We start from the raw sequence: 72089 nt of genomic DNA on the forward strand, positions 1-72089 counted from the left end.
AAAATCGAATTCACTCAATCGTTATGCTCATCTAGTTGAACAGCTTGTTGGATTTTTGTATCCCATTATCCATTTCAGAGCTGTGTGATCCGTTATTACCTTGAAACGTCAATACAGATAACAGTGAAAACAAGTGACTCGATAAATTAGTGCTACCAATTCCTTCTCTCTTGTCAAGTAATTTTTTTGCATATGCTACCCTTAGGCTTAAATCACAATTGAAAGCATGACTGCTGTTGTCACATAATAACTTAAATTGCTTCTGGTAGTCTTGAAAGGCGGAACTGTACCAGTGCTCAATAATTCTTTTAATCTTATAAAATCTGTTTCTGAAGACCACTGAAAATGTACCATCTACTCTAATAACTGTAAGCAATGTCAGGAAATTTTGAAATAATTTTTCTCTAGAAATTAGATAATCCTCAACACACCTGCAATTTCTTTTGTATAGTGGATGTCTGGAAGTTTCTCACGGCATTAACAAGTCCCATGTTGGTACATTCACCACCCTGGTGGATAACACAACCCAAGTAATGGACTTTCTGTAATACGAAGTGGCACTTTTCCAGACTGAGTGTTAGTTTTGCTACACATAAAAAATCAAAGTATTCATGTGAATGTACTAAATGTTATTGGTTTTCCTTGAAGAAAACGACAATTTATCCAGATCTACCACGAACTGACCTGATTTTAATCACTGTAATACCTCACCTAATATGTATAAGATAGACGCTGGCGCTGTTTCCTGTCCAAATCATACACAACAGCACTGATACTGGCCAGACAGTATTGTGAACGAGGTTTACACATGATCATCTGCAACTGCCGCTGAATGATGGCATAGTTGTAAAAATAATTACGTTAGCCTAGATTATGTAAGTCCGTGTTATATTAGGCGTAATGTAGGTAACTTCCCTGTCCACTGGTTCAAAAAGTGGTGGTTGCAACAAAACCTATACACTTTATTGCCATTTGATGATTTCCTTGGCATAACGATGAACAGCGCTGTTAGTCTCTTACATTATCCCATCATGAAGTTGTTGATTTATAAAGGCTTCTGTTACCAGCTGCAACTGTTGTGAAACTCTGTACAGTTTCTTATAGGCACCTCGTTCTTTCCCAGTGGGAGTATGACACTGAGTTAGTGATGTTTCAGGCAAAGCTCCAGAATGATCAAATAACTGTGTATTCTTCCAACAGCCTCTCTGTATCGTCCTTATGCTGTCCCTCTAAATGTAATGCTTTCTTTCTCAGTGCAGCGACTGACTCAGAGTTGTATAGACGGACACGAAATCTCTATTTAATTCATCCTCATTCAGTACTGGCTATCGGAGTACCACTTGATACCTGTACTTCCTCGGAACTGAAGTTAACTATTCTGACAGGCACAACTTGGCTTCTATCAACTTCCTGTACATAGGGAAACTATGTCGTGTAAAACATTGTGCTTTACTCAAGTCTTCATTTCTGGCATAGGCCCAACCACACAAAAGAATTATCTACTACTTACAACCAGAGTAATTTTCCTGTTCCTTGCAGGATGATGTCCCATGAGATTAAGTGACTTTGTATGCTGTTTAGGTGGCCACTCTTGGCTTAAGGATGATCCTTGCCACAGATATGTTTTTCTGTCCCTAAAGCCGAGATGAAACATTGTTCCGTTCAGCTCTACTATATGTTGCTCTAAGTCAACATTGGCATGACGTGCAATCAGGAAATCTATACTTACTACAACTCAGAAGTTACTTCCCCCTACTCAGAATCCAAGCACTGCTGAACCAAGTGGATGAGCGTCACCCCCACTTACGTCGCTTACCTTCCAGTGAGGTGGATTCAATTTTACTTCACCAAATTTACTCTCACTTGCTGCTGATGCTTTCAACCCTCTATCTATTAAAAATTTGTACAGCTTTCCTCTTATGTGATTGGTCGCTGAATCTGCACAGTGATGTCCTGTGCTAACACTTACTGGGAGCATTGTACGGAGCTCACACTGCCCCAAAGCCAGTTTAGCAATGATGGTGCAAGGTCCAACATATGACTACCTTCCGTGCCTCTGCAACCCTTTTTGGGCATAGTTTTGTTTGGAGCTACCGAACTACTTACGTATTTGAGTTTGCTGTTCCCTCGCTGAAGTTGCCTGTAAGCAGAAGGTACTGAGTAGGCATGTCACTGACTGCAGCTGCTGGCAGCGATTAATGTCCAAGAAGTGACATCGGCCTGTGGTTGTGAACCATGTCGTTACAATATATTTAAGTGATCCGAAACGGTAATTAAAATAAAAAATAGTTCACAATGTTTCCTCCATCACAGAATACTGTGAACGGCGTTCAATAAGTAACCCTACACATTTCCTTCTTAGCCAGTTTCGGTTGAAAAAACACGGAATTTCGTGTGGGACATTATGTAATTTTCTCGCTTCAACCCCACATATTTTTGTAGTTCCGACGTATAGCGCTATATATGTATAGTCTCAAAATAGCGACTGCATCAGAGGTGAATTTCAAGCAGAAACCTGTCATTTAGTTTCCTTTGGCGGTAAACCACAGCAGCACAGATATTCATAAGCGCTTGTAGAATGTCTACGAAGACGTGGGCGTGAACAAAAGCACGGAGAGTCGTTGGGTGAGGCCTCTGTCAGCATCGTAAGAAGGTCGCGCAAATCTGTCCAAACTTCCGCGTTCCAGCCGGCCACACACACAGGTGTGACTACTGAAATGTTGTAACGGGTGGAGACTCATTTCAGTTGATCGATGGATCGCAATCGAACATCTCGTTGCACAACTGGATGTCTCTTTTGTAGTGCTGAGACACTCACCCACCAGTTGCGGTACCGAAAGGTATCTGCTCACTGGGCTCCAAGCTGCCTAACAGAAGACTATAAGAAGCAACGAATGAGCATCTATGCGGAATTACTTGCACCTTACGAGGCTGATCGTGACAGTTTTTAGTTGGACATCGTCACAGGTGGTGAAACATGTGCTCATCACTTCGAAGGTGAAGCAAAACGGCAATCCATGGAGTGCCGCCATACCGCCTCTCCTTCGAAGTAAAAGTTCAAAACCGCACCCTCAGCTGGTAAAGTCATGGTATCTGTCTTCTGGGACTGTGAAGTGTTGGCTAGAGGCTCTGAGCACTATGGGACTTAATTGCAGAGGTCATCAGAACCCCTAGACCTTATAACTACTTAAACCTAACTAAGGACATCACACACATCCATGCCCGAGGCAGGATTCGAAACTGCGACCGTAGCGGTCGCACGGATCCAGACTGTAGCGCCCTGAACCGCTCGGCCACTCCAAACTGAAGAAACGACTTCATGGTGTTCGTCGCCACAAAAAGGCAAACGAACTCATCCTCCATGACAACGTAAGGCCTCACAGAAGCCAGCGCACACGAGAAGAGTTCACAGGACCATTCGACTGTTCTTCCTTATCTAACCTACAGCCAGGATCTCGCACCTTCCCACTTATAGCGGTAAGGTCTAAAGAAGGATGCACTCCACGGAAGCAGTACATGGATGATGGGGAGGTTATTGATGGAGCGAGGCGTTGGCTCTGACGTCGACCAGTAAAGTGAGACCATGCAGTTATAGGCCCTCCCATGTAAGGCGACGTAAGGCAGTTACATCGAACGGAGATTATGTTGAAAAATTTGATTTTGTAGTCAAAAGAGTGTCGAATAGTACGGTTTACTGGAATCCTGAATAAAAACAATCTGCTTTCAAAAAAATATGTCGTATTATTTACTGAACGTTCTTCGTAGCATTATAACTGCCATCTCTATATAGGGTGGTCCATTGATCGTGACCGGGCCAAATATCTCACGAAATAAGCGTCAAACAAAAAACTACAAAGCCCGAAACTTGTCTAGCTTGAAGGGAGAAACCAGATGGCGCTATGGTTTGCCCGCTAGATGGCGCTGCCATAGGTCAAACGGATATCCACTGCGTTTTTTTAAACAGGAACCCCCAATTTTTACTACGTATTCAATTTTAGACGAACAGTTGGTAACAGGTAGGTTTTTTAAATTAAAATACAGAACGTAGGTACGTTTGAACATTTTATTTCAGATGTTGCAATGTGATACATGTAACTTTGTGAACTTACCACCTCTGAGAACGCATGCTGCTACAGCGTGATTACCTGTAAATACCAAGTTAATGCAATAAGTGCTCAAAATGATGTCCGTCAACCTCAATGCATTTGACACTACATGTAACGACATTCCTCTCAACAGCGTGTAGTTAGCCTTCGGTAATGTTCGCACATGCGTTGACAATGCACTGACACATGTTGTCAGGCGTTGTCGGTGGATCACAATAGCAAATATCCTTCAACTTGTCCCACAGAAAAAAATCCAGGGACGTCAGATCCGGTGAACGTGTTTGCCATGGTATGGTGCTTCGACGACCAATCCACCTGTCATGAAATATGCTATTCAATACCGCTTAATCCGCATGCGAGCTATGTGCCGGACATCCATCATGTTGGAAGTACATCGCCATTCTGTCATGCAGTGAAACATCTTGTAGTAACATCGGTAGAACATTACGTAGGAAATCAGCATACATTGCACCATTTACATTGCCATCGATAAAATGGGGGCCAATAATCCTTCCTCCCATAATGCCGCACCATACATTAACCCGCCAAGGTCGCTGATGTTCCTCTTGTCGCAGCCATCGTGAATTTTCCGTTGCCCAATAGTGTACATTATGCCGGTTTACGTTACCGCTGTTGGTGAATGACTCTTAATCACTAAATAGAATTTTTAAAAAAAATCTGTCATCCTCCCGTAATTTCTCTTGTGCCCAGTGGCAGAACTATACACGACGTTCAAAGTTGTCGCCATGCAATTCCTGGTGCATAGAAATATGGTACGGGTGCAATCGATGTTGATGCTGCATTCTCAACACCGACGTTTTAGAGATTCCCGACTCTCGCGCAGTTTGTCTGCTACTGGTGTGCGCATTAACCGCGACAGCAGCTAAAACACCTACTGGGACATTAGCTTTTGTTGCAGGTCGTGGTTGACGCTTCACATGTGGCTGAACACTTCCTGTTTCCTTAAATAACGTAACTATCCGGCGAACGGGCCGGACACTTGGATGATGTCGACCAGGATAACGAGCAGCATACATAGCACACGCCCGTTGGGAATTTTGATCACAATAGCCATACATCAACACGATATCGACCTTTTCTGCAATTGGTAAACGGTCCATATTTACACGGGTAATGTATCTCGAAGCAAATACCGTCCGCACTGGGGGAATGTTACGTGATACCACGTACTTATACATTTGTGACTATTACAGCGCCATCTATCGCAAAGCGAAAATGTGGTCCAACTAATACATTCATATTTCTGTACGTACTGCACGAATATGTAAAAAAAATTCGGGTTCCTATTTTAAAACAATCCAGTTGATACCCGGTTGACCTATGGCAGCGTCGTCTAGCGGGCCAACGATTGCGCCATCTGGTTTCCCCCTTGAAGCTAGACGAGTTTCGTTCTTTGTAGTTTTTTCGTTTGATGCTTATTTCGTGAGATATTTGGCCCGCTCACTATCAATGGACCACCCTGTATATCATACATGGCTACTCTGATATAAATTTTCGAGGATGATGAAGAAACGCATCAGTTACAGATTAGGAACTCTGGTCTGGAAACCACCGAGTCAAAAGCTATAAGCGAAAATCGATTGTACTAGAACTCCTAGTTGATAAGCTTGTCGGGCAGCTAACTTTCAGAAGAGGCAGTATGGAGTGAAGCAAGCAGAACAACGTTTAATAAACATGGGCTCTAAAACGCTTCCTTCAAGAGCCATGGGCACTTCCTCAATTGAAGAGAACGTGTTTCTCAGTAGCGAAAATGGATAAATCCGCGTAGCTCTTAGGGTATGTACGTTAGAGCTCACTTTTATTTGGACTTTTTCCCTAGTTTTTGTCCAAACCACCTCCTCCACATGTATATAAACCAAAGGGCTTGCAATAGATGAAAGTTGTTTCACAGTATCAAAGATGAACAAGTACTCATAGCTCTTAAGGCATGCATTTTAGAGCCCATTGACTGAATTTTTTTTTCTTGATTTGGTCTGTACCACCATTACAGAAGGTTACCTATTCCTAGAAACAATAGTTCCGGTACATACATTCCACTGTCAGAGGTATCAGATCGATTTGCACTTAACTTTCCTTTCAGCCGTTTCCATTACCTTACATTGACACTTTTACCTTTGTCTACCAACCTTGAAAATTTGTAATAGCTGCAAATAATCACCCTGGACATAGTTAACTCACTCGCATTGCTTATGTAAGCATGAATAAAATTAATTCTCTCTGGGATAGAAGTTATTGCGACTAGTGATTGACGAGCAAACATCAGAACTGTGCCTGTACTTATGATACTAAAATAAATTTGAGGATATTTTCGATACCGAATTATACCAGTCAAAACGTGCTCATTGTAATAGGTCTGTTGGGGAAAAGTGAGGCTGATGAATGTAGCATATGGCATTTTGCTTTCGGCATAGTGTGTCATTATCAGGCGACAGGAAAATATCGTCATCAGAGATTCCTCATGCTCTTACAATAATATCACAGGAACAGCTGATAATTAACAAAACATCTGTAGGTCCTTTGTTACCTTTACTACAGAAAATATGGTCGAATATTGATAAATCTCTAGTTTATATCAATTAGGTGTACTCAATCTGCTAAATGTAAAAACTCGGCCTCGTAATCATTGCAACAGTAATGCAATGCGCATTCGATATAAAAATTGACCTGTGACTTTTCAGTTATCTACATGTAGGGACAAGGGTAAGTGCATGATATCACCAATGAGCTTTGACCTTGACGGCATGACATAATCAATGACCATGACTGTATGACATCATCAATGACCTTGAATGTGTTACGTAATCATGCCGCCCTGTACTCTTCCTTCTCTCTGTCTCCGTCTCTGTCTCTCCCTCTCCCTCTCCCTCTCCGTCAGCCATTAAAACGGAACAGGCGAGTCAGCACTTAGTCGAAACGTTGAAAAGTATCTGATCAACCTGCGTTATTTATCAAAACACGGAAAAAAATATTTTGTCTCGTTTACTGCACTGCATCGTCAGTAAATTTCAAAACTCTTATGTACACGCAGCATCAAAAATACTTGAAGGGTGTAACTTAAAATATTTCCATTTCAAAAATACGTAAAAGCACATAAAATTCTCTCTCATCAGTCAAATTTCACACATACACACATTTCATAAAGGCTCCATATCTAACCTCTATCTTTTTTACACTCTACTAAGTAACTGTTTGTATCAAATACTGTACTTGTGAACTCTTATAAATTTCAGTAAAGAAGAACTAACGATCAATGCCTATCTTTCTCTCGTCATTCAACCCGCAGGATATAGACTGACTGTCAGAAGAAACTATGGAAAGATGGGGGACTATGTGCACCTATCTATAATCACACAGCATTCCCCTTGACCAAAGCCACATCAACGAAATCCACTTTGCGTAATTCGATATACACATCATCCACACACGAGACAGCAAATGTACCTTGCAGAACTGGAGAGCACATGAGCAGTAAAGATAACGTGAAATGATGACAAAGACATTTAAAAAGCTATACCATTTATAACTAACGTCTTGAGCAGATTAGCTGATAGAAAAACTCTGTTTTCTGTACTTGAGTGCAGCTGTGAGTCGGGAAGAAAGGCTCCTGAGAAGGGGCGTGGCCACTGCAGCGTCAGATGACATGTATCTCTATGGAGGTAGCAGCCTAGCATTGTTTTAATGCCCATCTGCAGATTATACACGATATGAAATACCTCACGAGGCTGCTGCACCCCTGCAGAGAAGCCAGCAAGCCCAGTGCTGAAATTTAATTCTATGATTATCTTTCATTTTCATTACGGAATAGTGTTTGGAAAGTAGAAATACTCCAAAAGCCAAAGTTCTATACTCTCACAAGTTTAATAGTACTTTATATTAATTGGTTCGTTGTCATATTGTGTTTTTGAGTTTCTGTGTCAAGAAGCTTTCATTTCTAATTACATTGGGCAGACATATGAAACATTTTCCTCATATTTAGGATTGTTGGTGTCGGATGTTCTAATAACGTCTGTTAATCTATTAAATACAAATATAGATAGCGAAACTAATACGATAACACCCACTATTTAAATCAGCGTCTTTATAACTAGAAAATTCTATACATTCTCACTCCATGCTCTTTTACAAATCTTGGAGACTGCACTGAAAGTCCTGTAACGGTTAACATCATCACTGAGTACATGCTTCAAATTACGTTTGTCTTTTTTCAAAATAGTAATTATATTACCATTATACAATATGACTGTCATTACCCTGGATACTGTTGGGTAGGGGGGCAATGATAACCTTTTTACAAGCTTACACCACAATCATTGTTGACTACCATTACCCAGAGTGCAAGTTTTCATTTAATAATTACAAAAATTCTTTAAAAATCTTCAATTAATCGCTGTGTGCTAAAACGTAGAGCTTACCTTGATGCTGTGTAGTCGTTAGTATATCAGTAGAAGCAGTAAAGCAGGCAATTAATTAGGATCTGTACTGTGACTTTGTTTTAAAGAAACACTGTCAAGCTGAACATCCAAAATCAAACAACCAGTTAAATTTACAACGCTTGGATCTACATTTTCAGCCGTGAATATTACGGGAATGGGAAGAAACGCGAGGGCCAACAAGATTCTACTGCAGCTGGAAATGTGCATCAGGGTGTAGTGTGTTCGCCTTGAATATGCAGCACGTCCTTTTGCTTAACAGTGTATCACTGACGTTACCAGAAGGGTGACTTAAAACTGACACACAGCGCACGAAATAACGGGCAGTGGCCGATGAGCGGGCGATATGAGCCTGATATCGGAGCGTAAGATTTGCAATCCAGGCAGCAGCATTTAATTTCACCACAATCTAGTTATTGATTAAAGCCAGTGACTGTAGCCATTTTGTTTGTTAGAGGCGATGAGGTGAGGAATACTGGAACCTGTATTTCAGACTTCTGAACCTACTACTTGAATATGCTTGTCCTGAGAGCACACATGTACTTTAAATAGTGCGTTATCTATTTCTTGTACTTGCAAGCACACCTGCATTCGAGTTGCGTCGGTGAAATGCAACGATTCCTTGAAAGCACATGTGCAGACGTCAACAGCTCCAATTCGCTGGTTGAGAGCTTTATGTCTTGGAACAGTTTCTGAGTAATCGGGACAGGTCTTTCGACTTTCTAACTCAGCAGGAAGGTAGATTATAAAACCAACGCATCCACTACGAGTAGTATGTTACCGATAGAATGCCACAGTAGCCGCCGTGGTTCAACGTTTTCTTCTTGGTCGTATGGGAAACTATCCAAAAAATGTAAGTCTGTCATGCACTACATAGCACTAGCAATAATATTTCTGTTTGTTTATCCGTTAATTGTTGTAATTCAAGGAAAAGGTGAATATGCAGCTACCATGCTGGGTGAAGACGAAAATGTGGTACGCACGAAAAGAACTGACATTGGAGAAGGAAGAAAGGCATCCAATTTTCAGTGTAAGATGCATCAACATAAATTTTTTTAACAGCAGTACTGGTTTACTTTAAGCGCTGTGAGACATATCTACCATCAGGTTTCTCAGCTATTAGTGATGAGGAAATTGGTTTTCTCAACAATGGGGCAATAGAATATATAACATAGACACAACTGATTTATAAAATTTGCGTATATTCCCAGAAAAAAACTATGTATATGTTAGAGCATATTACAAGGATATAAAATGTTAATTCCTGTTCTTAAGGTATACATTGCACCACTATAAGAGAAACTGAAGATCGCTCTCTAAAGGAAAAACGTTGTTGTTCTGTGTCTAAATTGCAATAGTGTTTGGTTCTCACATAAAGAGTCACTGGCTTTGGTTATGAGCTAATCGTCTTTTCGGAAGTGAATGTGAAAATAATACAGTACTTTAAAAAAGACCGCTGCACAGTTCCTGAACACTTTCCTGCTTCGGAAGAGTTCCACTCAGTACAGAGAGCAGAGCAGGGATACCTCTGCGTGAAGTCAGGATAGTTGTTAGGAACTTGTGAAGGGTCAGCGACGCTACTAAGATATAATTATAGTTCAGTTACTTATTCACAATGTTTTTAGGTGTTCGTTCTTTCGCACCAGCCTCGGCTTCCGCTCATTCAGCTTCGCACTGCATTCTAGCTGACGTCCGTCCAAGGAGAAGATGTCAGCGAGCCTGCGCTGCGGCGCCTAGCACGAAGAGGTTCTCGCTCTGGCTGCTAGGGTGTCCTCTATCCCACTTCTAACTCCGCGATGACCCTGCGATGTACCTGGATGGTCGGTTGATCTCCTCCCTACCCCTGGTAGGTTTCAGCTCCCGAAGGCGCCTAAATGTTGAAAAGAAATGTGGACCCCAAGAGGTCCTTTGCTAGTCTCCGCTTAAAAGACCAGTACTGGCAACACCCTGCGATGTGGTGCTGTCAGACGGCAGTCAGTTTCTCCATCAGTAAATCGATCAGATGAGGGCCATCATTTTGTGTACGTCTCCGGCTAGTTCATAGACGCTGCTTGAGCATCTAGGAATACACTACTGGCCATTAAAACTGCTACACCAAGAAGAAATGAAGTGATAAACGGGAATTCATTGGACAAATATATTATACTAGAACTAAGATGGGATTACATTTTCACGAAAGTTGGGTGCATTGATCCTCAGAAATCAGTACCCAGAACAACCACAACTGGTCATAATGACGGCCTTGATACGCCTGGGCATTGAGTCAAACAGAGCTTGGATGGCGTGTACAGGTACAGCTGCCCATGCAGCTTCAACACGATACCACAGTTCATCAAGAGTAGTGATTGGCGTAATGTGACGAGCCAGTTGCTCGGCCACCATTGACCAGACGTTTTCAATTGGTGAGAGATCTGGAGAATGTGCTGGCCAAGGCAGCAGTCGAACATTTTCTGTATCCAGAAAGGCCCGTACAGGACCTGCAACAAGCGGTTGTGCATTTTCCTGTTGCAATGTAGGGTTTCGCAGGGATCGAATGAAGGGTAGAGCCACGGGTCGTAACACATCTGAAATGTAACGTCCACTGTTCCAAGTGCCGTCAATGCGAACAAGAGGTGACCGAGACGTGAAACCAATGGCACCCCATACCATCACGCCGGGTGATACGCCAGTGTGGCAATGACGAATACACGCTTCCATTGTGCGTTCACTGCGATGTCGTCAAACACGGATGCGACCATCATGATGCTGCAAACAGAACATGGATTCATCCGAAAAAATGACGTTTTGTGTTTCGTGCATCCAGGTTCGTCGTTGAGTACACCATCGCAGGCGCTCCTTCCGTATTACCCTCCTGAACTCACCGATTCCATATTCTGCTAACAGTCATTGGATCTCGACCAACGCGAGCAGCAATGTCGCGATACAATAAACCACAATCGCGATAGGCTGCAATCCGACCTTTATCAAAGTCGCAAACGTGATCGTAAGCATTTCTCCTCCTTACACGAGGCATCACAACAACTTTTCACCAGGCAACGCCGATCAACTGCTGTTTGTGTATGAGAAATCGGTTGGAAACTTTACTCACGTCAGGACGTTGTAGGTGTCGCCACCGGCGCCAACCTCGTTTGAATGCTCTGAAAAGCTAATCATTTGCATATCACAGCACCTTCTTCCTGTCGGCTAAATTTCGCGTCTGTAGCACGTCGTCTTCGTGGTGCAGCAATTTTAACGGCCAGTAGTGTAGATTCACTGCAAATCGTAATCATTTAATCGAGTGCTACTGCTGTGAATGCCATCGATCGCAGTGAGCAACTGATGATGACAGCTGGAGAGCTGGAATATTTAAGTGGAGCTAGAGTTGACTATGATGCAAAGCTCGGTTCGTAACGTCTCAATGTGTCCTCCTTATTCTTCTATGTTCACTTAACACGCTGTTAACTGCTGTGTCGGTCCTTTGCTATGTGCTCTTATGACAGAGATAGCGTCTTGCAACATGCTCGTTTCGCTTCCTTTGGTTTTCTGTCACAGTCTACTTTCAGCTGGAAGTGTATCCTTACTCGGCAGACACTGTCGTTGACCCGACGCATCTGCGACGTACTGGCTCGCTTCCTGCTTCTGCTTCTGCCTCTGGCCTGACTCGAATTTGGCTGTGGCAGTGTGAATGATTTGAAACAAAATTTTTCTAATTTATAACTCCTACTATTGTGTGCCGTAATGGAAGTATGAATGTATTCTTACACTAAATTGATTATGATTCAGTACATTAAACTGGTTGATGGTTATAGTAACTGAAAATTTTTCATGTTGTATTCTGTTCCCCCCACGAAACGAAATTCCGAGCCATTCCGATATTACTCAGGCAGGCACAGATGTTAAAACATAGTTAACTGTTGGAACTGTTCCACATGTTTGTACGAATTGGAACAACATACTGTTTTCAATAAATGATATTCTAAAGACTGTATTAAACCCGTAATATTGATAAAAATGTCAGTCTAACGTTTCTTTTGGTTGAAGTATAAAACAGAGAGATTAAATTTACTGACGGAATAGTACAATATTTGACATAAACATTTTAATGAACTAGAAATGGGAGAGGTGAAATTTACTGATGAGGCAGTTTTTGAAGTGTAAAACAGAGTGAGGTTTGAAATTTGTTGCTGAGGTAGAATTATTGGTGCTTATGTATTTTTGATGTGGAGACACTGTTCGTTAAATGTGTAAACGTATGAGTGGCACAACAGTATTTAAAATAAACACTTTTTTAGTAGTTTGATAAATAGGTAAGATCGTTCAGATACTTTTTTTGTTGGGTTTGTTTTCGTGGGTGGCAATATTCTAGGTCTGACTGGAGGAGAGAGAGAGGGACAGGGGATAGATGAAGGGGAGGGCATGATTTACAAAATTCATTGAAGGTCCCTGATGATTTTCTGTGGTCAAGGTCATTGTCGATATCATGCAACCAAGATTGAATCTCATTGATGTGCCCGAGGTCTAAGACCCTTGATGTCTCCACGCGTTGGCTCCTGCCTGTGCGTGTAGACAACGTGAAGTTTAAACGTCAGTTCGTATCTCGAATGCCCATAGTCTTCTACTCAGTGCTATCACGAACTTCGTAAACCATTTTCATAGATGGGTGGGTCATCCAGAGACAGGAGCCCTCTTCGTTGCTCACCGTGGTCTTGAAAGTACATGTCTGTGCCGTGTAGATAAATATAGTACATGCATGTAAAACGTATATCTCGATTATACTACGCCACGAATGTACTACAAAGATTATTGTTGTTCCTTTCTGAAGAAAGTTTATTTATTGTTGTAGTAATACGAATGTTTGGCGAATGTTTAGGATGAAACTTAAACGCGTTTGGGGCCAACTTCTAGTCTGCCCCCTTTGCCGTTTGCATTAACGCCACTGCCCGATGGCTAGTGCTCTCTTTCGGTATTCAACAGGCTTGTAACACTAATGCATTCCACGATTTCGAGAGTACCATGGTATAACAAGATAAAAACACTGAGGAATCGAAGTTTAATCACTAGAAGCTCAATAAACACCACTATCGGCTCAACCTAAGCGGAGTGGAAGAGGATCGAAATCACATACTGCTGCAATGTTCTCTGAACAGGTATCACATAAACCTGCTTGCTAGCAATCTTCGAGCTCTTTTTCTTCAGTTCCCGAGCGGTGTCGAAACTTTGTTACCATCCAACGACGTAACAACGTATAAACTACTGTACGAGTTCGTCAACAGTGTAACATACAGATATAACATCCAGGGTTACTAGTCTAATGTTCTTGATAATTAGAATGCCAGCGGAAGACCACAGCACAATTAACTGACTACATTCCCATGTCCTAGTCAACATAACTCTCAAGTCTATAAATGTATGTTATTATGTACCTACTACATATGTGTCTGAATACTGCTGTATCTACACCGAAGAGCCAAAGAAATTGCTGCACCTGCCTAATATCGTGTAGGGCCTCCACGAGCACGCAGAAGTGCCGCAACACGACGTGGCATGGACTCGACTAATGTCTGAAGTAGTGCCGGAGGGAATTGGCACCATGAGCGCTGTACATAAATGCGTAAGAGTACGAGAGGGTGGAGAGCTCTTCTGAACAGCACGTTGCAAGGCATACCAGATGTGCTCAGTAAAGTTCATATATGGGGAGCCTGGTGGCCAGCGGAAGTTTTAAAACTCAGAAGGGTGTTCCTGGAGCCACTTTGTTTCAGTTCCCTTGAACAGTTCCCTGCTGACATGCAGCGTCCATGGATTCATGAGTTGCCTCCATACCCGTACACGTCTATCCGCTGAATACAATTTGAAACGAGACTCGTCCAACTAGGAAATATGTTCCTAGTCATCAACAGTTTAATGTCGGTGTTGACGGGCGCAGGCGAGGCGTAAAACTTCGAGTCATCAAGGGTACACGAGTGCACGAGTGGGTCTTCGGTTTCGGAAGCCCATATCGATGATGTTTCATTGAATGGTTCGCACGCTGACACTTGTTGATGGCCCAGTATTCAAATCTGCAGCAATTTGTGGAAGTGCTGCACTTTTGTCAAGTTGAACGATTCTCTTCAGTCGTCGTTGGTGCTATTCTTTGAGTATCTTTTACCGGCCGCAGCGATGTCGGAGATTTGATGTTTTACTGGATTGCTTATATTCACGGTGAAATGGTCGCACGGGAAAACCACCACTTCATCATGTAGGAGACGCTGTGTCCCACCGCTAGTGCGCCGAGTGTAACACTACGTTCAAACTCACTTAAATCTTGACAACTTATCATTTTAGCAGCAGTAACCGATCTAACAACTACGCCAGGCAGTTGTCGTCTCTTAAATCGTTGCCGACCTCACCGCCGTATTCTGCCTGGTTACATATTTACATATTTATGTATTTGAATACACATGCCATTTATTTGGCGCTTCAGTGTATATGTATCGCTGTAATACCCAAATCTGGCTCTTGTTTTCTTTCACATGTTCTGTCTAGATGGGACTTTTTTATCTGCACAAATAATCAATTCTCTATCCGCAGCTTTTAAGCAGTTCTTATAGGGCATCAAAAAGGTCATTTCGTTGTTACTTTACATGCACAGTTCATTAATATGTATTGAATCGGGAATATCCCAAATGTGTACCAATGCGATCTATTAATTCTTATTGTGTTACCAGTGTAATTCTTACAGCATTCCTCCTCCTATGTATCCTGTGTTACATTTTCTTCTTGTTTGTTGGTTTCAGTTATGCGGATGTTAAATTTGTTTTATATGAGAACTGTCCTTTGTTACCCTATTTAAATTCGTACCAGGGTAAAACGTAACCTAATGTGCACTATGAGTTATCAAATCGAGTCCAGTGCTGAGATGACTCTTCGGGGACGTTCCGAAAGCCAATAACTAAACATAAAAATAAAATTGTGACCTTCAGTTTGTCAAAACCGCTTGATGAGCGAATCGCACTTGGCCATTATGTACTGCAGTATGAGCAAAACATGTGACCCGCTGGGTGTGTGATTCCCTTGGAAGCAGTTTTTTCACGAGCAGTGTAGCGTGGTGTTTGCGTGTCTCAACTAAACCCCAGGCGTTAGCACAGTGAGGCATGCGTGACTGACGCAGTGCAATACTGGCGCCAAGATCGTCCAGGACCCTGCAGTGTATGGCCTGGGTGGACTGTAAATCATTTCGGCTTTACTGTGCGAGGCGGAAAGAGGGCAGGCGGCGCCTTGGACGTCCTCGGCCGCACGCGCAGCCCGGGCCGGCCTTCAGCAGCCAACGCTCCCGTCGCGTGCGCCGTCGCACTTGTACCGAGCCGGGGCTCTGCCCGCCCCCGCACCCCACCGCCTGTTTACAGAGCCAAGCAAAGCCCCGGCCACTGGCGTGGGAGTTGCGTGCACCGCTGCAACCTTCTTCTTCGTCAGAAGCTCCACGTCAATATAACAAGCAGGCTTCTTTCCAGCTAATACGCAGGTTTGGTTCTTTCATTTCAAGCAACTGTATGGCGTTTCTGTTGCTCAAAGCCGCTAAGTATCGGGTACAGAACCAACTGTTTGAATAGCCGCTGCTCTGTAAGTGAGACATTTGAATTCTGTTTTCAATTGTTTATTTACTGTAAAGAAAGGGAGCAAACAGACGATAGTCTTTCAATGAGTACCTTTGTGCGGCAGTCGATATTACAAGACATCAAGCTGGTGATGTTTAAAATAATTTCTTTTGTCACAATAATGGCACTGTTTGTTTCGATTTGTCGTGTACGCACTGTCATAACAGATTCCGACTTGCACGAAGGTTGGGATCTCTTATGAACTGTAACGACTAACATTCAAAGTTTGACTATGTTTTTCCGATATAAAGCCATCGAATAATTCAAGCATTTAGCATCTCCAGTTACTTGCTTACTGTGTTACAGTGAGAATAACTACGCGTAAGTGTAAAAGAATATACACTGAGGTGAACAATGAATGACTCAGCATACGCACATGTACGGATGGCCGTAATTTCGTACAAACAAGGTATAAAAGGGTGATCCATTTGTACTCAGCTGATTCATATGAAATGGTTTCCGACGAGATTATGGCCGCACGACGGATATTATATCGAAATTTCAATGTGGACTAGACACATCGGATATTCCGTTTGGAAAAGCGTTAGGGAATTCAGTATTCCGAGGTCCACAGTGTCAAGAGTGCGTCGAGAATACTAAATTTCAGGCATTACTTCCCTCCATGAACAACGCAGTGGCCGACGGTCTTCGCCTAAGGACTGAGAACAGTGCCGTTTGCGTAGGGTATTCAGTGCTAACAGACAAACAACACTGCTTGAAATAACCGGAAAAATCAATTTGGACGTACGGCAAACGTGTCCATTAGGACAGGGCGGCAAATTTTGGCATTCGTGGGCTATAACAGCGGACGACCGACGCAAGTGCCTTTGCTAACAGCACGACGTCGCCTGCAGCGACTCTCCGTGGCATGTGACCATATTGGTTGGGCTCTTGACGACTGGAAACCAGTGGACTGGTCAGATGAGCTCCGATATCAGTAGGTAAGAGCTGATTGGAGGGTTCGAGTGTGCCGCAGATCCCACGAATCCGTGGACCAAAGTTGTCAACAAAACACTGTGCAGCCGGCCGGAGTGGCTGAGCGCTTCTAGGCGCTACAGTCTGGAACCGCGCGACTGCTACGGTTGCAGGTTCGAATTCTGCCTCGGGCATGGATGTGTGTGATGTTCTTAGGTTAGTTAAGTTTAAGTAGTTCTAAGTTCTAGGGGACTGATGACCTCAGAAGTTAACTCCCATAGTGCTCAGAGCCATTTGAACCAAAACACTGTGCAAGATGGTGGTGGCTGCTCAGTAGTGTGGGTTGCGATTACATGGAATGGACTGGGTCCTCTGGTTCAACTGAATCGGTCACTTAGTGGGAATGGTTATTTTCAGTTACTTGGAGACCGTTTGCCGCCATTCATAAACTTCATACTTTCAAACTACGATGAAATTTTTATGGATGACAATCCACCGTGCCACAGAGCCACAATTGTTTGAGATTGGTTTGAACATTATTCTGGACAATACGAGTTTATGATCTGGCCACCCATCCAAGGTTTATAGGACATAATTGAGAGGTCAGTTCATGCACAAAGCCCTACACCGGCAAGACAATCGCAGTTGAGGACGGCTATAGAGACAGCATGGCTCAATATTTTTGGATGGGACTTCCAACGATTTGTTGAGTCCATGACACGTCGAGCAGCTGCACTTCGCTGGGCGAAAGGAGATTCCACGCGATATTAGGAGGTATCCCATGACGTCTGTCACCTCATTGTAATTCGAGAAGTGTTTCGTGTTTGTATTGTGCATTCTTGCCTACTCGCCACTAGGACTGAACTTTGATAGAGGAACAGAAAAGTTAACAGCTGACGGAAACTAAAGAAAAACAAACAGCGCGAAGTTCACCATGAAGTTTAGTTGTGAGTACAGCATCTTCAATTTTTAGAAACTGTTCCAAGTGTCGACCACAATGGTCCCGAAAGAATAACGATTCGAACAAAGTGCAATGTAGGAAATACATAGGGTGCAAGATTTTTTCATATGACAACACTCAGCATACGAATGTGATAAACATATGGAAGTTTATTTATGGAATTGCGACTCGCCCTGTAGAATGTATGATGTAACACTGCATTTATATACGGTCCGACAAAAAGAGCGATGCACGTAGAAGACATGGCCGCATCTCAAGGTAACTTCGTACACGAATACAAAATCAGTAGGTATGTAAAAGAACAGATGTACAATTTTCTGTAATGGGTAGAATGGCGATCAGAGAGCATTCGTGTTAATCAAGGTTCAAATGGCTCTGAGCACTATGAGACTCAACATCTGTGGTCATCAGTCCCCTAGAACTTAGAACTACTTAAAGCTAACTAACCTAAGGACATCACATACATCCATGCCCGAGGCAGGATTCGAACCTGCGACCGTAGCAGTCGCGCGGTTCCGGACTGAGCGCCTAGAGCCGCTAGACCAACGCGGCCGGCGTGTTAATCATGTTTAGTGCTGTTACCAAGACTGGTAGCGTATATAAGAGGCGTAAAGAACGTCATATTCTGAGTTATAACTATCAAGGACACAGAGATGCCGCGTATTTGTGTGAGAATTTTTTATGAGCAGGTGATAGTCTGAGAGGGGCCTCATCGTGGGTCTCCATTTGGCCGGCTAGTCGAATAACGTACGACTGAGTTTAGGGTGGGGCCGTTACCGACAAAAGTGGACTGCTGATTAGGGGCGATGTGTTGATAAATTGCAATGTGTTGTGTTCAGCGATGAACTACGGCTCCTCGCTATCCCTGATGAGCTTCGTCGTCGCATACGGTGGCCATTCTTCCAGTGTTTTGGAGGGGCACAGCGGCGTTACTCCGGGTGCCGTGGTGTAGGCAACCACCAAAACGTTCAAATGTGTCTGAAATCTTATGGGACTTAACTGCTAAGGTCATCAGGCCCTACGCTTACACACTACTTAACCTAAATTATCCTGAAGACAAACACACACACACATGCCCGAGGGAGGGCTCTAACCTCCGCCGGGACCAGCCGCTCAGTCCATGACTGCAGAGCCCCAGACCGCTCGGCTAATGCCGCGCGGCAGGCAAGCATCGAGACCGACTCTGTCACCACTTGTAGTGATTGAGGGCACCCTGACGGCACAACGATACGTCATATACATCCTGCGTCATGTTTTACCGCTCATGTGACAGTATCGTAGTGCCATTTCTCAACAGGGCACGGCACATGATGTGGAACTACCCAAGTGGCATTAATATATATCTGTCGCCTATAGAATATGTATGGGATTAGCTCGGACGACAACATCGTCCCAGTGTCAGTATCTGGGATGCCAACGACCAGATACAACAGTTGTGGGTTACCTAGCTTCAAAAGAAATTGCAGCGGCTTTGTGACATCCTTACCACCGGAATCAGTGTATATATCCAGGCCAGAGTGGATGCAACATTGTACTAATAACTGGGCGCATACTCCTGGGATCTTTGTAAATTTGAATTGATTATGTTGTAACTGAAATAATGTCGCATATCATACCAACGCGTGAAGTTTCGTTTTCTCCTCGCTTTCGGGTTGCCTCACCGTTCTGTCGGACAGTGTAGCTTACTAAAGTGAACTATGGACAGTAAATGCTAAAACAGTTCATCAAATTTAGGGCTGCTCACTAAGCAATGAAAAGATGCATGTTGAGCACAAGAAGACGGGACACAAGACGAACAGATGAATAGAAGGTAAGAGCTGCGGATGTGATAGTGACTATTACTGATCTGAAACTGGGATCAGCTGTGCGTACATTAGCACGCAGTGACGGGAGGTGGACGAAGAAAATTTATGTTGTTCACAAAAGAGGTTTTGCAAATCGTCGCTTTTTAAGGTTCCGTATCTCGTTCCGTAAAAACAGAATCTTTATAGAATCACTTTGTCAATGAATTAGTTTCTCCTATACAAAAAGTCAAATATAAATGAAACGTATAGAAAGAAGCAAAAAATTTCGTTAAATTTTTAATACACACAATCGAAATTAGTAATTCCGTATGTAGTGTTACATTGCACTCGTAAAGATAAGATCGTGGTGCTTAACTTTGTCACTGACGTAAAATTAGGGAAATACTACTGTCACTGAAGGCAAAAGCTGGACCATCTACTAGTTTTTGGTGCAATACGGCGTCACTAAGATGTGCTCAGAAAACCTTCAAACTTAAAATTACGACGTTTTTACATGATCTGATTTCGATGAACCAAAGACTACGCGTTTCTCGAAGCTACGTTCAAGTTACCTGTGTAAAAAGCATGGAAATTCGTCTAAAACTGTTGCAGAGCAGTGTTTCGAAACAGACACTACGGTTTTAGGTAAAACTTTAAATTATGATTTCTCCTTTCCCTTGCTCCGATTCTGATTAAATAAGACCTATACATCGCTCCAAGTTATACTCAAGTTACCTTTCGCAACGCCACGAAAATTCGTCTCATTGTTTTGGTGATTACCGTGTTCAGATAGACACATTACGGTTTAACGCTTTATTATTGGTGCAGATTTAGATTACTCGTGATAAGGAGAAGCATAGAGGAGCACTTAATAGTAGCTCCATTGACAACATTCAGAAACAACCAGGAGAAATTAAGTTTCTGTAAGTCCATCTTTATACAGGAACCTTGGCTGTTCATATAAAATGTCAAATATAAAACATCTTCAGCTGTCTATATTTCCAATTGTATTTTATTTTACTACCAGCCTCGACGTTACATTAAGCCATCTTCAGGCCCCATTACCGACTTGTGGGAAGAATTCCAGCTCTTCTGCAATCGTAACAGGGGCCAGAATACAGTCACTGGAAACCGCATTCTCCTTATGAACAACGCGATACCTTCGTACATCAACTGCAGCCTAAAACCGCAGTCTCCAATTGATCTACTAAGGGATCTCGTGACTGCATTCCGGCTCCAATTTAGATTCTACAAGAGGCGGGATTTTTCCTACACAATAGTAAGAGGGCCTGAAGATGGCTTAGTGTGACGCCGAAACTGGTAGCAAAAATAAAATAAAATTGGAAATATAGACAGCTGAGGGTGTTTTTGATTTGACATTTCAGGACAAATTAAGTACGGTATACTGAAGATGGCAACACATGCAGAGGCCTGGAAAAGGTTTGTATCCAGAAGTGGTTGAATAATCGTTAATGATATAATGAGGGTGGTAGTAATGGTGCTGCTGATGATGATAAGAATGATACCTTGATCGCTTACTGTCCTGTATTCATTCTGCAAATTGGGAAATTAATATTAACACTGGGTAACCAAGTAAACAACCGTGACTTAAGAGTGAAGTCTACACTGTCGTCTGTAAAGGTAAATTAGTAGATATTAGCATAAAAGACACTAACTGAACCAAGTACGTAGTTCGATATTATCGCTGCCTTCATACAAAACTGAATGCAGATTAAGCACCTTTCTGAATCTAACAGCAAATTCTGTTCAGTCGAATGCCCTGACAAAAAAAAAAAAAAAATCGCATGAGGTTCAGGTATTTTAATCCAAAAAGTTATACAACACATTCATCTGCGCATCTTTCTGCGACAGCTGTATATCCAGGTTCGAATATGCTTACCTGTTAGCTGAAATACATACATATATATATAATACATATATAATCTTAAATCAAAGAAGTTTGACGAAAAAATTGGAGTGGTGGAAATTTGAAAAACTATGGCCTGTGGACAAAAGCTTGTAAAAACCTTGCACTTCCCTTTTATAAATATAGTTTCCACAAAAGCATAGTTTTATAGGGGACCCCGTGTAATATGTATATAGCAAAATAAAAAAGCGTGTGGTGTATAGCTGACGGGTCAAATTAATCGGACACGCACATGTTCAGCGATGTATATTAACTATGTCAACCGAAGACAAAACACGTAAAACAAGAGCTATACATGGAAGAATAGAAATGAAGTGATTACTACGATAGGTAAAGATATCTACGTCACATGGTATTAGGATCGATATCATTACACTACGTGATCAAAAGTATCCGGACACCTGCCAGAAAATCACTTACAAGTTCGTGGCGCTCTCCATCGGTAATGTTGAAATTCATTATGGCGTTGGTCCACCATTAGCCCTGATGAAAGCATCCACTCTCGCAGGCGTACGTTCAATCAGGTGCTGGAAGGTTTCTTGGGGCATGGCAGTCCATTCTTCGCCGAGTGCTGCATTGAGAAGTGGTATCGATGTCGCTCGGTGAGGCCTGGCACCAAGTCGGCGTTCCAAAATATCCCAAAGGTGTTCTATAGGATTCAGGTCAGGACTCCGTGCAGGCCAGTCCATTACAGGAACTTTATTGTCGTGTAACAACTCGTCACAGGCCATGCATTATGAACAGGTGCTCGTTCGTGTTAAAAGATGCATTCGCCATACCTGAATTGCTCTTCATCAGTGGGAAGCAAGAAGGTGCTTAAAACATCAATGTAGGCCTTGCTGTGATAGTGTCACGCAAAACAACAAGGGATGCAAGCCCCCTCAATGAAAAACACGGCCACACCATAACACCACCGCCTCCAAATTTTACTATTGGCACTACACACGATGGCAGATAAGGTTCACCGGGTATTCGCCATACCCACACTCTGCCATCGGATTGCTACATTGTGTGACACGATTCGTCATTCCACACAGTTTTTCCACTGTTCAATCGCCCAATGTTTATGCTCCTTACACCAAGTGAGGCATCGTTTGGCATTTACCGGATGGATGTGTCGCTTATGAGCAGCCGCTCGACCCTGAAATCCAAGTTTTCTCACCTCCCGCTCATTTGTCATAGTACTTGTAGTGGATCCTGTTGCAGTTTGGGATTCCTGTGTGATGGTCTGCATAGATGTCTACCTATTACACTTTACGACCCTGTTCAACTGTCGGCGGTCTCTGTCAGTCAACAGACGTGGTCGGCCTCTACGATTTTGTGCTACACGCGTCCCTTCACGTTGCCACCACTATCACGACGGAAAGAGTGTACCTAGGGATGTTTAGGAGCGTGGAAATCTCTTGTACAGACGTATTACACAAGTGACACGCAGTCACCTGACCAGGTACGAAGTCCGTGAGGTTCGATGAGCGCCCAATTCTGCTCTCCCACGATGTCTAATGACTACTGAGGTCTCTGATATGGAGTACCTGACAGTAGGTGGCAATACAATGCACCTAATATGAAAAACGTTTGTTTTGGGGGGTTGTCCGGATACTTTTCATCACGTAGTGTAGACCTGACACCGCGGAACCCTCATCACACTTACGAAGTCCATAGTATCACGGTCACAAAAGTTGCAATACTGGCAGATGATTTTACATCAAGCTTTAGTACTTTGAAGTAACTTGCGATCTTAAACAGTGGACTACAGATGCGAACAGAAGTACAAACCTATGATGTTGCACGAGTTTGAAAAACCTAACTCATGATCAAATTTTGACAATTGAAATCCGTTAATATAAATTGTATAATTTAACCTAACGGAGGACGATTACCAATCTTGTGCCACTGTGGCGATGACTGTGCATCACTGGTCGCGAATGGCTGTGTCAAAAGCCCAGCCTGCATTTGTCACCACTGACGAAAGCATTCTGCTCAAGCCTGTACTCGGGATGAAAGTTCTTAGATGCCATATCATGCGACCACAGCTTAGCAAGACATGAATGTATGGGAATCAAGTCTTCCATCCAACCGCGTTCACCCGAACTCGGAGTCGGATGTACTGACGTGATCAAATAAACGAATATCGTATACAACCGTCCATGAATAGCTCGTAGTCTGAAATTTCACTATTGTGACGTGTTGAACTGCATGCTGGTAGTAAATATTTGACAGGACTAAAGACTAGTGTAATTTTTGTTTTGTTGAAGGTCAAAATATTTTCTTCATTTTTCCAAAGCAGCTATTTCCGCGGCACGTATACTGTGTTAGCATCTCACAGATATTCAAGGGTACACCGAAACAGAGATTCAGAGCAATCGCTAACGAGCTTCATCTTTGGGCCTACTTACAATCGCAGGTAACGTCAGCGTCATCTTTCATGTTGCATCTTGTTAGAACGATTTTCACAGGTGCCACATCTGCTCGCACACGACTGACCATTCACCAAGCCTTCCATGAACGTTTAATGCCACTTGAAAGGGACATCGGCATGGAGGTTCTTGGTAAGTTGTGGTACAGAAATTCTGCTTGGTTTCAGCGGTTCTGTTACACTGAATATGTCATCTGCTTCGTGCCTGCCACGTCCGTCAAAGGGCTGCCCGAATTCATCATTGTATTCAAGGGCCGCTCGTCGTAGCGTTGAAACAAACGAATGTGCTGTTCCATACACCTTGTCCAAGGCTGTTCTCACATGGCTATTCTTCGAATACGGCTGTTGAAAACATTTATTGCGATTGCAGTTCCCACATTTTGTCACTTTCAAGTGTAAAGATTTATTAGAGCCCGCACCGTTACGTTAATTTTTGACAAGAGGCAAGATCGTTCCCAACCTTCTGAATGCAGTACTTTTTATTGTTATTCCTCTTCAGAACGAAGGGACGGAGCGATTGAACCCGCTTTGTAGTCAAGGGTCTTAGGTATTTAAGAGAAGTTTTAAATTATTCAAAAACAGATGTTAATAAAATAATAATTTTTAAAAACCACTTTCTTGAAAAATTCTGATGACATCTGAAACTGTTTGGATGGTTTTATATTGCGGTTAAAATACAATCAATGATGACAGTGTTAAGGGTGCTATGGTATAATGACGATGTTGGCAGTGTAATCAAGATGAAACTGGAATTATAGCCATAAATATGCGGTCTTGTGGATCTGGAGTTAGTGACTAAGAGGCCCAGATGCGGAGGATAAGGAGAGGGAGGAAAGTAGATGGCTGATGTGAGTCGGAGTGTTGCGACTAGGACTGGAAAGAAGGATATCTCTCTCAACGGATTTCATCGTTGGCTACTGAGAGCTGCTTCAAGTTTTAACTGGAGCGGATGAATAATGCATATATAACATCCAAGATATACATGTTTTTTTTATTACGAGTGGAATATGAACGTGTGGAAAATTACGTAACTCAATAATATTAATTCAGTTATGTAATTGTTTCTTAAAAAGACAATAATTATGTAAAACAGAAACAATATTAGTCTCACATTCTTTGTTAATCTGTGTCATTCTTTTCTTTTCTTTTGTATCCTTTTGTCGTCTTCTTCTAATGTACGTCGCTGACGCAAGACGCGAATCGATTTGAGGTCTGTTGAATGAAAAACATTTAATGTAAAATTATTGTACTTTCATGTTCATTTGCTGGTAAAAGAAAAAAAAAACAAATAGAGCCAAATGCGTTTAAACTACTTATGATTAATTATTGAAAAATCGCTTCCTCTTTTAATTATAATTTTGTATTAATTGTTTTATCATAGCGGCAAGAAGCGCAGCCATTGTTAGTTATATAGCAACTTCGTCTGTACTTCTAGTTGAATATAGCGTGGGTTTGTGTTAAACTAATTTTCAAAACAATTCAATATTTTTTTATTGGTGGCATCAATTTAAGTGATTAATTATTTATTGAGCATAGGAAAACTCTTAATTAAAAAAGAAATCCTCTATCTTTTATTGGCCGCCATATTAACTTTTATGACAGCGGCAAATTTAAATTACTTGAAAGTGTAAACAATACTCCGATGTGTAAGAAATAGATGTGCACCGGTGGTACTGAGCTCTATTTATAAAGGAAAAATTAATCGAATCAGACTGCATTTTCTAAGAACAGTGCTGATGGCATTTATTGTTGAACAAGGTTTCATTGCTGATGTATAAGGCCAAAATTAAACTACGCACGAATCACGGGAAAATATTTCTGGTAGCATACGTCAGTGTTGTGTGCGGGTGGTATTCTGTGGTTTCTTTTCATGATCAATTTGCTAAGAATAATGAAATCCATCGAAGACAAATATTATAAAAGCTCTGATGTACGATCTGCAATCTTAGTGATATGAACATAACTTACAGTCAACATTATTACACTACGTCAGGTTTAATTCTTGTGCAATTTGTACAAAATAATTATCTGGCAGAAGTTGTAGTATGAATAATGCATTATACATGTGTATAATATTGTCAGTATAATTTACAAAATCAAATCAATGCAACTGCTAAAAAACAGATTGAATTGAAACCGCATAATACCATTGAGTATCGTATCATCCATATCCATTGCATTTGTCCATGTTCATGATACGCAAAAACTGCCACACTGGCGCCCGAACAGGGACCACCAATGCACATTTGTTCATTTAAATGAAATAATAACACAAAAAAATTGTAAATTATTACCGATATAAATTGCCACATCAAGTTATTAATTGTTTGTATGTATGGTTTTTCACGAACATTGTCATCTGTCCTCCGAGTTGCTGTACTACTATAGTTCAATTCTTTTATCTTGGCGACTCGCGCACGGCCGCCCAGACGTGGGAGATTGATGCGTTGCCAGTTGCAAATGTCGCACGCGCCAAGAGAAGCAGCGCCATAGTATAGTATAGTTCGCCAACTTCGTTTAGGGGGGAGCGCGCAGTTTATGAAGTAAAGCCACTACGGCCGCATGAACCCTTTCTCTGCTACAGAGACGTTCTCACCGCATTCCGTGCTGTGCGCGATTTTGTCATCACTGCACTGCTCGCCTGTACAGACACATGGTGTTCCGAGTGCTTTGGCACACTTATCATTCGATTTCACAAAAACTATTAGGCCCAAAAATCTGATTTTTACACATCTTCTTGACTGATACCTTCCCCCCATAAATGACTTAATTTTGTTTCGATGTCCAACGCAGTTATTGTGCAGCATTAAATGTAGTTAACCATTGCACGAAATTTTGAAGAGTTTTCAGAGGTGAAACTCCACAGCGTATATTTTCCGTGTGGTCGATTTTGGTTGCCACAATGTTGACAGTAAAATGTGGACAAGATACCTAAATTTCATATAAAATTTACTGTACAACAATACCTCATTTAATAAAAGTACCAGATAGGTGTCGTACGTAACATTGAGAAATATTCCGTCTTTCGCGACTGTAATAATAGTTATATTTATACCAGACTCATTTCGCATTTTTCTACAAAGTTCTGATTAAAACAAAGTTGGCGAAGTACACAAAACTGAATTGTGGGCGTAATAACACACAGAAAATAAAATATATTGTCAGTTAGGCATAGTGCGCAAACAATTTGTGTTTGTCATAACGGACAGCAAATACTTGCCAAAACATAGATCAGTCGACGAAAACATTGAATATGATGACGTTGCCAAACCAGCGAAGCAAAGAATTGCGTCAGACAATCAAGTAGCTCGGCAACGTACGAGCCGAAATTCTGCTCTAAATAATACTTTTAATACTGTCGCAAAAGAATATATCTCACTATGAATAGTAAAACAGCGACTGCGGAAGAGAAGATATACAAAAAAAACAAATAACATGAATATTATATGTGTGCGTTTTCATCGTTTTTAATTGTTGTGAAAAGGAGTATTGGAGGACAAATTTAGAAAAACCGAAAACGTTTTATGATTATAATGAAGAGACAAAGCACTAGAAATTTCAAAAAATTACATTCAAACGAATAAAATTCATGAAGACACTTCGATATTGTTTTTAAATAAAGAACATATTAAGCAGCGAACATGGTTTGAACTCAGAACCTTTCGCTTAGCAGTCAAACGCCGTAACCATTATGCTTACACCACTTCTCATTTAACAATGTTTCTGGAGCATTGTAAAATATCACACAAAATACCGACAAACACTGTTGGTATGACTATGAATTACTCACGTTTCGTCGAAGTACAATAGGAAAAAAACAATTATCGCTGTTCTTTATTGCGAAAAAGCGCTTCGTGGGAATGATACTAACACCTTTCCTTGTTATCGCCTGGAGGCTTATTGCTTGTTTGGCTTAATTAATTAATAGAATATGAAGCAATTGGTATAAATGATGCTTTTTCCAAACTTTCTATAAAAGAAAGTCTGCTATCAGGGCATTGAGTACAAGGGTAGGAACACTGCAGTTACACACGTTACACTCAGCTTAGTTTCAACACCGTTTCTATAAAAGAAAGTCTGCTATCAAGACATTGAGTACAAGGGTAGGAACACTAGTACAAGGGTAGGAACACTGCAGTTACACACGTTGCACTCAGCTTAGTTTCAACAGCGTTTCCATAAAAGAAAGTCTGCTAGCAACACATTGAGATAAGTATAGGAACACTGCAGTTACATACACATTGCACTCAGCTTAGTTTCAACACCGTTTCTACAAGAAAGTTCGCTACCCAGACATTGCAAGTAGGTTCAACACAGGCAGCCAAAAGTAGTAGAGATTCAATAAACCGACTGCGAGAAAGTTACTGCTAAATGTAATAAATTTGCAAAAGATTAATGTGTCTGTGTTAGTCATAAGATTGTTTTGTGTTTATGTATATCTGTCAGTGATATATATAGACTTGTTTTATTATATTGTGTATAAAATGGTTAGGCCAAGGAAACTGGTTTAACCTAGTGAGGATACGGAGGCAGAAATGGTATACGATCCTCCAGTAGAACAATCTGTTCACACTCTTACTCAGTCATTAGAGAATTTAATTACCGATGACAATTTTGTAGATGATGTTCCGACGGGTAGTGAGACTGAAGAGCTGCCGAAGCAAACTGGCACTCCACCAGTCTATCAGTTAGAAAATAGAGACACTATTTGTACCGGCCCAGGGGCACAAGTGCACAACGCACAAGCTATGCCGTTACAGGATATGTTAACAGCTTTATTCGAAAAATTTACTATCCAGCAGATGGAAGAAAGGGTTAGAGAAAGACAGGATCAAGAAATTAAAGACCAAGAAAGGGAAAGGAAATTAGTTGAAAATATCAACAACATATTTATTAAAAGAGATGAGGGAATTATCCGCCAGATCAATCAAACCTTAAACGAATGGGATAGTGCAATTACTAATCATGTGAAAGAAGAGATCGATGCAGTGAAATCCACGATCGAACCATTAGTGAAAATTCGAGTTCAGGTTACCAGCCTTCAAACTGATGTGGATAATCTTGAAAATAGATTCAAAGCTCTAGCCACAGCTGTCGAAACATTGCAGGAAGATATTCCTTCCGAAATTCATAGGCAAGTCAAAACCGAGATACCCAGAGCGATGTATCCTAAAAACCGTAACCCACAAAATCTATCAGTATGCTGCAATAACAACACTGATTCTGACAGGAAAACGTACACAGAACATTCTACACCGAAACTTGTTGTACCGCAAAGAAAACCAGACTTTGGTAATCAAATGATTTTGCCACAGCAATGCGTGACCACAAGAAACAATCATGATAACAAAGCAGAGTGTACTTGTAAAAAGGTAAATGCAAAACTTGCAAATGATAGCAGTTCAATGCAACTAACAACTCTGATGCATGAAGAGAGTCTCATCAAGCATCGGCAGTTTCAGATCTTCAATGAAGAAGAAAAGAAACGTACAGCCTGTTGTATTTATCCGTAATTTCAAAAGTGTTCTCCCAAAATCATGGTCAGAAGAACAAAAGATACAATTTGTGGCATCACATATCTCTGGTGATGCGTCATTATGGGCGTTAAATGCCGCAGAAACTTGTAAACCCTTTCATGAATTTGAAAAGGCGTTTTTAGATCAATTTTGGTCGGCGTCTATTCAAGAGCGACTTCGTAAAATAGTATACAATGCCGAAGTCTACAATCCGAAATCAGGTTCATTAAGGAAATATTTTGAAAAATATGTTAACATGACCAGATACTGGGATGAGCCAGTTACCACTAGAGATTTGTTATGAGTACTAAAAGCCAGACAACGAATCCAAATTAGAGAGAAACTGTTCAATATTACAGACACTGACTTAAAAGAATTTCTATCTGTAATCGATTCCTTGTATCTTGTGCAGGAGGACGCCAGAAAAACTTCTGATGTCTTCAGCAATACAAACACTCCGAATGGAAAGAATTCATGGAATTCAAACAAGGGAAATAGGGCCGAAGCTAGTCCTAAACAAAATAAAAATAAATCTTATGGAAACAGCAATTACAACCATAACAGTAACAGAAACCAATACAACCAATATTGTGGTTACAACGATAATAATAACAGGGATTATAGGAAACCGAATGGTAATGCAAGGCAGCATCACAATCAGAATTCAAATTTTCGTAGTGACATTAATAACCGAAAAAGACGCAATGACCACAGACCAGACAGTCCGTACAAAGATAAGCCACAGAATATGCGCGGAGATAACTAATACTGGCGGCAACCAGGACCAAGCCATTGGCAACCGTCGCAAGGTTCTTTTAATACAGGCTAGCTGATAAACTATGTCTAAGCTATTCCGATGTCAAACAGCCAATATCCACCGTGGTGGGATACAAGCAGGCCACCTCCAACTCCAACAGAAAATTCACAAAATGTGAAAATTAACAGAGGTACCTTCTGATACCAAAGATAATTCACAGAAGCCGACAAACTAATTGCGGTCCCTGTAGGCCTTCGCCAGGTGGCCGAGGGCAACAAGGAAAGCAATAGGTCGAAGAAGCACAATATAAACATGATTCGATATCAGAATGGAAATAAATTACAAGATGAGCTATATCAAGAACCTGTCATTTCTGATAAGATAGAAAAGGAAATAATTCAAGCAAGTGTCACCAGGAGTATAAATGGCATACCAACTACAACTCAGTTCGATACAGGTGCAAATGTATCCGTAATGAATACGCAATTTTTCAAGAAGGTTTCACAACTACGAAAATTACCGAGCTTACCCGTCGTAAATTGCCAGGTTAGTGGAGCATTGGGAAATAAGACACAAACCATAAAATTTCAGACACAGGCGGAAGTTACCTTAGGAAATGATCGCTTGACATGCACGTTCCTATTGATAGATAACTTATCCGTACCAGTGGTACTTGGACTTGAGTTCCTTCGGGAAAAGGAAGGTAAAATTAATCTCGCCCGGGGGACGTGTCATCTTAATCACCAACAGCGACCGATAACTTTGATGTTGAATCGGGAGTTCGGTGCAAACCTTCCATTAATGAAAAAGGCACACCTTTCTGTCAGTAAACAGAAGATGTTAATGTTGAACCAAGAGCACCCGCAGATATGTAGTCAAAACCGAAATAACGATGTACCCAGCAATGCAAATGACATCGTGGCAACAAAACAAGAAAAAATAAAGGAGGCAACTTGCATTAATACTTCTAAGGCTAAGCAATTGACCAAATTATTTTCTGAATATCATGAAGTATTCGTTCAACAACCTGGTATCATAAATGATTATCCATATAAAATGAATGTATTCCCGCAGAAGACCTATTGCAGAGCAGTTTACTCGGTTCCCTGGACTAGGGGCTATATTGCCATAAAGACATGAAAAAATATTTGCAATAAAATGTTTGTATTTAGAAAGGACTAATAAGAGGTGCTAATGTACCGAACATTAATAAATGTGATGTTTAGTTTTAGTAATGCAATGATATTATGTTTGTTGGTTTGTAGATTTACACGTCAAGTGTCACTATATAATATTCTTGAATTATTTGCGCAAGGAGTAAAGAATCTCCATGATAAACACATTTTAATAAAAGAAATCAGTATCTTCATAGAAGTTCACTTAAATATTATTGTATTAGATGTAATAAGTTTTATTATTTTTTATGTAGCATACATATCAATGAAATGCATAAAATATTTTAAACGAGATTGAGTCGTATAGTCCCATACATGCAACAAATATTGGTCATGTGTGAGCTGTTTGATCATGTTAGCCACCTCTCGAATAGCATCTGACTGTGTACTAATTAATGTACACATTTCAGTATGAAGTCATATAAAATGACTTATCAGAGACCTTCCGGTTAAAAGAAGACAAACATGGATCTCTGTCCCAAGAGATGATAAAATATGTATTTGCCATGAACATGGAAATGTACTGTTATTTCGATTGTTCGAGAATGATATAATGATCACAACAATGTAGCAGATTCCTAAAGTTTTATACTGTATTATGTTTACGTAATTGCATAAAATTTTGATCTTCTTATTCAGTTATTGTAATGCGAAAATATGTGCAAATGTACCGGATTTCTCTTCATGAAAGGTGTCGTTCGCATATAGACTGTGTGTAAGTACTACGGACATGTACTCACAGCAATCAGAAAGTTGATCTGTGTCTTACAAGAACTGCACAAAAGTCTACTGGACACTGATTTATTTAGCGAAAAATGTGAACAGTGATAAACTGTGATCAAGAAACCTTAAGAACACTCATGTAGTGTCGAAAGTAACAGCAACGCTATGGACGTTAAGTTCTGTTGCCAATATTAGCAGTTAAAAGGAACTCGTGACCTCTAATAATTCGATTCGGAGAGTCTTTGCGGGTAAAATATTATGTGACTGACTGTAGAGCCAGCCGCGCCGCACAAAACAATGCAACGTTGGCTTCGCAGCGCGTCGCGAGAGAGAAAGTGTAATCACATTCTCCGAGTATACACAAAGCACGCAACGGACACGTGTGTGATTAACAGTGCCGTGATTGAAATGTGCATATTGTGATGAATTCCTAAATGAATCACTACATTGTACTGAACAGTGTCAAGATACAGGACAAAATTAATTCCTTCTGTGTGAATGCGAGTGATATGGACACTAACAAATTTACTCCACAGGATGGTAAGAGTGTTTATATTGCCACTGACACATGTATTTTGACATTTCCTGTACCCATCTTGAACTGAATGACGGGGCACATGAGAATCCAGAGATGCTGCAGGGGTAGTTTCGGCCGGCAGCAGATCGCAATCACGACGCAGCCGACGGCAGTTGACGCTACACAGACGCGGCCAGGGGCGGACCGGCGGCAGTCACTACCTGATTGCCTTCCGACGGCTCGACGTGGAAGAAATTTTTATAACGCTGAGAAATATATTAAAACTGTTAAAAAAAACAAAAAAAATCATTCAACTTCAATGTATTTCGCACATACGACAGAAACATAAATTCGTGTTCCAGTATGTACAATCTCAACTATGTCAAGCCCGACTGTAAATAGTAGACGAGTGTATTGTCTTGAACCCCTCTGCACCGTTTAGATCCCATTTTTCCGATTCCAGCTAACCCGAAAGGGGGGGGGAGGAATAAGATAACCCGGGAAGTATCCGAAGCAATATCCGAGGCAAAACAGTCACAGAGCTTTATTTTATTGCTCAATTCAAATACAATTTTCTGTGTCAAGTTACATTGAAATCAAATATTCGGACATTAAAAACAATGAATCTTCGTGGAATATGTGGACTGATAAAAGAAGGGGTGATGAGAAATAAATATGGTGAATATTTTTTTTCAGCCCAAGAAGCGGATGAATAAGACATATATAACATCAAAGATATATATATATATATATATATATATATATATACATATATATATATATATATATATATATATCTTTTTTTTATTACGAGTGGAATACGAACGTGTGGAAAATTACGTAACTCAATAATATTCATTCAATTATGTAATTATTTCTTAAAAAGATGATAATTACGTAAAACAGAGACAATATTTGTCTCCCATACTTTGTTAATCTGTGTCAATCTTTTCTTTTGTTTTGTAGCCTTTTGTTGTCTTCTTCTGATGTACGTCGCCGACGCAAGACGCGAATCGATTTGAGGTCTGTTGAATGAAAAACATTTAATGTAAAATTATTGTACTTTTATGTTCATTTGCTGGTAAAAAAAAACAAATAGAGCCAAATGCGTTTAAACTATTTATGATTAATTATTGAAAAATCGCTTCCTCTTTTAATTATAATTTTGTATTAATTGTTTTATCATAGCGGCAAGAAGCGCAGCCATTGTTAGTTATATAGCAACTTCGTCTGTACTTCTAGTTGAAAATAGCATGGGTTTGTGTTAAACTAATTTGCAAAACAGTTTAATAATTTTTTTATTGGTGGCATCAATTTAAGTGATTAATTATTTATTGAGGAAAGGAAAATCTTAATTAAAAAAGATATCCTCTATCTTTTATTGGCCGCCGTCTTAACTTTTATCACAGCGGCAGATTTAAATTACTTGAACCTGCACACAATATTCCGATGAGTAAGAAATAAATGTGCACCAGTGGTACTGAACTCTATTTCTAAAAGAAAAATATTGTAGAATCAGTCTGTATTTTCTAAGAACAGTGCTGATGGTATTTATTGCTGAACAAGATTTCATTGCTGATGTATGAGGCCAAAATTAAACTACGCATGAATCACGGAGAAAAATATTCCTGGTAGCATACGTCAGTGTTGTGTGCGGGTGGTATTCTTTGGTTCCTTGTCATGATCAATTTGCTAAGAATAATTAAATCCATCGAAGACAAAAATTATAAAAGCTCTGATGTACGATCTGTAATTTTATTGATATGAACACAACTTACAGTCAACATTGTTACACTAAGTCAGGTGGAATTCTTGTGCAATTTTAACAAAATAACTATCCGGGAGAAGTTGTAATATGAATAATGCATTATACATGTGTATATTATTGTGAGTATAATTTACAAAATCAAATCAGTACTACTGCTAAAAAACAGATTGAATTGAAACCGCATAATACCATAGAGAATCGTATCATCCATATTAATTGCATTTGTCCATGTTGATGATACGCGAAAACCGCCACACAATGGTATAATGACGATGTTAGCAGTGTAATCAAGATGAAAGTGGAATTATGGCTATAAATATGCGGTCTCGTGGAACTATAGTTAGTGACTAAAAGGCCTTGATGAGGAGGAGAGGGAGGGGGAGGAAAGTAGATGACTGATGTGAGTCGGAGTGTTGCGACTAGGACTGGAAAGAAGGATATCTCTCTCAACGGAATTCATCGTTGGCTACTGAGAGCTGCTTGAAATTTCAACTGGAGCGGATGAATGAGGCATGAAGTTGCTCGGTAGGTGGGAAACGGATTTATTGATATACCAGGGTATCTGGGCTGGTGACTGATAAATAGGATATTCGATAACGAGACTGGGTCTTACGGTTAATGTTCGAAGTTCTCCAAGAAAAGAAAAAAAAGGTGTGGTAAGTGGGTAAGGTAGAACAGGATGCGAGTTGAGGAGGCATACAGTTTTGGAAGGCGAGTGAGAATGCATGGACTTCTACATCTACATCTACATAACTACTCTGCAATTCACATTTAAGTGCTTGGCAGAGGGTTCGACGAACCACAATCATACTATCTCTCTACCATTCCACTCCCGAACAGCGCGCAGGAAAAACGAACACCTATACCTTTCTGTTCGAGCTCTGATTTCTCTTATTTTATTTTGACGATCATTCCTACCTATGTAGGTTGGGCTCAACAAAATATTTTCGTATTCGGAAGAGAAAGTTTGCTTTAATGACTTCCATCCCAATTCGCGTATCATATCTGCCACACTCTCTCCCCCACTACGTGATAATACAAAACGAGCTGCTCTTTTTTTGCACCCTTTAGATGTCCTCCGTCAATCCTACCTGGTAAGGATCCCACACCGCGTAGCAATATTCTAACAGAGGACGAACGAGTGTAGTGTAAGCTGTCTCTTTAGTGGACTTGTTGCATCTTCTAAGTGTCCTGCCAATGTAACGCAACCTTTGGCTCGCCTTCCCCACAATATTATCTATGTGGTCTTTCCAACTGAAGTTGTTCGTAATTTTAACACCCAGGTACTTAGTTGAATTGACAGGCTTGGGAATTGTACTATTTATCGAGTAATCGAATTCTAACGGATTTCTTTTGGAACTCATGTGGATCACCTCACACTTTTCGTTATTTAGCGTCAACTGCCACCTGCCACACCATGCAGCAATCTTTTCTAAATCGCTTTGCAACTGATACTGGTCTTCGGATGACCATACTAGACGGTAAATTACAGCATCATCTGCGAACAACCTAAGAGAACTGCTCAGATTGGCACCCAGGTCATTTATATAGATCAGGAACAGCAGAGGTCCCAGGATGCTTCCCTGGGGAACACCTGATATCACTTCAGTTTTACTCGATGATTTGCCGTCTATTACTACGAACTGCGACCTTCCTGACAGGAAATCACGAATCCAGTCGCTCAACTGAGACGATACCCCATAGGCCCGCAGCTTGATTAGAAGTCGCTTGTGAGGAACGGTGTCAAAAGCTTTCCGGAAATCTGGAAATACGGAATCAACTTGAGATCCCCTGTCGATAACGGCCATTACTTCGTGCGAATAAAGAGCTAGCTGCGTTGCACAAGAACGATGTTTTCTGAAGCCATGCTGATTACGTATCAATAGATCGTTCCCTTCGAGGTGATTCATAATGTTTGAGTACAGTATATGCTCCAAAACCCTACTGCAAACCGACGTCAATGATATAGGTCTGTAGTTAGATGGATTACTCCTACTACACTTCTTAAACACTGGTGCGACCTGCGCAATTTTCCAATCTGTAGGTACAGATCTATCGGTGAGCGAGCGGTTGTATATGAGTGCTAAGTAGGGAGCTATTGTATCAGCGTAATCTGAAAGCAACCTAAACGGTATAGAATCTGGACCTGAAGACTTGCCCGTATCGAGCGATTTGAGTTGCTTTGTAACCCCTAAGGTATCTACCTCTAAGAAACTCATGCTAGCAGCTGTTCGTGTTTCAAATTCTAAAATATTCCATTCATCTTCCCTGGTGAAGGAATTTCGGAAAACTGCGTTCAATAACTCCGCTTTAGCGGCACAGTCGTCGGTAACAGTACCATCGGCACTGCACAGCGAAGGTATTGACTGCGTCTTGCCGCTTGTGTTCTTTACATACGACCAGAATTTCTTCGGATTTTCTACCAGATTTCGAGACAATGTTTCGTTGTGGAACCTATTAAAGGCATCTCGCATTGAAGTCCGTGCCAAATTTCGCGCGTCTGTAAATTTTAGCCAATCTTCGGAATTTCGCGTTCTTCTGAACTTCGCATGCTTTTTCCATTGCCTCTGCAACAGCGTTCTAACCTGTTTTGTGTACCATGGGGGATCAGTTCCATCTCTTACCAGTTTATGAGGTATGAATCTCTCAATTGCTACCATATCTTTGAATTTGAGCCACATCTCGTCTACATTTGCATAGTTCGGAAGGAATGGAGATTGTCTCTTAGGAAGGCTTCTAGTGACACTTTATCCGCTTTTTTAAATAAAATTATTTTGCGTTTGTTTCTGGTGGATTTGGAAGAAACGGTATTGAGCCTAGCTACAACGACCTTGTGATCACTAATCCCTGTATCAGTCATGATGCTCTCTATCAGCTCTGGATTGTTTGTGGCTAAGAGGTCAAGTGTGTTTTCGCTACTATTCACAATTGGCGTGGGTTCGTTTACTAACTGCTCGAAATAATTTTCGGAGAAAGCATTTAGGACAATCTCGGAAGATGTTTTCTGCCTACCACCGGTTTTGAACAAGTATTTTTGCCAACATATCGAGGGAAGGTTGAAGTCCCCACCAACTATAACCGTATGAGTGGGGTATTTATTTGTTACGAGACTCAAATTTTATCTGAACTGTTCCGCAACTATGTAATCGGAGTCTGGGGGTTTGAAGGGATTTGTAGAATTTGGGGCAGACAGAGATCCTGGCAATGTTGGTATATGTTACGATGAGGCTGATCTGGGATTTATAGCTAAGGTTAATCGTAGAAGAATGTAGAACACAAGTGCGACCTGTGAAGATTATAGGTTTTTCCATTAAGTTAATTGCATGTTATGTGCCAGCTTCGATGTTTTTGTCTGCGATTTTATGCCTGGAGTAGTCGGTGAGTGTTGCAGTCACGATTGCGCAGGAATTCTCTGTAGGACAATGGGGTTCTTGGAACAGAGAAAGAGCACTAGGAAGGAGAGTGGTATGGTCATAGTATATAGTTCAGAGAGGGAGGTGTGGTTGACAATTTGTGATGGTATTTTGTAAGAAATCTACCTCACTCGGAATGTTGTCCGGATTTTGAAGACTGAATTGCTGGCTTTCGTTTAGGACAGACATGGACAACGTTTGGTGACCTGAGGCTATGATTCACATACTCAGCGAAGCTCGAGAGCCGCCTCGTCACGTGACACGACAGCAGCGCTCTTACAGCATGAAGTCAAAACTATAGCGTCCGTGAGGTTATTGTTAATGGGGCAACGCACCGCCGTGAAAGGCACCCCTTTCTCAACGCGCCACGCCTGCAAAATTACGCCGAAAGACATACGTTTGTGAGAGCACATCCATTTTATGCTTATGGGGTAGTATGTTATACGGGGTATTTCGGAGATGGGTGATGCTTACTCAACTATGGGCAATAGGACTGAGATTATCAATTGAATGTAGGATGTAAGGAGAAACGTATATGGAATAGTATGGTTGGATGTAAAATTGTTTAGGAAAATGGCGTGGATTTCGTGTTGTCTGAGAGCTCAGGTAAAAAGATGTTTATCATAGCGGACTAAATAAAGATACTTACAGTGGTTCAACTGTACAGGAGTTGCCGTATACCATGTGAAAAGGAGGCATATGACTAGCATAAAACAGCTTTCCCCAAATATAAAAAGTGCAACTTCATCCACAATATACATGGAAAAGAAGCGGATTTCTCGTACTGCAATCTGGGGGTGTATTACAACAGTAAAATGAGATGAGGGCGCAAACACAGAGGCAGTGTGAGCTTAGCAGTACGTATCTCTCCCTGAGTGTCTACATGTCATTTGTCATTGCAGCTAAACACATGACACCTTTTTCTCTGTGCCAATGTATGTATCGTAGTTTTGGGGCGTGGCAGCCACAGGTTCCGAGGTATTTTCAAGGCCGGCAGTGTGTGAATTCTTGTATTCCAAAAAATTATTCACTAAATGTTTCTAGTGCTTAAAATGCTCCTAACCCTATGCAAGAGCGTCGCCATGTCTCGTTCTTTAATTAATCTGAAAGATTGATGTAGTAAACTGGCTGCGTGTTGTTTTCCTCTGCCATTAGCTTAGCTACTGGCCCATATCTGTCGGTGCTTTACAATCCCCAACAAGCACTCTACCTATTAAAACAGTCAGTTTTACAATTTCAAACATGACTTTTTCGTTGTCGCCTTCTTGGTTAGCATCAACAGTTCGCATCTTGATAACCTGCACTGCCATATTGTGTATGCAGCGAAATCAAGTTCTTATCGTATATTGTTGGAATCCTGGTCCTTGTGTGTTTCATGGATGCACAGTATATGGCAACAGTTTCTGTTGCAGACCTCTTACAGGATATTATACTTGGTCTTTCTAATCTTTTCTGTGCTTATAGTTACCGTTAAAAATTTATCTGAGAAGATAAATCTCTCTGATGTTTACGTCTATGAAAGGGTCTGATGTAGGTTATAATCAAATAAACCCCCGATTCTTTAAAGAATCGGACTACCATTTCTGAAACAGCTTCAAATGTCTACAAAGTACGTTGTTGGGAATGGAGTTAGTAGAAAAGAACCGCTAAATTAAAATCTCATGCCTGGTGTTGAAGCATTACTGCGCGCCATCTTCAGCAGAAGCTAGTTCTTCACCCGTCTAAATGTCTATGACTTCATATGTCCTGTACTATGGATCGAACAATAATTCTGCAAGTATATCTAATAGTATCTGTGAATACTGTCTGCAACTATTTTCGTTTCATCGTTTTCTATGATTGTATGGGTGGAGAGAGGGGGACGGGGGCGACGCTTGGTAAGCGATGTGCAAAGTTTGTTGGACATCGAAAAGTGCTCTCATTCGTAAATATTGAATAATAAAGTTCGCCGTCAGTTACACTGCCTCAGGACAAATTCACAGTTTTGAACTGCAATATTTGTCTTATTATTTGACAAAAGCGTAACTGGACCGCTGTTGATTTCTGTACACATAAATAATCTGAATAGGGTGACCAGCAATCTGTGGCTGTTAGCTGATGACGGTGTTCTGTACGGGGAGATGTTGTCGTTGACTGACTGAAGGAAGATGCAAGACGAATTATACAAAATTGCTGTTTGGTGTGACGAGTGGCAGCTTGTTCTATACTTATAAAAGTGTTACTTAATTCAGATAAGTAAGGAATCAGTATTGTGATGGTAAAATACAGAATTAGTTGTGTGTTGCTTGAAACAGTTACGTCGATTAAGTATTTAGACGTAACGTTGCGAAGTGACTTGAGATGGAGCGAGCGCGTTACTGCGTTAGTAGAGAGCGCGAATGGCCAAATTCAGTTCACTGAAGAATTTTGGGAAATATGTATGTAATATCCTGTTGGTTCTTGGAGGAACGTAGACATATTAATAAACTGAATAAAATGTTAATGTTCCACAACAATATTTAGTAGTTAGTTATGAACCGGCTTCCGGCTTCTTAGGCCAACGTCAGATAACTTCATGCTAAACAAACATTCCACACAACTTCAGCAAGAATCCATATCAGTGCAATGAATTCTGAACAGAGATGTGTTACACTGAGCAAATAAATCTTATATATTACCGTGTATTCAAATATTAAAACTATGTGAGTGTATAAAATAGAAATATTCTACACGTTAGTAATGGTACAGGTTACTATGTCACATGAACCAACTGGCGAATGTGAAGAACTAACCGAATAAAGGGAGGGGAAGAAAGAAGTCTATAGAATGTGTGGAACAGTTATAACAAGCTTGTTTGCTAGTGGTGAGGGGAATAATAACTCATTGCTACTGTAATGAGGATGAGTAGTGAGACTGTGTTTGGTAATTAAGGATAAGGTCAGGATTCTATGATTGGTGTTTATTAGTGACCAGAATATCCAGTAATGTTAGTTCCCTCCCTTTAATTCCTTTATAGAAAACATCACATTTCACATCATATGACTGACAGCCATTCAGAGCATCTTCAGCAAAGGTGGAATCTTTCTTTCTCAGTCTCCAACTCCATTCATACTCCGTCAGTCTAGTATTTAAGGCTCTACCTGATTACCCTACATATATTTTGCCACACAGATTGCGGGAAATTGTAGAAATTCCACTCTCTTCTGATGGTGAAATCTTATCTTTGCTATGGAACTGAAGGTGTGCAACAATATTTCTAGTGTAAAGGTCTGGAGTATATTTCCAGGATTTTAGTTTCCTGGGGAGAACGTAATTGAAGGAGTGGGGTCGCTACATAACATCATCATCTTTAATATATAACTTGCCATTATTAAAGTCAAACGATTTTTGAAAACAGTCAACAGTAGAACTGTATGAGCAGAGTTTAGGAAAATTTCTTTTAAGCTGGTGCCATTAATTATGAGCCACAAGCCTTTAATTGTACACCAAAGCACACAATTTTGAAAACAATTAACTGCAGAAAGCAACATTCAATGAGCAGTTTTTTTAACTAAGTGACCTTTAAACAGCTACCATTAATTATGAAACCGCTGTCACTCAGTAGACAACAAAGGGACAGAATTTTAAAAACAATTTACAACCACTAAATCATTAGCTACAGTTAACCAAAATTCCCTGATCAGATTCCAAGCAAATGTTTTTTAAACAACTGTTATTAATAATGAACGGCTGCCGTTTAGTAGGCAGCAAAATATTCAATAAAAGAAACTATAAACAGTCACTGAATAAGTAGCTACAGTTAGCCAAAATTCATTGATCAGATTTTAAGCAAATGACTTATAAACACTACTATTAATTATGAACACATTGTCATTCATTAGATAGCAAAATACAGAATTAAAAAGTAATTAAAAGTCACTGAATAAGTAACTAGAGTTAACCAAGATTCACTGATCGTTTTTTAACCAAACGAGTTTTAAGGAACAGCTATTAGTTGTAAGAAGTAGTTGCATAAAGCCCACGGGGATGGTGAGGGGGAGGGGTGAGGAGGTAAGAAGGAAAGGTAGTGAAATACACGGAAGTTACCTTACTTGGTTAAGATGGGCGCAATCCTTCCACTCCTTAAGCCTGTAAGCGACCAGACCATCTGTGTAGAAGTGGCCCATTAACTTCGAAGTCATTGGAGAGTTTTCCTGATATCATTTCCTCTCGCAGGAACGGCTTCTCAGGGCAGGTGATAAACGAAGACAAAACCAGACTCGGCGCCTGCATAGGAGCCATCCAGAATTAGAAACCTTTCGCAACCCAACCGACCCTCTCCGCACATTGAACACTCACTGCCAAAAACCTTCCTACTCCACGGCGTTTGTCCTCAAAAATGGCGCCACCGGTGTACTCGGAAAAGTATCCAACAACGATCGTCAACGTGGGAGGAAATCGAAAGAAGGCCGAACCCGCTTGTTCCAGCCTGCCCCACTGAAACTCAAAGACGCCCTTCCAGGATTCGGCACCAAGGGCAGAAAGTAAAGATGGGGTTTGCTACCCTCCTTTGCCTGACTAGAGTGTACTCTAGAGATCTTCCTGTTCAATTCATTTCAGACAAAGATATTAACTGTACTCAGAAACCTTAACATTTTACAGATGCCTATATAACAGTGAGGTAGTTCATCAGAAAGGGTTGCTGCAGCCTTGGTTCCGACTTTAAACCTACGCACAAACACACGGTGTCCGACCATCCCCTTGAACTTGTGCCTCCCACAATCGTATCTACACGCCTGGCATCAATGCGGGAGATCTGTACTGCGTCTCGCTCTCTTCCAGTTATGTTAAATGGTAGGGGGGAATTGACTCGCTCTGGAAGCAGCTCGTAAATAGTCCACTCAAGGGGGATTTAATCGGGCAAATAAGGATTAATGAGACTGGAGTGACCGTGATGGCCTCTTACTGAGCAGTATTAAAAGCAATATTTAACCACGGGATAGAAAGGTCTCAAGGTTTTTTGACCTATTATGAAATATTATCAACGCGGCAGATGGGAATTAACCAGCTAAAATGGGAAAACCTGTCCACCAAGATGTAACGGTCGCCACCTCGCCCCCTCTCAGTTTCGTGGAAGGGGTCCTACCTAGTCCGCAAAGAGGCGGTACATGGGTCTGCTCTCACCAGTAGACTCGATAAGTTCCTTCCGTGAATTAGAATTGTGTTTCGCTGGTCTGCATTAATGGCAACCCTCACTAACCGACGTATAGCCTTATGCATAGACGGCCAAACCATATACTGTCTAATTTTAGCCAAGGTCTTAATGAAACCTAGATGACAGCTTACCACAGAGGTATGAAAATGCCTAAAAACATTAGGAACCAATACCTGAGGCCATTAAATTTTGAATGTGCGGTCGCCCTTTCTCTCTTGATACACAACAGCTTTATGAAGAGCATATACGTTTACATGCTTCGCCATTTAAAAAATTTCTTTAACTGTAAAATATGGGAAATTTTTCCCTGTCTTTCGTTGAGATCGCAAAAGAGTTCAGGAACTTCAACATTGCGCCGACCAAGGCAAGTTGGCCATCGTCCTCGTCATATTACAGAGAGTTTTATTGTTCATATATGAGACTTAGAGCGTCGGCCACGCTGATTTCAGTACCGCTGGTACGGTGAAATTTAAAAAGAAATGTGAAGATGCGAATTGCCCAACGAGCAACCTTACCAGTTTCTCTGGGGCGGGCCAATGCCCAACCGAACGCCTGATTATCAATCTCGAACACAAATTCCATATGATCCAGGTAGAACCTAAACTTCTCCAAGGGGAAGAGAACTTCTAAAGTTTCCCACTCGCTCACTGAATATTTTAATACAGAGGGAGATGAGCAGCGCTACGCGCAGGCGACGGGATGCTGTTCCCCCTTATGTTCTTGGAGAAGTACCGCTGCTATCTTAGAATTGGTTGCGTCGGTCTGGATAATAAATAACTAGCGGAGATGTGAGATAACTAACTCAGGATGGGTGCTAAGGGTGGCTTTAACTGTCTCAAAGGAAGCTTGGTGAATCTACCCCAAGGGAACTGCTCTCCTTCCTTGCGCAAGTTATTCAAGGGTGCCGCCAATGGGCGAAATTACGAAGAAACTTTCTGAAGAAATTAGCCATTCCAATAAATCTGGTGGCCTCATTCTTGCTCTTAGTGGGGGTGAGGGTAGGCGGAGGCAGGGTGGCGGGGTAGAAGGTCACGCAGGGAACGTGTCCGCTCCTGATCAGTGCTCACCCCTTGAGCTGAAACCAGGTGACCGATAAAGGATGTACAAGGGCGAGCCAAGGTAATCTTAGGAGGCTTGACAGTAAGCCCCGCCTCCCTAAGATGTAGAAAAACTTCTTTGTGGTGGTCCAAATACTCCGAAAACGTGGCACTGTAAACCATCACATCATCAAAATAGCTATAAACCCATTTGAACTTAAGAGCTCCCACAACATCGTCCAAAATACGAGACAACACGGTCGCGTCAGTAGACAATCCGAAAGGAACCCTATTAAACTCATAAAGGTTCCTATCAGCACAAAAGGCAGTTACTGGTTTGGTCAATGGTATCTGATGGTAGGCTTGATATAGGTCCCGTATAGAGAACCAACGGGCACTCGCTAACCATGTGAAGCAATTGTGAAGATCGGGCAACGGAACCGATTCCAAGACGACCTTCTGGTTGAGTGGCCTATAATCGACAACTGGCCGATGATTACCGCTCTATCGTTTAGGAAGAAGAAAAATGGGTGAAGCGTAGGAATGATTCTAAGGTCTAATGACACCACCCTGGAACATGTTATTAATTTCCTCACACTAAATCTTCATCTTGGGTGAAGATAACCTATTAGGCGTCTGACGAACAGGAACATAGTGAACGAAGCGAATCTTATATCAGATCTTACTAGTGACAACTCATTTATTAGTGAGGACATCGGGGAATAGAGATAACACACTCAATAGTAGCATAGTCTTGGCAAAATCCAATTTATCAGTGGCAAACTTAATCGACCCCAACAGCACCTTACTAATCGGTAGAGAGCGCCGACACGAACACAGTGCTATCCTTTCTTTAGAGCAAAACTTGAAATAAAGGGTACGAGCTTGATAATAAAGAACCAAACCGTTACGCTCAATAAAATAACAGCCCAGTATCAGGATAACTGACAAATTCATAGCAATGACAAAGTTGACGGGTCATGTAAAATTCTATATGCCTAACTTGCCCCGAAACTGGCTTTCCAGAGGTACCTCTTGTCCATTAATGACACGGCATCTCTGAGATGGGGACAAGAGGAGGCAGTCTTGGTAAGATCCGAAATTCGAGGTACCAATTGTAATCAAACAGTCAAACAGAACTTCCAGAATCCAAAAGAGCCCATACAGGCTCATTGTTCAAGTGGGCTCTAATGTGGGAGCAGTTCTTAACGGAAAGACGGCTACCTCTTCCATCTGGTGTCCTATGGCGTCAGAAATTCAGACGCGGGCGCCCCTTAACGAGACATGACCTTACAAAATGTCTACTATCATCACACGATAGATTTAAGCTTCCTGCTCCCTCCTCTCAAGTGCAGCAACTAGGCGACCGCCCACTTGACGTTGCTCATTAGCAAATCTTAACCCTTTCATCTCAGAAACTAAGGTTTCTAATTGCACGAAGGTAGTAGATTTCGTAGAAAAACCCTTTTAATACGGTCTTAACCACATCAACTTGAACTACTTGCAAGTCCGGAACTAGCACAGCAGTGCGGATCTCATCAATGTATTTAGGCAAGACCTTGAGCTGGTATTGTACAAGCCAAAAATGCTTGTGCTCCAGCTCATGCCTGATACGGACTGACACCTTCAGTTGACTAATGTGCTATCTCAAACCACGAAGGACTACTTCACTTTGCATAATTTCAGAGAGAAGTCTTACTTAAAACCCCATGCTTTAACGGTTAAAGAAGCTTAAGAACAATGGCACGTGGAATGCACAGTGCATCAGCATAAAATTCAAACCGAACAGTTAACTATAACACTAATTCAGCCTGTTAAACCGGCTCAATAGAAAGCTCGTTGCTTCCTTATAGTAAATGCAAAACGGGGTTTGGCAAAAGCATTAGAGGAGATCACGTTTACAAGTCGCCCGGTTTCCTGTCCATTCTCCTGACAGCGCAGATTATCATTTACCGTCTCTCTCTCTTACACTAGTTTACCTGTAACTCTCTGAATTGACTAATTATGTTATCAATGGTAGCACTATCGTCGGGCTTTAGGGATGCATGCCTTGAATCGACAAGACGATACTTTCAATGTTGGCCTGCGCTTGAGTGTTGTACATTTATTAGCACATGGGCCGAGTGTCTCGTAAAAAGTTTGCATTTTCCTGCACTCCTGCCAACGCCGGCTGAGCGCAGCCTGTACCTTACCTGTGGAGCCAAGGCTGAGTGCCATGGCTTTCCAATGGCGACGTGAAAACGAGCAGCCAATTCAGGCGCGGCACTGTAACATCGAAAATGCCGAAATAATACCTTCTGCACCATTCAAATTTTTCGCCGTTTAACATCGGGTGACAAATTGTACTGTACTTCTAATTCTGAATTTGTAAGATTTGTGACAACAAATATATCTAATATGTAACGGATGTAATAGAGCATTTATTGCTGAATGTACACTGAAGCGCCAAAGAAACTGGTATAGGCTTGCGTATTCAAATACAGAGATATGTAATCAAGCAAAATAAGGCGCTGCGGTCGGCAACGCTTATGTAAGACAACAAGTGTCTGGCGCAGTTGTCAGATCGCTGTTGCTACAATGGCAGGTTATGAAGGTTTAAGTGAGTTTGAACGTGGTGTTATAGTCGGCCCACGAGCGATTTGACACAGCATCTACGAGGTAGCGATGAAGTGGGGATTTTCAAGTACGACCATTACACTAGTGTACCGTGAATATAATGCATCCGGTAAAACATATAATCTCCGACATGGCTGCGCCCGGAAAAACATCCTGCAAGAACGGGAGCAATGACGACTGAAGGGAATCATTGAAAGTCACAGAAGTGCAACAATTCCGCAAATTCCTGCAGATTTCAGTGCTGGGCCAGTGCTGGTCAGCGTGCGAACCATTCAATTAAACATCATCGATATGGGCCTTCGGAGGTGAAGGCCCACTCTTGTACCCACGATGAATGCACGACATAAACCCTTACGCCTCGCCTGGGCTCGTCAACACCGAAATTCGACTGTTGATGACTAGAAACATATTGCCTAGTCAGACGAGTCTCGTTTCAAATTGCATCGAGCAGATGGACTTGTAAGGGTATGGAGACAACTCATGAATCCATGGACCCTGCATCTCAGCGGGAGACTGTTCAAGCTGGTGGAGACTCTGTAATGGTGTGGTGCCTGTGCAATCGGAGTGATATGGGGCTCCTGATACGTCTAGATACGACTCTGACAGGTGAAACTTACGTAAGCATCCTGTCTGATCACCTGCTTCCTTTCATGTCCATTGTGCATTCCGATGGTGTTGGGCAATTTCAGTAGGACAATGCGACACCCCACGCGCCTAGAATTGCTACATAGTGGCTCCAGGAACACTCTTCTGAGTTTAAACACTTGCGCTGCCCACCAAACTCCTCAGACATAAACATTATTGAGCATATCTGGGATGGTTTGCAACGTGCTATTCAAAAGAGCTATCCAACCCCTCTTACTCTTACGAATTTATGTACACCGCTGGAGGATTCATGGTACCTTTTACCTCCAGTACTACATCAGAAATTGGTTGAGTCCAGACCACGTCGTGTTGCGGCACTTCTGCTTGCTCTTGGGGTCCTACGAGGTATTAGGTAGGTGTGCTAGTGTCTTTGCTCTTCAGTGTATATAATTTATTGTAATCGTAATGTAAATATTTTAATTGCTGGGTAATTGACAGGGGAACTTTATTTAAATGTATCGATAGCAATGACGGAATGGCTGTAACTGTACCGTTGTTTATCTTTGTGTTTGCAGAAACTCTGCTGCTCTGCGAGTAGAGCGAGCAGAACAGCTTGTCATGAAAGATTTTGAAGGGTCTGCTGGGGGCTCCCACGGACGTGGTGTGCAGCTATGATCACGCCAGTGTAGCCATTCCTACTTCGTTAACCCGCGAGTACTGAGATGGTTGTCGACGTGAACAGGCGGAGGAAACTCCCGTTCTAACTATTGCCTGATTCATAATCATCCTGGCTCTGGAAACGACGCGGCTTCACAAACAGCAGGATCCGCTGCAGCGGCAGCTCGGCATTGTCGTCGACTAAATTCTCCGTCGTCCGCACAACTACAAAATCATAAGACTGTTAACTGACAAAGTATTACTAATATTGTACAGACATTTGGCAGTGGCAGTTCTTTCAAGCAGTTCAATAATTTTCTTGAATAATAACCGGCAACAGTAAAATCCTGTAGGGCACCTATATTGTTATTGCCCTCAGACGTTATTAAGAAGCAGAGTCACTTTCTTTTCCATGCAGTGACCGAGTGTCGTAAAAATATGAATACTGATTAACTATTTACCGCCAGTTTTGTTTGTTCGCTAATGAGCAGTTTCAGTCTCAACTTTGCTTCCTAAGTAGTTCTTTGTTCTTGTATTGCATATCGAAGGCTTAATAAATTTGAAATTTTGAGTATTATCTTCACTCACTTAAGGAAACGTAAACTTTCACTGGCAAAAATAGTAACTAAAGATAGAACACAAATTAACAGTGCGCAATTTCATTTATTTTATTTTTAGCTTAGCGAGTGACTTCTGCTGGCTTGGTATGTATTTTATTGTTGTTATATTAAAAGTAAAATCAGTTGCTTATTTGCTGATCGTACAGGAGCTCACCGCCGCCACCTCCTCCCGCTCCGACAGTTCGCCCTCGCCTGCAGGGAAAGGTATGTGTGCCTCGGCACATACTCCACCTCCCTGCGGGCGCCTCCTCCCCAATGCCGTCATCCACCGGGTGGACGCTGTCGTCTCCTAGTTGTAGTGCTAATCATAATGAACCTGTGGCTAGCGGTAGTGCTCTATCCCGTCCTGATAGTTAAGGACATCAGATTAGTGGCGTCATGACACCTTTAGAATCCTCATCTATTGCTATGGCCCTTGAGGGGCGTGTCTCGTTTACTAGAACTGGGAAACCAGCTGGGGAGGGGGCGGGGGAGGGGTATCATAACTGAGTCAGATTTCTGGCCCTGGAGGCAGAGCTCAAAGCCATAGATTATCCGAGATATAATGCCATTAAATGTAATGCAGAGCTCTGCTGCGAATTGACTCAGCCCCCCCACCCCCTTCACCAAAACAGCAGTGTGCTGCTGAGGAGGAAGGTCTGCACTACATCTGGAGTGATAATGGTGTAATATCACAGCGCACAGCAATCGCCGATTGGTGTTGCGCTACAATGGCCCGGTTTTGCAAGTTGGAAGTAAGGGAGTCAGCTAAAGCACTCAGCCAAATACCTCATCTCGACATCCATATTCATATCTGTGAACTGTCAAATGGAGGATACAGCTATACCAAACTTCCTTAGCATATTAGGAAGAAGCGGGCTTGTGTTTAATCTCAAAACGAACAGGATAATGCTTGTTTTGCGTTGTCAGTCCTGGCTTGCGACGGAAATTACAACGTACTTCCAGAACGGAGGTGTCAATACTTCGTGAGCAAAAATACGATCCCCGGTATTACTTTGACGGTATCGTGAACATGCAGGACATGCCACAATTTGAGGCTCAAAATCCCGGAATATCAGTCACATTTAAGATCTAAAGAAGGAGCATAAAAGCAAGCCAAATAAGAAGGGTAGGATACTGTTGCTGAACCGCTCCATTTTTCGAAATATGCCAGTGAGCATGATCTTCCTGTAAACGTGCTGCTCTTCTCGTAAAATGATAATCAGCATTACATGTGGATCAAAGACATGTTTCTCCTCCTTTACAGCCAATTGTTGAAACATAAAGAAAATAATCACATTTGCTTCAGGTGCCTAAATACCTTTTCAGAAGAAATGTATTTAAAAAGGCATCTGAAGGACTGTGAATCCAAGAAACCGGCACATGTTGTTATGCCTACAGAAGAAAACAAGTTCATTAAATTCAAGAATACTTACCACCTCGAACGATGACCGTTTGTTGTATACACAGACTTCGAAAGCCTCCTAAGACGACTGCTCAGATTGTGTCCTAAGTCATTTATATACACTACTGGCCATTAAAATTGCTACACTAAGAAGAAATGCAGATGATAAACGGGTATTCATTCGACAAATATATTATAGTAGAACTGACATGTCCTTACATTTTCATTTGGGTGCATAGATCCTCAGACATCAGTACCCAGAACAACCACCTCTGGCCGTAATAACGGCCTTGATAAGCCTGGGCATTGAGTCAAACAGAGCTTGGATCTCGTGTAGAGGTTCAGCTGTCCAAGCAGCTTCAACACGATACCACAGTTCATCAACAGTAGTGACTGGCGTGTTGTGACCACCATTGACCAGACGTTTTCAATTGGTGAGAGATCTGGAGAGTGTGCTGGCCAGGGCAGCAGTCGAACATTTTCTGTATCCAGAAAGGCCCGTACAGGACCTGCAACATGCGGTCGTGCATTAACCTGCTGAAATGTAGGGTTTCACAGGGATCGAATGAAGGGTGGAGCCAAGGGTCGTAACACATCTGAAATGTAACGTCTACTGTTCAAAGTGCTGTCAATGCGAACAAGAGGTGACCGAGACGTGTAACCAATGGCACCCCATACCATCACGCCGGGTGATACGCCAGTATGGCGATGATGAATACACGTTTCCAATGTGCGTTCACCTCGATGTGGCCAAACACGGATACGACCATCATGATGCTGTAAACAGAACCTGGATTCATCCGAAAAAATTATGTTTTGCCATTCGTGCACCCAGGTTCCTCGTTGAGTACACCATCGCAGGTGCTCCTGTCTGTGATCCAGCGTCAAGGGTAACCGCAGCCATGGTCTCCGAGCTGATAGTCCATGTTGCTGCAAACGTCGTCGAACTGTTCGTGCAGATGGTTGTTGTCTTGCAAACGTCCCCATCTGTTGACTCAGGGATCGAGACGTGGCTGCACGATCCGTTACAGCCCGTCATCTCGACTGCTAGTGTTACGAGGCCGTTGGGATCCAGCACGGCGTTCCGTATTACCCTCCTGAACCCAAAGATTCCATATTCTACTAACAGTCATTGGATCTCGACCAACGCGAGCAGCAATGTCGCGATACGATAAACCGCAATCGTGATTGGCTACATACTGGCCTTCATCAAAGTCGGAAACGTGATGGTACGCATTTCTCCTCCTTACTCGAGGCATCACAACAACGTTTCACCAGGCAGTGCTGGTCAACTGCTGTTTGTATGTGAGAAATCGGTTGGAAACTTTCCTCATGTCAGCACGCTGTAGGTGTCGCCACCGGCGCCAACCCTGTGTGAATGCTTTGAAAAGCTAATCATTTGCTTATCACAGCATCTTCTTCCTGTCGTTTAAATTTCGCGTCTGTAGGACGTCATCTTCGTGGTGTAGCAATTTTAATGGATAGTAGTGTAGATCAGGATCAGCAAAGGGCCTGTAACACTACCTCTGGGAACGCCAGAAATTACTTCTGTTTTACTCGATGACTTTCCAACAATTACTACGAACTATGACCTCTCTGACAGGAAATCATGAATTGGCTTTTACAAAGACTTTAGTTGAATGGCATAATAGTGGCAAACGCTGGCATCTGTAACTTCGACGCCCATTGGATGCCGTTTCCGGACGCGGGTGTCTCTCGTCGATTTATACCTCGATGCATCTTCTACAACGCCTCGAAATTTGTCGCAACATTTCTGAGATACGCTCCATTCTCGTTTTCTCAAGTTTTTTCAGAATCGATGATTCTCTTCCATACTCCGAAGGCATAAATTTCTTCCCCAAATTAAGACCGATGATTTGTGCCATTTGGCCTTTTGTGTACGAATTCCGTCTGTACCTGTACTAGTCTGCTTTTTATTTACTTCTCCCTTTGACCGTCGTGTGTTAATTTCTATTGAAAACAGCTTCTCGTCCATTTTGTGGTACCCAGTTTTCTTGTTAAGTTCATTGCTCATCTCTTTTCAACTACTCATTCTTTCGTCGTTCATTGATTTCGTCTCAGTCCATGTTGTTGTTGTTGTTGTCTTCAGTCCTGATACTGGTTTGATGCAGCTCTCCATGCTACTCTATCCTGTGCAAGCCTCTCTCAGTCCATATTCTGTGCTAATTAGATTCAGTGGACCCTGAATTCTCTCAGTGTTTCACTTCAGTGAAGGTGCTTCAGGGGATATTATTACCTACATCCTTTCACCCTTAAATTCACCCCACTTTTGAATTTTTATTTACGGCACTCATTCTTCGCTGTACAATTAGAAGGGCGAAAGACGGCACCTCTTTTTTACACGATTTTTAGTCCGAGCAACATGTTCATGGTCCTCCGTTTTTACTGTTTTGTACACCTCTGTAACACATTATAAAGAGCTGGCGTCCACAATTAAAAATAATTCTCATGCATATTTTGTAACTGAAATAGATTTAACTGCAAGATAAACTTTTATGGCATCCTTTTGTAAGTAGAATGTTTAGGTTTTTATGTTGGTAACGCCACGTAGCGCTCTGTATGAAAATCGCAGACTGTGCTGTGTGCAGTCTGTGGCTGGCTTGCATTGTTGGAATTTTTGCTATTGTATTGATGGGCAGTTGGATGTGAACAGCGCGTAGCGTTGCGCAGTTGGAGGTGAGCCGCCAGCAGTGTGGATGAGAGGAGAGAGATGGCAGAGTTTTGAGAGCGGATGATCTGGACGTATGTCCATCAGAAAAAGGAAAGTTGTAAGACTGGATGTCATGAACTGTTAAGGTAAATACATTTTGTTCTCTATCAAAATCTTTCATTTGCTAACTATGCCTATCAGTAGTTAGTGCGTTCAGTAGTTAGAATCCTTTATTTAGCTGGCAGTATTGGCGCTCGCTGTATTGCAGCAGTTTGAGTAACGAAGATTTTTGTGAGGTAAGTGATTCATGAAAGCTATAGGTTATTGTTAGTCCGGGCCATTCTTTTGTAGGGATTATTAAAAGTCAGACTGCGTTGCGCTAAAAACATTGTGTGTCAGTTTAGGGCTGATCAGAATAAGTAAAGAGAGAAATGTCTGAGTACGTTCAGTTCTGCTCGACTGTTTGAAAATCAAATAACATAAGAGGTTTATCAGCACAGTCAATTCATTAATTTTTCTAAGGGGAGTTTTCATATGTCGACCCTTAGCCGAGGATACCTCACTGGAAGCTGATGTTTTCTTGTAGTTTGTGTAATTAGTGTAGCTATTGTTTATTGCTAGAGTGTAATTATGGAGAGAATTTCCTTTGTCGTTGTAGTTTTTTATTGTTGTACAGTAAAACTGTTGTGGCATGCATGTAGATTTGCACCAAGTATTTCGCAGCTGCGCTTGCCATTAACTAGATATTATTTTCAGTGCTATGTTAGAGTGTTTTCTTATTTTTACTCTTCAGATTGTCCTTTTCTTGTTATCGTGTGAAATACGTGATAATTATGGATTGTGAAAAACGTAACACTAGGCTCCAAAGTAAACTGAGAAATGATAGTGACGACGAGCGTTACCCATTCACGTGTGAACTGTCATTAACAATTTGCATTACATTGTCCTAACTAAAATTCTGCTATCTCTCTCCCACATCCACCAATGCTGGCGGCTTACCTCCAACTGCGCAGCGCTACGCGCTGTTCACATCCAACTGCCCAACACTACAATAGCAAAAATTCCAACAATGCAAACCAGCCATAGACTGCACACAGCACAGTCAGTGAATTTCATACAGAACGCTACGTGGTGTTACCAACGTAAAAACCTAAACAGCTTACTTACACTTTAACCGTGTCCACGATTGTGGGGTACGCTGTATTTCCACACTTTGTGATTTGAGAGCAGATCACACAGCACTTGTACAGGAAGTCAAGGTCAGAGAGCAAGGGTAATCGTGAGAGGACTCACGGGGCCGACTGCTCGCCACCGTACGTCGTCGGCGTAGCGAGGCAGGGGAGCAGAGGGCACGGCAAGCCCTACGCTGGGCTGTGGCGACGCCCACGCAGCTGCCGGGGATTATGGCGCGGGCTAAGCCGCCACCAGCCGGCCCCCGGCCGCCACTCTCGTCCGGGAAATGGAATTCCCGCCCATCAGATTGATGGTCTTCACATTTTCGCCACACTCGCTCGCGTATAATGCGCGCGCACTGCATTAAAATTTATGACAACAAACGCACACTCTCGCTCTCTGCATGGAGGGCAGGCACTGCCGTGGACAGTTCTCTCGTTACATCCTCCAAGTGACGAAGATGAGCGGCGTGAAAAATGGGAGATGGTCGTGTGCAGCATAAATTACGCCACATACTGTATTTCCAGCAAGTAACAATAAAACTGCGTAGCAAGTGAGCAGCAATTATTTGTCACCGCAGGCCCTTAAACTCACAACTCCATGAAGACGGCATGCAACAAACGACCAATTGACATGCAATGTACTACATGTTTGGAAATGCAAATGATTAGAACGGTAGCCCGACTGCACGAAGTAGATCATAGTATAGTCGTCCGCATTCTGTAAATAAGAAAATATTACGCAGCGCATTTTTCATTTCTTAATTGCATCTTAATGTTGTCTGTTTCTAAACGGATTTTGTTCTACATCTGCATCTACATTTATACTCCGCAAGTCACCCAACGGTGTGTGGCGGAGGGCACTTTACGTGCCACTGTCATTACCTCCCTTTCCTGTTACATTCGCGTATGGTTCGCGGGAAGAACGACTGCGGGAAAGCCTCCGTGCGCGCTCAAATCTCTCTAATTTTACATTCGTGATCTCCTCGGGAGTTATAAGTAGGGGGAAGCAATATATTCGATACCTCATCCAGAAACGCACCCTCTCGAAACCTGGACGGCAAGCCACACCGCGATGCAGAGCGCCTCTCTTGCAGAGTCTGCCACTTGAGTTTGCTAAACATCTCCGTAACGCAATCATGCTTACCACATAACCCCGTGACGAACCGCGCCGCTCTTCTTTGGATCTTCTCTATCTCCTCCGTCAATCCGTTCTGGTATGGATCCTACACTGATGAGCAATACTCAAGTATAGGTCGAACGAGTGTTTTGTAAGCCACCTCCTTTGTTGATGGACTACATTTTCTAAGGACTCTCCCAATGAATCTCAACCTAGTACCCGCCTTACCAACAATTAATTTTATATGATCATTCCACATCAAATCGTTCCGCACGCATACTCCCAGATATTTTACAGAAGTAAGTGCTACCAGTGTTTGTTCCGCTATCATATAATCATATAATAGAGGATCCTTCTTTCTATGTATTCGCAATAAATTACATTTGTCTACGTTAAGGGTCATTTGCCAATCCCTGCACCAAGTGCCCATGCGCTGCAGATCTTCCTGCATTTCGCTACAATTTTCCAATGCTACAACTTCTCTGTATACTACAGCATCATCCGCGAAAAGCCACATGGAACTTCCGACACTATCTACTAGGTCATTATATATATTGTGAAAAGCAATGGTCCCATAACACTCCCCTGTGGCACACCATAGGTTACTTTAACGTCTGTAGACGTCTCTCCATTGAGAACAACATGCTATGTTCTGAGAACAACATGCTGTGTTCTGTTTGCTAAAATCTCTTCAATCCAGCCATACAGCTGTTCTGATATTTCGTAGGCTCTTACTTTGTTTATTAGGCGACAGGGCGGAATTCTATCAAACGCCTTCCGGAAGTCAAGGGAAATGGTATCTACCTGGGAGCCTGTATCTAATATTTTCTGGGTCTCATGAACAAATAAAGCGAGTTGGGTTTCACACGATCGCTGCTTCCGGAATCCATGTTGATTCCTACAGAGTAGATTCTGGGTTTCCAGAAACGACATGATACGTGAGCATAAAACAAGTTCTAAAATTCTACAACAGTTTGACGTCAGAGATATATGTCTATAGTTTTGTGCATCTGCTCGACGACCCTTCTTGATAACCCATTGTAACAAGGCTAAACGTATATGAGTACTTATCGGAATTCGACAACGGCAGTGTCTATTCCCATCAAGAGACTTACAAAACAACCAATGCTAACAGGTCACTAATAACAGTCACAACATATTGGTAGGACTTATTTATTTCATTAAGCGTTTCGATTATATTGCCCAGATGATCATTATACAAATATGCCGAAAAAATGTTTTAAGACGCAAGCAATGTCACACATAACAATCCTCGAATGCAGGATGGTAGTGCGAACCTCAATGTCAATATTCAATTCACCCTGATGTTGATCACCTGGCACCACTGTCTTATATTCGTAAATTTTTATGTATGATGTTGTTTTCGTCTTAAAATTCTTTTCGTCATCTTTGTATTTTCATCACCTGATGAGGGGCTACCCTGGAAATGCATGTGCAATAAAGAAGTTCAGCTAACATCTGGTGTACATAAATCGTGAAAACTCCAGAGGGCTGGAGTTAGCGATGAATGTTTACGTAATATATGTGCACGACATTCAATTGTTTGATCATAGCAGTCCTTCCCATACTCAGTTTGGATCCGACCAGGACTAGCGTAATGATTTAACATTGTCCATTTACTTCATCAGTTTCTTTGTAGTGTTGTCCTGAATACCTCTCCTTACAGATGAGGTACATACATATTATCATTCTACTACTACATTACCAGATGATATACTTTCATTATATTGGCTGTACCTTTGAGCAACTCTAAAACTTTCTCACCCTCATTCTTTATTTTCGTCATAAGGCTATAGATCAAATTACCGAGTAACCTGCTCTTATCCAAAACCATTCTGCATTCAACAGATGATTAAAGCTTAATCTTTCATCATCAATGTAGCTTACCTGTCTGTGCTTTGTTTTGTCCCCTCTCTATTTTTGTTTTCATCTGTCCATCCTATCCGTCATCCTTCTCGCTCTTCCTCTGACTAGTCAACTTCTCCTGTGCATTGGCTACTTCTGTACTGTTGCATGCGTTTTGCGACGTGTGACCGCACACATCAGACAAGAATGCAATGAGGAAATAACTTACTGTTAAAAAGCCTATATCTTATATTCCACCTGTTCGTTACTGTACATGTTGTCATTGTTATTGTTGTCATATTGTTACATGTTGTTCATATACCACAAAGATTGTAATGCTTACTTACTGTGGAAGTTTAATTAGATGTAAGAGACGGCATGAAGACCCTAATCTTTCCAGGTGAAATAACTACGTAATAAAATAAAATAATGTAAAGTAAGTCTTCTTAATGTTTTATCGGAACATCATGTTTCTGTATCATACAGCCTAGCACGAAATATATTGACGTCATTATGACAACCTTGGTTGCAAATTATACTTAATTGATGACTGTAATCCTGTCGAGGTGTTACATGTGCAACTGAATATGTGGTTGTAGCAGAGGATAAGGGTTCCTGGTTTGATTTTTCGAGAAGTTGTTAAGATTTAGCGATAGGTTATACATTATGTTCTAGCTTGTGCCACAGGTCGCCTCCAATTCCACCTTGTGATGGGTGGCAGCAGTGCTTAATTTCTAGAATCTCAGGTGCAGGGACGCCCCTCTTCAACCAGACAACGCCTCTCCCCCTCCCCTCCCCACCGCGCCCCCCACCCTCCTCCTCACTACAACCAGCCATAGCAACACAAGTTTAGATTTTTTGAACTTGTGATGAGATATCACATTTTTCCAGAACAGTGTTCTGAAATTTAGGTTTTTAAAACACTATCTCTTGTAATCAAAAGCATAAAACCACAATATTTAATGTGATATAAGGTGCTATAGTCTGCCCCCGTAGCAGTGTCACCTCACTCCCTACTTCTGCCGTCTTCGTTACTATGACGTCTCGTTTTCGACTCCTGCCAGCCGCAACGTTCTAACAACTTAAAATTTATTCGCAGACAGAGTTATTTGATATCACCTGTATAGATGGTTTATTTGTGGCTGTTACAGCTGATGCCAAAATATTCGTAGTTAACAAATTTCGAAATTTTTCGAACAGCTTTGTATTGTCAAAATAATATGTTCTTTCGGACGTGCAGGTAAATTATAACCGTTGCATTGCAGCTGCTCGGTGAACAGTAAGTTTTGGGTGTAAACTTGTATTTGTGAGCGTTAGAGAAACTGACTACGAATTTTATGGGAACTTAAATTTTGTTACTGAAATATTTCGTTAATTAACACGTTGTTCTAGTTAATCAGTACCTCACCCCACGCCCTTGCTCATCGCTCAAGCTGGTCACCCGTTGTCACGTTCAACGGTGGCGGCGCAGCAGCAAATTGTAGTTACATTGCACTTTAATCTACGTGCATTATTCTGAATCTCCGGTGTCGACTTGTTCTACTGAGTTATGAAAATTCCATGGAAGGTGCCGCAATGCCTGGTATGTTCCGACCAAAATTAAGCTCTGCGTAGCGGCATTGATTATCTCCGCATGTTTGTGGTAGCGTGTACGTGCACCACCTTGCACGATAATCTTAGTTATGTCTCTCCTCCATCCTAGCAGGTAACTCGCATTGTTTACACTCCAGTGTGGATGCGTGCAAGCACGCACAATGAACACCCAGGGCGTTGGTTGCCAGTAAGGGGTTCCTGGAGTAGGCCTCCAAGTTGGCGACACCGGGAGCGACTGACATCTGCTGTTGACACAGCAGCGGTGGTGTTGGCTGTTGCCGAAAACCTGTAATTAGCTTTCAGGTAAACATAAACACTGGTCAATAAACACAACGCGGCGCGGCGGCAGTGACGACGACGGTGCCACCAGGTGGGCAAATAGGACTTCGGCTCGCAGGGCAAACAGTTTTGGAAGCGATAACCGCCGGCAATCCGCCTGCTGCGGCCTGTGGGTACGGCTACTGGATGGGGCCCACCTCAAGACGAGCTGCGTTCATGGTGCGTCGAGAGCTCAACAAGATAAGTTCTCTCTCTCTCTCTCTAGATAGCACTTCGTAACAACGCACATATTTGTACAACATGATAATACCTTCTTTCCCATGTTCATTACTTTAACCCTCAGTTGGTAACATCCATCTCTTAGGCGGGTATAAAAGCTCTCAATGTATTGTTGACAGGCGTGCATTGTTACTTGTATCTGATATTTCAGCTATGCTTCATTCGTGAGTTGAACAAGCTACTGTGTGGACGTCATTGTCTCATTTCCACGATAGTATTGTTTTATTCGCACACAAACGCCAGTCGCCCGGCCGGAGTGGCCAAGCGGTTCTAGGCGCTACAGTCTGGAACCACGCGACCGCTACGGTCGCAGGTTCGAATCCTGCCTCGGGCATGGGTGTGTGTGGTGTCCTTAGGTTAGTTAGGTTTAAGTCGTTCTAAGTTCTAAGGGACTGATGACTTCAGAATTTACGTCCCATAGTGCTCAGAGCCATTTTGAACAAACGCCAGTCACATTGTCTCACAGGCGGATATTACTGTAGTGGTAAGATTTTTACTCCGTCTGACATACAGATATTACTCTGACCCAGTAAGTGTTTTTTTGTGTTATACTCTTTACTTTTCAAATATCTTATTAGTTGTAGATGGCTACTAGTGGAGGGATACCCTGCGTGTCACAAAGAAGCAAAAGAATGGTGCATATGGCTTTAGAGCAGTTTGAAGAACGCGATGATGATTATCATTCAGACGATTCTTATGTTCCTGAGAAAGATCACGTATCAGATTCAGACCATGACAGTTATTCTGAAATAGATGTGAATGATATTCTCTGCAGGTCCGAGAATGAACAAGATGGTGCTGACAATCTTCACAGCAGGGAAAATGATGACACCGAAACTGACACTGTTTATCATGGCAAAATGAACTATTTCTTTGCATGTATATCAAGATATTTGAGAAAACACATATCAAGTTTAGAAACTATTTCATTTGAAACACAAATATTAAATTCTGTGAATTTAGTAAAAGAATAATATCTTTAATAAACTATTTTATGTAAGAACTAGTACTTGATTTTATGATTTTTTTCGTATTCCATTGCAAAATGTGATTGAAAGACAATAAAAATATCAGTATTAGCTTTTCATCAAGATTTTTAATTGTCATTTATTTTCGGTATTTTTTGGAAAATATTTTGGAAATTTTTTGAAAAATTTGGTTATCTTAGTCTCCCAGATGGTTGTTACCTTTAACGCCATTTTTTCACATGTTACCAACTAAGGGTTAAGGAGAACGCAAATCCCACGCAGCAGAAATTCTAATGCACTGTATTCTGTTCCAGTTTAGTGGTACTTTATTGACAGTACCTCAATGAATAATTTTTGTGTGTGTGCGTGGCGTGGGGGTAGGGCATATTTTACTGAAATGCAGCAAGATTAATATAAAAACAATGAGCTGTAATTACAATGAAAAAAAATGTCAAAACACCAAAAACTAACTAAAGTAGAGCAATAAAATTTCGGGAATACATTGAGTGTAGGTAATTCACATCGAAGCGCCAAAGAAACTGGTATAGACATGCGTATTCAAATACAGAGATATGTAAACAAGCACAATACTGCGCTGCGGTAGGTAACACCTGTATAAGACAGCAAGTGTCTGGTGCAATTGTTAGATCGGTTACTGCTGCTACAATGGCAGGTTATCAAGATAGTCTGAACGTGGTGTCATAGTCGGCTCACGAGCGATGGGACACAGCATCTCCGACGTAGCGATGATGTGGGGATTTTCCCGTACGACCATTTCATGAGAGTACCGTGAATATCAGGAATCACATTGCAGCGGCCGGAAAAAGATCCTGCAAGAATGGGACCAATGATGATTGAAGATAATTGTTCAACGTGACAGAAGTGCAGCCCTTCCGTAAATTCCTGGGCCATCAACAAGTGTCAGCGTGCGAACCGTTCAACGAAACATCATCGATATGGGCCTTAGGAGCCGAAGGCCCACTTGTGTGCCCTTGAAGACTGCACAACACTAAGCTTTACGCCTCGCCTCGGCCCATCGACATTACCGACGTTGCCCCGTTGATTAATGAAAACATGTTGCCTGGTCGGACCAATACTCGTTTCAGATTGTATCAAGCGGATGGACGTGTAGGGGTATGGAGACAACCTCATGAATCCATGGACCCTGGATGTCATCAGGGGGCTCTGAAAGCTGGTGGAGGCTCTATAATGGTGTGGGGCGTGTGAGTTGGAGCGATATGGGCCCCCTAATAATTCTAGATACGTCTCTGCCAGGTGGCACAAACGCAAGCATCCTGTCTGATCACCTGCATCCATTCATGTCCATTGTGCATTCCAACGGACTTGGGCAATTTCAGCAGAGCAGTGGGACACCCCACACGTCCAGAATTGCTACAGAGTGGCTCTAGGAACACTGTTCTGAGCTTACATACTTCTACTGGTGACCAAACTACCCAGACTTAGTTGGGCGTATCTGGGATGCCTTTCAACGTGTTGTTCAGAAGAGACCTTCACCCCCTCGTATTCTTACGGATTTATGGAGAGCCCTAAAGGATTTATGGTGTCAGTTCCCTCCAGCACTACCTGAGACATTAATCGAGTCCATGCCAGGTCGTGTTGCGCCACGTCTGCACGCTCGCGGGGGACCTACACGATATTAGGCAGGTGTATCAGTTTTTTTTCTGTTCTTCAGTGCATTTAGGTGATTAATATTGCCAGATCATAGGTTTATGTAAGCAGCAGATAAGCCACTGCAAATGTGAAATGTTAGTATATTAATAACAGGTGTACCCGCTAAAATGTTCAACGCAAGCGTGCAAACGTGTGTGCTTTGTGTTTTATACGTGCTGCATGTCAGTTTGTGGGATGGAGTTCCATGCCTGTCGCACTTGGTCATTCAATACATAGTCAATTAATACTGTTTGCGGATGATGCGCGTGTTGTAATCTGATGATTTTCCATATATGCTCGATTGGAGACAGATCTGGTGATCGAGCTGGTCAAAGTAACATTTTCACATGCCACAGTGTTGGTTTACAAGAGCGGTATATGGATGGAAGTTATCCTTTTGGAAAACACTCCCTGGAATAGTATTCATGAATAGCACCGCAACAGGTCTATCACCATACTGCTGTAAAAATTTCCAGTGAGAATGCTTAGGATAACAATGGCAGTGCACCTACTGTCATACGAAACCACATCCAAGACGTAGATGTAGGTCCAATGTGTCTAGACGCAGAAAGGTTGGTTTTAGGTCCTCAACTTAGCCTTTTCTAACCACCGAACGGCCATCACTGGCATCGAAGAACAACCAGCTTTCATCAAAAACACACTTCCACCCTATCCTCCAATGAGCTGCCCTCCAATGAGCTCTCGCTTGCCGCCAATGAAGTCGCTAATGGCTGGTTTGGCATCAGTGACGTTTCACTCGGAGCTGTCGCTGAAGTAACCGATTTGTAAAAGTTTGTTACTGTGGTAGCAGTTGCTGTTCAGACTGTTGTTGCAGACGTTAAGATTCGCCAGAGCTATACGCCAAACACGATGGTCTTCCCTCTCGGTAGCGCCACGTGGTCGTCTGGAGATCAGTCTTCTTGCGACCCCTGCTGCCAGTAATATTGTACAATGGCAACATTCCTGCCTAGTCTTTCTGCAGTATCGCCAAAGGAAGATGCATGACCCTACTACACCAATTCATTCAAACTCGGTGCTGTAATGGTATGGCGTCTTTGTCGCCTTAAAGTTATTCTTGAGTAACATCAACTCTCCAAGCCCAATGTCAATGATAACTAATGCTCACGAACGTTACAGCGTTTATTTAAAGCAAACCTGATTTGTACCCTCATAGTTGTGCTAACATCGCCACTCTTAAGCGACTGGCGCGAAACTTCGATACGAATCATCTTTAAAAAGTAGAAACACTATCAACTTTCGCTTATGTGGAAGAACTCCCTCTAAGTATTGCGATTTTTCCATCAGTATAAATCTTTTGTTCTTTGAATTGGAAAGTGCTATTTCCAAGCTCATATTAATACACTCCTGGAAATGGAAAAAAGAACACATTGACACCAGTGTGTCAGACCCACCATACTTGCTCCGGACACTGCGAGAGGGCTGTACAAGCAATGATCACACGCACGGCACAGCGGACACACCAGGAACCGCGGTGTTGGCCGTCGAATGGCGCTAGCTGCGCAGCATTTGTGCACCGCCGCCGTCAGTGTCAGCCAGTTTGCCGTGGCATACGGAGCTCCATCGCAGTCTTTAACACTGGTAGCATGCCGCGACAGCGTGGACGTGAACCGTATGTGCAGTTGACGGACTTTGAGCGAGGGCGTATAGTGGGCATGCGGGAGGCCGGGTGGACGTACCGCCGAATTGCTCAACACGTGGGGCGTGAGGTCTCCACAGTACATCGATGTTGTCGCCAGTGGTCGACGGAAGGTGCACGTGCCCGTCGACCTGGGACCGGACCGCAGCGACGCACGGATGCACGCCAAGACCGTAGGATCCTACGCAGTGCCGTAGGGGACCGCACCGCCACTTCCCAGCAAATTAGGGACACTGTTGCTCCTGGGGTATCGGCGAGGACCATTCGCAACCGTCTCCATGAAGCTGGGCTACGGTCCCGCACACCGTTAGGCCGTCTTCCGCTCACGCCCCAACATCGTGCAGCCCGCCTCCAGTGGTGTCGCGACAGGCATGAATGGAGGGACGAATGGAGACGTGTCGTCTTCAGCGATGAGAGTCGCGTCTGCCTTGGTGCCAATGATGGTCGTATGCGTGTTTGGCGCCGTGCAGGTGAGCGCCACAATCAGGACTGCATACGACCGAGGCACACAGGGCCAACACCCGGCATCATGTGTGGGGAGCGATCTCCTACACTGGCCGTACACCACTGGTGATCGTCGAGGGGACACTGAATAGTGCACGGTACATCCTAACCGTCATCGAACCCATCGTTCTACCATTCCTAGACCGGCAAGGGAACTTGCTGTTCCAAAAGGACAATGCACGTCCGCATGTATCCCGTGCCAACCAACGTGCTCTAGAAGGTGTAAGTCAACTACCCTGGCCAGCAAGATCTCCGGATCTGTCCCCCATTGAGCATGTTTGGGACTGGATGAAGCGTCGTCTCACGCGGTCTGCACGTCCAGCACGAACGCTGGTCCAACTGAGGCGCCAGGTGGAAATGGCATGGCAAGCCGTTCCACAGGACTACATCCAGCATCTCTACGATCGTCTCCATGGGAGAATAGCAGCCTGCATTGCTGCGAAAGGTGGATATACACTGTACTAGTGCCGACATTGTGCATACTCTGTTGCCTGTGTCTATGTGCCTGTGGTTCTGTCAGTGTGATCATGTGATGTATCTGACCCCAGGAATGTGTCAATAAAGTTTCCCCTTCCTGGGACAATGAATTCACGGTGTTCTTATTTCAATTTCCAGGAGTGTAGTATGAATGGAAGAAAACCGTAGTTTAACATTCACACACTACAACTTCAGTAAATTATAATCTCCTCGTCCGCAGCTCGTGGTCGTGCGGTAGCGTTCTCGCTTCCCGCGCCCGGTTTCCCGGGTTCGATTCCCGGTAGGGTCAGGGATTTTCTCTGCCTCGTGATGACTGGGTGTTGTGTGATGTCCTTAGGTTAGTTCGGTTTAAGTAGTTCTAAGTTCTAGGGGACTGATGACCATAGGTGTTAAGTCCCATAGTGCTCAGAGCCATTTGAACCATTTTTTTATAATCTCCTCTGACGTAACTGCTCATTTCTGTTCCAAATCTTTTGCGTGTCATATGCTCCTGACATTCTCATTATGTCAAAGTTTATAAAAATGGTTGTGGGTTACTTCATTCTACAGTTAAATATACACTATCTTGCGTGCCGTACTGCACCTCTTTCTGGCAGTCTATTGCCAGCTCTCCATGTTTGTAAGAACTCTGTGCTCGTTGCGAAAACTGTAGTTCGCCCGTCGTGCCCTTCATTCATTTGATATCTCTCGGTAGCATCTAGCACTTAGATTTCTACAGACACGCCACTCATCTTGCCATCAACAATGCTGTCCCGCCTTCTCAACAATGGGTACAGGGACGGCTCTTTGTCGACGTCTGTAGCTGTATGGTCTCCTTCAATCTCAATACCTCACTTCCTCCACTCGTAAAGATTACTTCAGTGAATCCTCGTAAATATAACGTAAGTAAAGTATTTGCTCCTATGCATCTCCAGTCAATAAACAATTTTCAGCTTGCGACTGACGTAGCCAAAAGAATAATAACCACCTGCTGGCCTTTCGATTCTCTGTTTCAGTATTTTAAATAGCTTTTCTTGATATTGTGCAATTTCCAAGATGCTTCCACTTTCACTCTCTTCTAGTTTGACTAACAAATAAATTTTTATGATTAATCGTAGTGCTTCTTTTTGTATAAATGACAATCTCAATTCACATTGATTAACTTATTCTGCTATGTACCAATAATGGTCTGCCTTTTCAGCTTCCATAACCACTAATGGAAGTGGTTGGTTTTGCTAATTCTTTCGTCTCTGATCCATATGCCTTACTATGTCCCCACTGCTTCTCCTGTCTTCATCGTTCTCTTTCTTTCTCTTCTTCTTCTCTTCTCCTTCCTTACAAAAATCTAGAAACCATCTACTGCTCTCTCGCTCTCTTTCCTTTTTATATTGCGTACGTCTTCGTCATTGGTTAACCCTGAAACACACATTGTGGATTCAGGTTCTTGACTCATTATATTGACAGTTGTATATCCTGTAACAATATCAACATTACTCTCTCTCTCTTCCACCTTCTGTAATGGCATGTTTCTCCCCTTTATACATAGGTTCATCTCTTACATGTTCCTTCCATGTACTACCATCTGCTATCCCCTTTTCCTTCTCCCTAACTACCTCACCCTTCTACCACCAGCCTTCTGCTTCTGTGGCCAAAACTCTCTCATACTAAGTGCTTTTTCTTCCCATTCTGCACTTCCTCAGTCTTCACTGCACCACCACCGCTCCTCCTTCCTTGCTTCCCTAAGCTCTACACCACCTTCCCATTTATTCCAGGTATCATGCATATTTCTTTACCATCTAGTTCACTTCCACGCTCATCTTCTTGATTACCGTCATCTGTTATTGTGACATGACTTTCAGATCCTTGATCTTCGACTCTTATGTCCCTTTCTCCTCCGAAAAGGGATCGAAGTAGTCTAGATTTCATTTCTTCTTTCATCGCAGCTTCATTATTTGTTCTTTTCATTTTCATCTCTCTCCATTACGTACTCTGCCCGTCTAAAAGCCAAACTAAATTATCTACTTCTTATAAATTCCATCATTTCTTTGACGTTTGTTGTCCATTTTCCATCGGTTTCTTGTTTCTTTCCTTCTTTCTTCTCTACATATTTACTGCTTCCTAGAATGTCGGTATTCAATAAATCCTCATCCTGCTGAAATATACTTGGAGGAGTAGGAGGAGGAAGAGATTAGTGTTTTACGTCCCGTCCACGACGAGGTCATTAGAGACAGAGCACGAGCTCAGGTTAGGGAAAGATTGAGAAGTAAAGCGCCTTTGCCGTTTAGAAGGAACCATCCCGGTATTTGCCTCAGGGGACTTAGGAAAATCAGAGAAAACTTAAATCATGATGGACGGACGCGTGTTTGAACCGACGTCCACCTGAAAGCGAGTCCATTGTGCTAACCACTGCGCTTCCCAACTCGGTAATTTGCACATGGATTAATGTAATTGTAAAATTCCGTGCGATCCAGTTCTCGCACTACATTGTTATGGATGAATTCACCAATGTCTGCGTCATGATCAGGCTCTACAGAATCTTCCTTTCTTGCCACGTAGTTCTTGATGACGTCACTCCTGCCTGTATGAACGTCAGGTTGTACAAAATTTTCCCCTCACGTCACGTTGTTTCTCATGAAATCTTCCCAGCCAGTGCATCCACTGTTCGCTTTACTCCGCTGTATTACTTCCGATGACTCCTTCGAACTTTTGAAAGAAACTCTACAATAACATCTATAGTTCCTGTGCGAATGCTGGTTTCTTACTAGAGGAAAATTATAGTAGGCGTCTATCATGTTCTCGGATGGTACAGAGTTACTGGTCCTGATTACCAGTTCTCATACCTGTGCATCATCACAGAATTGCTCCATTTTTTCCGTATTACCCTCCTCATTGTTTCTTCTTCTGTCATCCTCTCCCTCCATTGCTCTACCGCTGCCTCAGTTGTCTTGTTTCGCAAGGCCTCCTCAGTAGCGTCCTCCATGTCCATACTTTCCACTGTATCGTGGTGAAGCGTTCTTGTAATTCATATGTAGGGGACTTGAGGTGGTCCCTACGGTGGCCCATGAATCAGCCGAAGATACATCCTAATGGAGCACTGTCTCCCACTCTCAAATTGAGTTATGGATGCGGTGGTGACTGGAATTGCATGGCCGTCGGTTCGTAAAACATCTCTGAATGTAATTGACCTTTATTCATATTAGGCACAGAGGCCGGGTTTCAGTTTCATGTGGGGGGGGGGGGGGGGGGGGAAGGTTCCTGGACGTCTGTGAGCTGATGTCAGCAACTGCCTTCTACCTTCTAGGGATGCAGAAAACGTTAGCAGTGATGAGCGATGGTGTAAGCGAAGCTGCAGAAGGCTGATGACGAAGTGTAGCAGGTGCAGCCGAGGCAGCTTCGCTGCCTCGTGATTGCAATGTACAACACCGGAAAGGACGGTGTCTAACTGTAGTATCCTGCGTGTCCGAGGTCGAAGGCACATGCTCATGCTGCGTGGTGATCAACAACAATGAGAGCCCACAGGCACCAGTGAACAGCAACCGTGCAGCGTCTAGCCCAGGTTCGAACACACGATCTACCATCGAGGTGGTCGCCAGCAATAGGAATTCTCCATGAAGGTAAGCCAGCGATATGAAGGTGTCAAGTTGCTTCCATATAAACTCCAGCTCGGAGGTACCCCTGCAGCTGCTGCAGTCAAAGACAGTGAAAGATGGCTAGCTGCTCCATCTGGCACTGCAGCAAACTTTGTCTCGAAGTTAACGGCTGGTCTAGATCGTCACGTTCGGCACACATATGGATTGCTGTAACACACATCTGAAGAGAAGGATGTGATTAAGGTGGAGGGTATACATGTCAGCCTGTTACTTAGTATTTCGCCAAGGTGGCACTCACCACCCTGGAAATCGTAGCAGGCTGGAGTGGCAGGAGGTTTCCACTGGATGACAATGACTTCATTTGCTCTGCTTTTCTTGTTTGACCAGCTTCCCTAGAGCCCTTTAAGATTTCCGAAATCTGCCTTTCAGAGGTGCTGGTCGGCGTCTTCTGCGTTGTCATTATTCTGAATGAGTACTTTCCTTGCATTCCCAATACACCTTTTTGCGTGGCGGTATCTGAACTTCATAAGACATATTCTTCCTGATACCTGCAGGACAGTCCATCACCCGTGGGGAATTGTTGCACAACATATAGCTCTGCCCTTTCCAGTCCCCTCAAAATTTCTAAGATACCCCATAGTCCTTCTGTCACTAATCCTTGTTCCGCTTTCTGCGGTTTCCTACCTAATTCTGAGATGCTGCACTCGTCATTCGAAAACATCATTGCGTTATGGCGTTTGTTGACCATTCTTTGGAAATAGACTAAAACGTTACTCCTACTGTAAACTGGGCCCCACATAAATTCTCTCACTACTTATGCCTGGATTACAATTCTGAGCAAACTCTAGAACAGTTCGACACTGATTTTGAACTTCAGATGGGCGTTGCTGACTGTTATATTCCCTTCAGAGCCCTTGTGCAATATCCATAGGATGCTACGAACATCCGCTTTTAAATTCTAGTTTACTGAATTTTGCCTTCTGTCAGTACGACTCAATGTTTTCGTGTGGCACTCCGCAAAGAGCGCCGCGCGGGATTAGCCGAGCGATCTAGGGCGCTGCAGTCATGGACTGTGCGGCTGGTCCCGGCGGAGATTCGAGTCCTCCCTCGGGCATGGGTGTGTGTGTGTCCTTAGGATAATTTAGGTTAAGTAGTGTGCGGTTAAGTCCCATAAGATTTCACACACATCTGAAGATCCGCAAAGAGCAACATTTCTTGAACGTTTCTGTAATATCATCTCCATCTTATTTATTTTTCTTCTACAGCTGTAGCTCCTTCCTGAAAGTCTTCTACCTTAGGTCTGGTGTATTCTTCGTTTTCGACGACTTCTTTCGCGTTATCTACTACCAGCTTAACCTGTTGAGATAGTTTAGCTTTTCACTCGATGTGCAACACTTGAAATGGCCGGTTTGATTTATTCCATTACGTCTCTTTTTTGTTTTTTCTTTTTCTTTTCCACTTCCTCTGTCAGATCCTCTAGTTCAATTTTCAATCTAGATTCAATTTCTGCGATGGCTGCCTCTAATTTACACTGAACGGTTAAAAATTTATGTTCGACTTTACTTCAACCTGTTTCTATTTCATTTTGTACCCTCTGTTTTCACATCTACTGCTGACATCTTGCTTTCTATTACATTAACCCTTGTCCTAGGAATCATAAAGTACAAATCAAGGGCTGCTTCAAACTTAAGAATGTCGAACTAGTTTGAGACAGCTACCTGCCACTTTAATGATAACAGTGAGCTGCGCCATGATCACAAGATAAAATGTTAGTATATTATAATCCTGTCTGTTATAACTGCCCGGTCCTGTGGTAAATAGTTCTACTGTTATTACTGACAAATCTTTACCATTCCCTACAACCACTGCTACCTTCACGTAGGTAACTCGGATAGTGCGGACGCCCTTGCAATGCCATCTGAAACTTCATTTGATATTAAAAATTTGTACTAATAAGAATTACCCCTGACAAGAAAAGATCAAGAAAAGTAATGCAATACGTAATTTACTCTGAAGATAAATGATTGTTGCTGAGTGAACAAAATTTCAGTTTAAAATACAATAACTGACAGTAATACAGTAACAGTACAGTAACATTGCACAGTACAGTAGAGAAGGTATAGTAAATGAAAATCAACGTCTTTTTTTTTAAGGAAATCCACTTGGTAAGCAACGTCTTAAATGTGGAGTCACTTATGTGAAAAACTAAATTCTTTTTGTTTTTCCATAACTCCACTAAAATCTAGAATAAGTTTATGATCATCAGCCTTACGTCCGATTCCACATTACAGTGATTTCACATTAAGGTTTTAATTCTGCAAAGAGCAGAAAACGTCTGCTCACATAGGTAGGAAAAGACGTCAAATACTGCAATGCATTTCAGTCAACTCTTCATACTCACAGTGCACGCGCAACCAAAAGCTACAAAGTTCATTTTCTCTAAAAACGTTTTTGGATGAAGTGTGACAGGATAATTCCAATAGCTGTGCATGTTCTGCGTCAGAGACATTCATACCTTGTATGTAATGGGTTTCTACATTAGTGGAAGGATTTTCAGTCCAACGATTAACGGATTGTGCCACGACGAAATAAATTTTGAAAATTTGCAGCTAACACTATCAAGAGTCCTACAAGTATTTCGTGCATTTAAAGATAGAGTCAATGAAGTGCTTCAGTACTGCAAATAACACATAGCTTTTTTTTACTGTCTACGGCTGCAATTTGTAGCTTCAGCTTTGCTTTAAACCTGGAAGATATTAACATTTCTTTCTTGCAGGTCATATCCACCAAGTAGACCACGTTACACAATCAATGAAACTCACACAATTTCTTGCTCGAAAGAATATGTTGTTTGTCTGAAAGAAACAAGCGTACTTAATCATGAAACTCAAACAAACGACATAGAACTTCCCATGTTGACAACCAACGCATTTCAATATGTAAGAAGGGTTGAGTGTGTTCCCTGTCCATTTCCTCAGACTGTGAAAACATGGGAATTAGAGAATGTGATTTAATGAAATTAACAAGTTTTGTAGCTTTATCCAGAATACATTTCAAATCCTCAGACTCTTTGTTGCTGCTAAATTTTCTCTGTGTGTGAAGCAATGAGCACACTTCACTTCTGGTGCTAACGGTTTCGCTCAGGCCATTACACCTATCTTCAAACCTGTACAATCTCCGTCTGTAGTGATAGCTACATGTTTATTCCATCTAGTATCGTTGTTTATTATGAACTCATTAAGTGCCCAAATCACATCTTCTGCCGTTGTTCGCTGAATCTCCGTATAGAACGAAAGCTCCTCACAAACTATTTCTTTATGCGGTGCACTATTATTGTTGCAAAGTTGTTGTTGCCCTTGCTGGCAAGGAAGCGATTAAAAACGAATGTTATGTGTCTGTATTCATTTTGGTTGTTTTAATCTTTTAACAAACTGACTGAATTAGACCAACGTTCTTATTTCTCTGTTGCGATCTATCTATCAACATTATTTCGTATTAACCCCACCGAATTTGAATCAAGAGTTATTGGCAATGATGGATCTGGGAACACACATTGGGAGGGGTTTGTCACCGTCTTTGTAGAAATCCCAGAATAGGAGAGTGGACTGTGTAGGTGGAGACTTGATGTTCATAAACATAAAAATGGGCAACATTTACTTATTCTCTTTTAAAGAAATTGGAATTTGTCACAGAGGTGGGAGTATCCCATCATTGAAGATGAAATCCATGAAATTCCGAGACGTTGTGCAGTTAATGTACAACATCTTTGAATGAGTGTCCTAACAAAGAAGGAATTTTTCTCACTTTTAGTAGTCCTGTGTAACGGTTGAGCAGCTTCACTGCAGAAATATAGTAAAGTACCGAACATATTAATTTACAATCAAAGGTATAGTCTGTAGGAATGAAAACTGTCGTGTTCAGCAGCAGTGTTACTTGAGGAGGTCATGACAATAAGTGAATTTGTGTATTATTCTGATTTACTAGGAGACGACCTGTAAGGATAAACAACAAAAGAAAGCGCTAGCTCTGACTTCTGGTAATCACTTTTCAAACTCTTTTAGTGAAGTAGAACTTAGCTATATGTGTACAGCGGAACGACATAATTTCACTTGAGTTAAAGTTTTCTGCTATTTTTTTTCAGACCAAGTGCCT

This window comes from Schistocerca piceifrons, chromosome 1, assembly GCF_021461385.2.
Source record: "Schistocerca piceifrons isolate TAMUIC-IGC-003096 chromosome 1, iqSchPice1.1, whole genome shotgun sequence".
Taxonomy (NCBI): Eukaryota; Metazoa; Arthropoda; class Insecta; order Orthoptera; family Acrididae; genus Schistocerca; species Schistocerca piceifrons.